Source organism: Macaca fascicularis, chromosome 17, assembly GCF_037993035.2.
Source record: "Macaca fascicularis isolate 582-1 chromosome 17, T2T-MFA8v1.1".
NCBI classification, from domain to species: Eukaryota; Metazoa; Chordata; class Mammalia; order Primates; family Cercopithecidae; genus Macaca; species Macaca fascicularis.
This window is the reverse complement of record NC_088391.1, coordinates 38,855,532-38,927,620: the sequence shown is the minus strand read 5'-3', so window position 1 is coordinate 38,927,620 and position 72,089 is coordinate 38,855,532. Positions and strand designations below refer to the sequence as shown.

General features: G+C 40.6%; 1 long non-coding RNA gene and 1 other non-coding gene across 2 annotated transcripts; both read right to left on the bottom strand.

Moving 5' to 3' along the window:
- Positions 1–28,865: 28,865 nt before the first annotated feature.
- On the bottom strand, positions 28,866–28,928 carry LOC123569888 (U7 small nuclear RNA). The gene has a single exon (XR_006693773.1). It is a non-coding gene; the product is annotated as a U7 small nuclear RNA (small nuclear RNA).
- Positions 28,929–51,225: 22,297 nt separating this feature from the next.
- Positions 51,226–53,792, bottom strand: LOC135968023 (uncharacterized). The gene is made up of 3 exons (XR_010582447.2): positions 53,479–53,792; positions 52,976–53,101; positions 51,226–51,997 (listed from the first exon to the last, which is right to left on the bottom strand). It is a non-coding gene; the product is annotated as an uncharacterized lncRNA (long non-coding RNA).
- Between the last annotated feature and the right edge of the window lie 18,297 nt (positions 53,793–72,089).

Here is a 72,089-nt window from a genome sequence, read left to right as displayed (position 1 = left end):
TGGTGAAACCCCGTGTCTACTAAAAATACAAATAATTAGCCGGGCGTGGTGGCGGGTGCCTGTAGTCCCAGCTACTCGGGAGGCTGAGGCAGGAGAATGGCGTGAACCCGGGAAGCGGAGCTTGCAGTGAGCCGAGATCGCGCCACTGCACTCCAGCCTGCGCGACAGAGCGAGACTCTGTCTCAAAATAAATAAAAAAATAAATAAATAAAATAAACAAAATTAGCTGGGTGTGGTGGTGGGTGCCTGTTGTCCCAGCTACTTGGGAGGCTGAGGCAGGAGAATGGTGTGAACCTGGGAGGCGGAGCTTGCAGTGAGCAGAGATCGTGCCACTGCATTCCAGCCTGGCAACCTGGGTGACAGAGCGAGACTCCGTCTAAAAAAAAAAAAAAAAAAAAAGGCTTTTCTTTTGCCTTTCATTATTGGCAGTGGTTTGTGGTCTTTGTGTTGAATGAAAGTAGTGGCTGTATCCTGCCCCAGTGAAAGATTTGGGGGAACAGTATTTTGCCATTTTATCTCATGGTTTTACTCAAATGTTTTCTCCTTTAGCCCTTTATTGTTTTTTTTCCCTCAAATCTAGGTATATCGGAGTGACCCCTTTAGATCTGAAAGAAATAAGTTTGGAATGTGAGAAACTCACTGTCCACAAATGTTAGAGGAGGCTAATAACGTAAATAGTTTGTCAACCTGGTTTAGATAAATAACAGTGACAGATCATTAAGGGAAGTTCAGGCGTGTCTTAGAGGTTGCTGTGAAAGAGCACAGAGACATCCTTTTGCAGCATAAATTTCAGTGCCTCTGACAGAGACAAGGTCTGCCACCTGTGATTCTGCAAGATGACTGTATTTTCCTGTAAACCCTCCTTAAGGTTACCAGGTTCTGGAAATTTCTCTTGTCAAACGTATGTCATATAGGTGGGTTAGAGAAGAGACACTGTTGATCAGCATCTTCATTGTCATCATTTGATCATTTTTTTCATCATTGATTACCTGGGGAACATCAGTTACAACTTGAGTTTCCACTGAGTGCAATACAGTTCTTATCCTATATGTGTCGATACTCAAAGATTTCAGACAGAAAAAGCAAAGATCTTATCCATTAACCAGCAGCATCAGTTAGAACATGTTTCCACTGAGTGAAATATAGTTCATCTTATCCTGTATGTGTCTATTCTAAAAGATTTCAAAAAATGAAAAAGCAAACAAGAAAATGCTAACAAATCATTCCCAATAGAGGTAAAAATAAGAAAGAAAGAGATCTCATGGTTAATGTACTCTTTATCCCAAATTGCTCTGCCTACTTACATGTGGGTTGTAGAAATCAGAAATTCAATCTTTAAGCCACTGAAGGCCTTAACTGATATCACGTCAACCATTTCTTCCCAAGTAAACTGAAATCTGAAGTCTGCTGGGCCCACACTTGGTTTTCTGGGCACCTTAACACTGGGATGCAAATCACCAAATCCTCTGCTGAGCATCTCAGTTATTTATTTATTGAACATTTATTGAGTTTTTACTAGAAGATTACATAATTTTTTGAGTACTCTTTTGTGTGGAACCCTCTTCTAAACCTTTTACATATAATGAACTCATGAAATACTATGCAATAAGTATTATCAACTTACCTATAATGTACTGATTATGAGGGGGAAGTAATGATGTTCTTCAGATTGGGAATAACTTATGTGACATGGTAGAAGTTTTGTTATTTTCCCCAAAATTTGTCTTTTAAAAAATAAAAGCATAGAACTCTGGAGGACGAGTTTAAGATAAGAGTATAGCAGAGGCGATGAGATAAATTAGGAGTGGAGTCCCTTACTACAGTTCCGGAAAGTAATGATGAGCGCCTTAACTGTAGCAGTGAAAGTGAAGATAGACTTGAGTAGAGCTGTTAAGACTTATTTAAGAGGACAAATCAACCATATTTGGTGAACAACTGTGTGTGAAGGGCAAAGGATAGGCAAGATTCTAGACTGATTCTTAAGCTCTGGGTTTGGGTGACTTTGGGGGAATTGAGTAATCATCAGAGACTGAAAACAATAAAATAAGGAATTTTTGTGAGGAAGTGCATGAGTTCAATTTGGGATGTGATGAGTTGGAGATCGTTCTGGAATGCCCGCATAGAAACGATTAATAGACTCTTTGCACAGAGTAGCCTGGAGCTAAGGAGATCAGGGTTGGCTCTTTGAAAGTCCTCTGTATATATGTGGTTGGTGAAAGCTGGTGTCGGTGAGATTTTATAAGTAATAAGGGTACTGTAAGAAGAGAAAGGGAGAAGAAGAGGTATCAGTGAAAGAGTCTATGAAGCAATAGAGAGAGAATAAGATAGAAGAGACTGGTGTCACAAGAGCCAGTGAAAGAAAAAGTGGACAACGGTGTTAAATGCAGTGAGTGAGACATAGAAAAGTGTCCATTGGTTTCCATCATGAGCAGGTGGTTGTTGACTTGGTGAGGGCTGTTTCAGTTGTGCCAGGTGAATAGGAGGTGACAAAGGAGACATTTTTGAGTTATAGAAGAGCCTTTTAAGTCACCTGGGAAAGGAAAAAGGTAAAGGTATAACTTTTTTCTTTTTTTAATGTGGAAAGAGTAGCTAAGAGTTGGTGCAAGAAAGAAGTTGAAGATAGAGGAAAGGAAAGGAGGATGTAATTGATGGAGCAAGTTTGCTGAGGACTTGGACAGGGTATAATTGAGAGTGCACGTGGAGGGCTTAACTTTGAGGAGCAGAAGAGTCACCACTTTTTCTGAGGTTGAAAGGAAGAAGGTCAGGTGCGGTGACTTATGCCTGTAATCCTAGCGCTTTGGGAGGCCGAGGCGGGTGGATCGCAAGATCAGGAGATCGAGACCATCCTGGCTAACATGGTAAAACCCCATCTCTACTAAAAATGCAAAAACAAAATTAGCCAGGCATGGTGGTGGGCGCCTGTAGTCCCAGCTACCCGGGAGGCTGAGGCAGGAGAATGGCGTGAATCTGGGAGGTGGAACTTGCAGTGAACTGAGATCATGCCACTGCACTCCAGCCTGGGAGACAGAGAGAGACTCTGTCTTAAAAAAAATAAAAATAAAAATAAAAAAGGAAGAAAGCAAAGGTCCAGATACCTTTTCAAGTCAAAGGGTAGGGGCAGGAGATTGAGTTATTTTTACCCTAAGATTTTGGTTCTCTTCACAAAATAGAAGGTCCAGTTGGCAGAGAGTCGTGGTGAGAATGGAATATAATGGGAGTGGAGAGGTTGAAAGAACCCACTGAGATGTCAGTATTTTTAAATGGAATCTTGAGGAAGATGACTGGGTACACTGGGCACTCTCAGATGGAGGTGAGGTAGGTCATTTATTTTAGTAATTAGACCATCCTGCTCAGTTAGGATAATTTTCTCCTGAGTTACCTGATTAGCTGACCAGGTATGTGAATAGAGATGTAGGTGGTTGAATTGATCCAGGGTTGGGGATGTCCCTGGCAGATTCATCACAGGGACAAAGATGAAAAAATGAGCCCATTAAGAGCGTACACCCTTACGGAATCTCAATAAAATTCAAAGACGAGTGTGATGAGCGACAGGGAGTCAGTCTGGTTGGCTTTTTGTCCTCTCTGTTTCTCAATTACCCCTGCTCCTTTCCATAAACCAGGTTTACTTGGCCAAGGACAGTGATTCTTCTTGCGTGCTTACTACTGGCCCCTTTCTTAGAGTTGGATGCTGCTTCTATCATCTTTCACAGCCCATGGCTGATGCCCAGAACTCCTGCCACCTGTAAGTCCTTTGTGGTGCTCAGCCAGCACCTGGGGACTGGACACATGCATACTGACTCCTTCCTGGAGTAGGTGAGCATTCACTGCATACACTGGGCCCAGCGTTTGACCTCTTGGCTCCTTCCCAGAGGTGGCCATCTCGCCTCCCTAGGTTGGTCATTTCTCTGCCTTCCACATCCCATATGGTCAAGACGTGATATCTTTGTGGGAGCTACAAAAGAGAGGGTCAGAAAGCATTACCCTTATTTTTGTCTCACTAAAATATGTCACCTGGAAATGCCAGAAAGAAGAAAAATCACTGTCAAAGCATTTAGTCTCTTGCTCTTGGAGGTTAAAAAGATGATAGCACATTTGCAGATAATACAGAGCGGCTGAAAAACGGTCACATATTTAAACATTGGTCATATATTCAAATTGTCTGGAATAATTCCAAGACAGCAGCTCACCCCTTCTCTACATTTTTGCCATGTTTTACTGGACCTGAGAGGGTCAAAGCCGGAGCTAGCCTTGTATTTTATGGATGTCAACAGGCTGCCGGCACTCGGCTCTGGAGCATCATCCTGCTCTCTGCTTTATATGCGGGTCATATCTGAGAGCCATTCTGCGAGGCTGCTGCAGGGTTTCCATCTGTCTTGAGCACAGCAGAACTTCAGGGATCACAATAGGAGGTTCACGTGCCCTGACAGGATTTTTATTCCACCTGCTGTTGATGGTTGATGAAGAAAGCAAAAGTGAAAATTCCGTATATTCAGGCTATTTCTTTTCTCTATCCAGTATTCATTCAATAAACACATATTGATTACCTACTAAGTGCCAAACTCTGATGCTCTTAGGAGCAAAGGACATTATAGAGAACCCACATGTAGTCTAGTGGAGGTAGAAAAATAGTAATTAAATAATTTTCCAGACACACGTAGAATTTCAACTATAATTAGTGCTGTGAAGAAAAAGTCCATTGTATTTAGAGAATATATGAGAGGTACTCTGACTTTTTACATGGGGGCTAGGGAGGATTTCTTAGTGGAGGTGACTTTTGTATTGAGTTATGAACAATGGTGAGGAATTAAGCCAGTATAGCAAAGAGGGAGGAATAGGCAAAGTCCCTGAGGAGAAAGGAAATGATCCAGGAGCTGAAGGATGGCTGTGGGCTTGAGTTCAGAGTGAAGAGTGGGTCAAGATGAGTCCCCAAAAGGGACCAGACCAAGCATGGTCTTTTACCAACAAGAAAATGGGAGGCCTTGAACATTTTTTTTTTTTTTTTTTGAGACGGAGCATCTTGCTCTGCCGCCCAGGCTGGAGTGCAGTGGCACAATCTAGGCTCACTGCAAGCTCTGCCTTCCGGGTTCAAGCCATTCTCCTGCCTCAGCCTCCCGAGTAACCAGGACTACAGGCGCTCGCCACCACAGCTGGCTAATTTTTTGTATTTTTTAGTAGAGACAGGATTTCACCATGTTAGCCAGATGGTCTCGATCTCCTGACCTCGTGATCCGCCTGCCTCGGCCTCCCAAAGTGCTGGAATTACAGGCGCGAGCCACCGTGCCCGGCCGAACATTCTTTAAATAAAGCAGTATGATGATTCAATTTATATTTGTGAAAAATGACTGAGTGGCTGCAGTCACAGAGGATGGATGCAAGGTAGGAAAAGTGAATATTGGGAGAGGAGTTTAGGGGCTACCTCAGTGGTCCACTAATAGTGTATAGTGGGCTGGATTAGAGCTGTGGCTGTAGAGACGGAAAAATGGAGATGAACTCATGCTGCATTTTGGAGCTAGAACTAATAGGATTTATTGATGGATTGAACATGTCCCAGGGTAGAGAGAAATAGAGGAATGATGAATGATTGCTATGCTCTGCCTTGAGGGGATGCTGTGTGGATATTGGTGACATTTAGTGCTCAATTAGAAGACTAGGGGAGGGGCAACTTTGGTTAATTAGGTCCTAAAACTAATAGAACACAATAATGCAGATTTTTTCCATTCCATATGAAATTCAGAACTCCTAAGTTATTATTAATATCTTAAAATTTAAAAACAAGTTTTTCATGAAAAGTGTATTTGCAGGTCAGTTGATATCATCAGAAATACTTTGTAGTCAAAGATAGAATAACTCCATTTGCAGCAAGAGTCGTAATATTTATATGGAAATTTGTAAAAGAAAAAATCAAGTAGAAGTGGGAATTTAAGGCTCCCAGCGATGGAGATATGTATCTGTATGTGTGTGTATGTGTGTATGTATGTGTGTGTGTGTGTGTACATATATATATATATATATCTTTGGGGGGCTGTATGAAGGGGTACATGTGGGTAGATTATAGTCAACAGATGAGCTTGTTTCCACAGCTACCACATCCATAAATTTGCTATGGTCTTCCCCCACCTTAGTGTGTTACAAGCATAGTAGACCTTATCCGCCTGTGTAATGATAAATCGAGAGAGATTTTCTCCTTATTGGTTTTATGGATATTTCTTTTCCCTACAATCTGGAATAATGTTTTTTCTTTAAGTTATTGTAAATAACCATTTCAACTTCAATGACTGAGTATTCCAGCTATTATTTTTCCCCTCTAGTTCATTGCTATTGCTGTTTTGTGTTAGATGGGGCACTGGGTCCAATTATAGCTTTGCATTTAATTATAAACTTTGCATATGTGTGCATTAATTAGAAGATTTTATTGCTTTGTATTTTATGGCTGGAGGTTGTGAACTATAGCAATTCAATATACCACTTAAGGGGATAATACAAATTTAGAATAGTAAAAAGAAATTTATAATGTTCATCTCAGGCATCCGAAGTAGTATATAGAAAAATAATATAGCATAAATACAATATGCACAAGAGTCAAGCCTATTCTTATTTAATGAAGAGCTTTAACCTGATAAGGAAGACAAAGATCTGGTACAATATATAATTGCCACTCAATTAGACTGCACATTTAAAAGCAGGACCTAAAAGTATGACCTTAAAAGCATGTTTAGTTGTGTCTGCCCTAAGAATGAACTACCTAAGCAACTCTGGAAAAAGGTATTTTGACTAAATATTGTAAAGACAAAAATAACTGTATGCTAGTAATATATTTTAGTTAGTAAATGTGTTTCTCACGGGGTCATGGGTTAGAAATCCTGAAATACTTTATGCATATACTGGAGTTGAATAAACAAGTAAATATATCTACTTATATAATAAATAGAATCAGAAAGTAGATAATAAGCCAGATTTTTCACTATTGAAGAAAGATGTTACAGATAAGGAAAAGGGTAAGGCTAAAATGAAACCTATGGTGCTGGACTAGAATCAGAGGTATCAGCATAAACTCATGGACTTTGATCTATATATAGATAGATAGGTACAAAAATATAGATATGTGGGTATGCATAGGTTAGTCTACAGATACGCATTCCCACCTCTCTCTGCTGAAAGGGCCTACGACCAATGACACTACGACAGCAATGAATACACCTGATGCCCAGATCTTGGTTTCTCAACACTGTTTTTCAATAAAGGAAACCAGAGCTTCATAAAGAAGTGATAAATTCCTGGGTAGGCTGGGAAAATACAAAATTAATCTGGATCATCTCATGGAGTAAGGAAGTGTGTAAAAAGAAAGATCTCTTTCTGGAAAGACACAAGTGTCAACCTAGAGTAACTTTTTTTGTCGTTGTTGTTGAGCCTAGAGTAACTTTTTTTGTCGTTGTTGTTGAGACTGAGTCTCCCTCTGTCACCAGGTTGGAGTGCAGTGGCGCCATCTCAGCTCGCTGCAAGCTCCGCCTCCCTGGTTCAAGCAATTCTCCTGCCTCAGCCTCCTGAGTAGCTGGGATTACAGGCATGCACCACCATGCCCAGATAATTTTTGTATTTTTAGTAGATATGGGGTTTCACCATGTTGGCCAGAAGGGTCTCAATCTCCTGACCTTGTGATCCACCCGCCTCGGTCTCCCAAAGTGCTGGGATTACAGGTGTGAGCCGCCGAGCCCCAACCCGGAGTAACTTTTAAGAGTGCCAAAGTTGGAACAATTTGAGCAAGAAAATAAATGATAGAAATATTAGATGATAACGAGGGTTTCCTCAGGGAGTGCCTAAAGAGGGTTAGCTTCTTTGAGAGGAGCTGGCCCCAGAGGCTATAAGGAATTCCAAGAAGGAGTTTGGAGGTCTAGGGATGGAAACTGGCAGGAGTCATTCAGGCTGTTCTTTGGTTGCTTGTTGGAGCAGAATCAGTCCCCCAGGGGAACAAAGCCTGTAGGGGATGGTGAGGGCAATGACTAAGTGAAGTGAGGCTTCTGAAGGAAGCAAGCCTTACTTAGGCAAAGTGGATTCCAAGGGGAAGAGGACCCTGGAGCCTGGGTTAGTTTGGGTCATATTAGGTTGGTGCAAAAGTAATTGTTGTTTTTGCCATTGAAAGTAATGCCCAAAACTGCAATTACTTTTGCAGCAACCTAGTATGTGTGTAACAAGACCCTCCCATGCTAATCATTCAGGATAAACAGACCAAATGTTCCCCTTGTTTTCTTCTCGAAGGTAAAGAAAGGTCTTTGGAAGGAGAATGGAAAGAGATTTCTAGGACTGACATCAACGGGGCAGCCGATCTATGTCTCTCTGCAGTGAACATACTGGTTCTTCTCTGAGGGAGGGGTCTAGGAGGAGATCTTAAAAGACATGGTGATCCCCTACCTTCAGGCTCTCAAAAACCTTGAGAGCAGAATATGCTGGGAAATATTATGGGTTATGCCATAAATGTCTGATGTTCATTATGAAGCTTGCTGCCTTTCCCAACCAGCTGGGGTGCTTTGAATAGCCTGATATCAGTCTAATGGCTTTCCTCAGCCCCTTTTACTGCTTCCATTAATTTCTTTAGTTGGTTATTACCGGGAGAAACCCCCTCCTTCCTTCCTTCCTTCCTTCCTTCCTTCCTTCCTTCCTTCCTTCCTTCCTTCCTTCCTTCCTTCCTTCCTTTCTCTCTCTCTCTCTCTCTCTCTCTCTCTCTCTCTTTCTTTCTTTCTCTCTTTCTTTCTCTCTTTGTCCCAGCTACTGAGAGGCTGAGGTAATCCTCCTGTCTAAGCCTCTGAGTAGCTGGGACTACAAGTATATGCCTCCGCACCCAGCTAATTTTTTAAATTTTTCTTAGAGATGGGGGTCTGTCTATGTTTCCCAGGCTGGTCTTGAACTCCTGGCCTCAAGTGATCTTCTAGCCTCAGCCTCCCAAAGTGTTGGGATTACAGGCATGAGCCACTCTGCCTGGCTGAGAAACCCCCTTCTTGTTAGCATGTAAACTTCAGGTAAATTGTTTCCTCAGAATTCTAAGAGTAAATTATATAAAGTATTACAAACTGTTGGAATAGCAAAGATTAAATAAAACTACTGGACTTGATTAGTAATCATTCCTTCTACCGTAAATGATAATAGCATAAATGAATCTCTGAAAAGAAGTTTCTACCTATCTAGTTTGGACCAGGAGTCCTTGGAAGAAAAGATGACCTGAGACCTGTAAGCCCCTCTAAGATTTGACATGCCCATCTGTCAATGTTGGTGATGGTCATGGTGGGAAATGAAGTAAAGTGTGAGGATGTAGGTTGCCTATCTAGCATTTGCTCACCACACCTTCTCATAACATTAACTCAATATTGTTCTGTAATTCATCCTCCCCACCACAGCCATATGACTTAGGAGAGGTAGATCTCTTACTTTTTGCACCAAGGGCTTGATGAGTTCGAGGGTTGTAACTCTTTCAATTATGTAACAATATCAAGAGACCCTTATTATGTGACAGATACTGTTTTAAGTGAATAAAACAACCCTGGATCCCTAACACAATGAAACTGACATTCTCGTGTGTGTGGAAGAAAAAGTACAAATAACAAAGCAAATCGTGTGATGATAAAAACTAAGGAGAAAAACCCGGCCTCAGCAGGGGCAGAAGGGAATGCTGGGAGATGTTGTCAGGAGCACTTGCTGTTTTAAAAGGGTGATCAAGGGATCAAGGAAGGCCTTGATGAAGTGACATGTTCTCATTCCCTTGCCTTGTTTTAAAATTAGGTCAATTCTGCCAATGAAACCAGAGGGAAGTCTACCAGGGGAACTTGTGGGAAAACGTTTCCTCACAACAAAGATAGAGGCACAGGAAGAGACAATCGCCCTTCTTCCTCTGGATGTTGTTTTAATTGGATGTGATGCCAGAAAGAGCCACAGACACCTTGCTCCCAACTTGAGACACAAGAATGTCAGCGTGGAGAGAGAGAATGAAACTGAGACCTTGATTATTTTTCTGAGCCACAGAGTTAACTAACCCTGAAGTCTGATCCGTGTCTGTGCTTCTTGTAATGTGAAATAGTAATTTTTCATATTGTGTATGCCAGTTTAAATCAATTTCTTTTTCTTGCAGCTGAAGGCATCCTAACTGATATAGAATGGGTCTTGGTAGCTTTAATAGGCTACAGTAAACCAGTTTGCAAAATTCCATGTAGATAGGAGTGGAAACTTATGATACTCGTTATAACACCGGCGCTTCCCCTGTACACACTATTAGATGTTAGCAACTTCTTAGAGCTTGAAGTGGCGGGGATAGAAAAATGACTACCTGTTAGAGTTCATTTTCCCAAGACAATGACATACAGGATTCTAGACACTATTCTTGAAAACCTCATATTCAGGTGCTCATAGTCCACATGTCCTAATTTACAACTATGTATGGAGAAGAGCTGTACAGATGCAGGGACAGATGGGTGAAGACTACTTCACAGTAAATAAGAGCAACAATTTTAGACTATTGGGGCTGCTGTATAGTGGTTGTGGAGGGGATTGGGCCATATCGAGGTTGTAGTTAGCTTTTTAAAAATCCCCATTGTAATGGAGAGTGGGTGAGAACTAGAATCTCTGATTTCTTCCTGTTTTTTTTTCTTTTTTCTTTTTTTTTTTTGAGACAGGGTCTCGCTCTGTTGCCCAGGCTGGAATACAGTGGCATGATCACGACTCACTGTAGCCTCGACCTCTTGGGCTCAAGAGATCTTCCTGCCTCAGCTACCTGAGCAGCTGGGACTACAGGTGCATGCCACCACACCTGGCTATTTTCAAAAAATCTTTTGAAAGCAAGGGGTCTGTGTTACCCAGGCTGGTCTCAAATTCCTCAACTCAAGTGATCCTCTTGCCTCAGCCTCCCAAAATGCTGGGATTACAGAAGTGAGCCATCACTGCCAGGCTGTCTCTGATTTCATTGCCATAAGTTGCCAACTATTGTAGTCAGAATAATGTATCCCTTCTTTTTTGAAAATATCCACATCCTCATCCCCAGATCCTATGAATGTGCTATGTTATGTGTCAAAAGGGGCTTTTTACAGATGTGATCAAGGTTATGGATCTGGATATGGGGAGATCATCCTGGATTATCAGGGTGGGCCCAGTCTAATCACATAAACCCTTAAAAGCGAGAAATTTCCTCACTGGAGTCAGAGAAATGTGATAAATGAAGAGGCAGAAGAGATTTGAAACATGAGAGGGACTTGACCTACCTTGCTGGCTTTGAAGATCAAGGAAAGGAACTAACAGCTGAAACATGTGGGTGGCCCCTGGAGGCTGGGAACACCCCTTAGCTCACAGCCAGCAAGAAAACAGAGCTCTCCATCCTACAGCAGCAAGAAAATAAATTCTACCAACAATCTGAATAGCAAGGAAACTGATTCAGAGCCTCCAGGAAGGAACGCAGTTCTGCCGACACCTTGATTTTAACCTGGTGAGATCCATGTCAAGCTTCTGACCTACAGACCTTGGAGATAATAAATGTGCATGCTGTTTTAAGTTGCAAAGTTTATGATAATTTGTTATCATAGCAAGAGAAAATGAATACGCTCACCCAGCAGAGAGTGGTGTCTTGAGTGGATGAGGCACCAGACTGAACTACTGGCTAGTTGGAGAGGGTAGGTGAGAGTTGAATAAAGGAGTGAGGCTTTGAAGCAGCCCAAGTAAGCAAGAGACAAAGAAGATAGTCTGAGTATTAGGGTAGAGAAGACATGGGAAGTGGGTAGGTGGTGTACCAGTTGCCTCATGTATGTAACAAACTACCTCAAAACTTAGTGGCTTAAAACAATAGCAGTGTTCTGTGGATCCGCAGTTGGGACTGGTCTCAGCTGTGTGGCTCTTCTGCTGATCTCTATTGGAGTCTCTCATGCATGTGCGGTGACTGGCAGTCAGCTAGGCAGCTGCATCTGGGGTTTGACTTGATGAGCTGACTGGCCATGTTATCACCCCATCCAGCAGATTAGCCCAGACTTAGTTGCTGGCAGGGCTCTCAAGAGCAGCAAGAGATACTTTCCAAGTCTTTGCTTATATTATGTTTGCTACTGCCCCTTGGCCAAAGAAAGTCACATGATTGGCCCAGTGTCAGTATATTAGTTTTCCTGGGCTGCCATAACAAAATACCCCAGGTTAGGTGGCTTAAACAACAGAAATGTGTTTACTCACGGTTCTAGCATCTGAAACTCCACGATCAAGGTGTATGGGGTTGGTTTCCTCTGAAGCCTATCTCCTTGGCTTGCATATGGCTGCCCTCTTGCTGCCTCTTCACATGGTCTTTTCTCTATGTTTGCATCTCTGATGTCTCTTCCTCTTCTTATAAGGACACTGGTTATGTTGGATTAGGGGTCATGGCCTTATTTTTAACTTAATCATCCCTCTGAAGACCTTATCTGCACATATGGTTACATTCTGAAGTACTAAGCGTTAGGCCTTCAGCATATGAATTTTGGGAGGATGCAATTCAGCCCATAACAGTCAGTATGGGAGGAGACTCCCCCGGGACCCGGAGAGTGGGAGATATGAACAAATGAGGGAGCTCTGGCTCTAATAATCTACCACAGAGTTATCAAAGTGTAGAAAAGTAAATAAAACCCACAGTATTTCCCAGAGCTGACTTTGTTTAAGATACAGTGTCTTAGAGAAAAGATCCCTAAATTATGGCTATGGGCTAAATGTGACACCCAACCTATATTTGTAGATAACGTTTCTTGGGGCTCAGACATGCCTATTTATTTGTGTATTGTCTGTGGCTGCTGTCATGCTATAACCTCAGCGTTAAGTAGTTGTGACGGAAACTGTATGGTCTGCAAACTTTTAATCTATTTACTATCTGTCCTTTTACAGAAAAATTTTTCTGACCCCAGCGTTAGAGGATTATAAGAAAGCTATGAATCAGGTGGTGAAAGGGTAAAATAAAATAACCAGACAACTACCAGCAGGAAACATATGGTCTAAGGGAGGGAAGGAAGGCGGCAGGCATGTTCCCCTTGCTCATTTTATGAAAACAAATGACCAGATAAGCAACAGTCCAGGAATTGTTACACAGACGGGTCCTAATGGTGCCACTTGTGAAGCCTGCTGAAACTCTTTCTTAGAGAGTTGTTTTACACAGCCTTGGCCTCCCACCCATCTGCTGCCACACCTCTCAGTCCTTTCAAGTATTATCTAGAGAGATCCAATTGTCAGACACTGAGAACAAAGCCTGAGTCTCAGCTTTAATAGGGGTTTCCCCTCCTGTAATATTTCATACAAAGCCTCATTCACACCCAATATGAAGGCAGTGCTGTTTTAAAAACCCATTTCACATTTTTAAACCAATTCTGTTAAGCATGACTTCAGCTGTCACTTCTTGTTATTTTTGGAGAAGCTTGATGCTCGTAGGTTTGAAACGTCCCATCCATTTGTTCAGTGGGCTTCTGATAACTATCCCTGCCCATTGGGTATGAAGTTGACACCAATTAAGCAGCTGACTGCCTTCATGATAGAGTATTTTAGAACAGGCCACAATGCCACGTAGTTATAATTGTTCTTACCTTGTCTAGATACTTGGCGCTTACTATTTTAGAAAACCCAGGACTTCCAAACTGGTGAGATTTTATTATTGCTGCAAATGATGAGTGCAGAGAGAATTTGGGAATGAATGAATGTTGATAGTGGGCTCAAGGCTGTCCGCACTGCAGACATAGTCTGTAACCCCCCTGGAATCAAGAGAAGCAGGCTTTTCAAACTCTTGCTACATAAGCCTTGTTATCGCTGAAATAGACCACTTGAGATGGAAGTACAGACAGATTTGCTGCTGATGACAGCTCACCAGGACCCAGCTCTCCATTCAGGTACATTGATATGCATATTCACTCTACTGGAAAAAAAATCATCTCCTCTTCTACCCTGGGACACGGCTTCTGTAGGCTCCGGAATTTGCTATTTTATACCCACCTGCTGGTACAATATAAGCAGCTGCAATAGGCATCAAGCTATGAAAAGCTCTGAGGAGCACTATTGCAGTGCGAATTGCTTCCTTGCTCTGCACTGTTTGGTGATTGTAAGATGGATTGCCAGATTAGCACAGGCACACAGTATTTGTGTAGGGAACAGGGAGGGTGATTTTTCCCTGCTTCTCCTACCAGCTATTTCTTACCAGTCCCTTTGCCACCTATAAAAAATTGGTTATTTGCTAATGTTTCTTAGTGGAAATTCAAAGGCCGGAATCACTAACTCAAGCCCACAGTAATACCACTCTGTTTCTTTCCACCCTCGAACTGCCACATAAGAGCCTCTGATGCTACTGGCCAAAGAGGCCACTTGCCTATGCAATTGCTCACTCACAGAAGCTTCCAGCACAGCAATTCTCTGTTCTTAATGTTTTATATCACTAACTAACTAAACATAGCCACCTTTCACAAATGCAGAAAGTTGTTTCCAAAACACGAAAACAACTTGACGAAAAAAAAAAAAAGTAGAAGTACAGATAACTTGGAGGTGTGGAGGCTGTCTCATTGCTTTGGGAGACTGGTGCAGCCGTGTGGGTAATCTATGTTAACATCTTGTCTTCAAGATGCTGACCTCACTTTGATTCAGACATTCTAGAAAAGGATTCATTTCTTCTCCATTTCAAAGCTGTTTATCTGGCTTGGAAAATAGCTGTTTTAAACAGAAGCCTTTACACTTGTCTGAGTAAATTCCATTCCAATTTTTGTTTTGGCCATAAGTCAAAGATAACAGCTGTGCGCTTGTGGGTTCACTGAACTCTACGTGCTTGTTGGCTGCATCACCGACCAGAGGGAATAACCAATAATTAGAACATTTCGGGTCATCTTGGGAAGAACAGAGTTTTCTCTTGTTTGGAAAGGTGGTGTGACCTCCCTCTGATTTTCCCAAATGCGGATCTTTCAGTGACTGAGTGTATAGCTGAATATGTAAGCCTGGACTCATCGCCACTGCGTCCTCCCTTTCCCAAAATATTGCCTGATAAATGGAAGCTTAAAGCCATATTTACTGTTTTTCAGCTTAATTCTTGCTCTGCAACAGGCCTGGGCCATGATAATAAGCAAAAATACTTGTGCATTCATTCCTAGCACATCAGCATTTCTGATCACAATGATTTGCGACTCAGGCCTTGAAAGCTGTGGGGTTTCTTCCTAGCTGAATCAATACAAGTTTACATAAATATATGTTTCTGTTTTTCTTTCGTTCTTGATTCAGCATTCATATTTACTTGTTGGTAACTACAGACAATGGGAGCATGGGGGCAGGGGAGAAGTCGAGCAGATAGAGAGATGATTCAGAAGAAATTATTTGGGTGGGTTCTAATGTCTTAACTGATCATGACTTTTTTTTTTTTCTTGTGAAGAGTAATGTGTTGGAATTTTCATTTGAAAAGATAAAATGTATTCTATATGTCTAAAGAATATAACTGCTCATTTATTGCACTGAGTGTATACTACTATATCCATGCCTACAGTAGGAAGTGTTCTTGTATCAGGGCATTTGGTGTGCTAGAGCCTTTCATATCAGAGATATGTATCCTAAAGCATTATTAATCCAATAGTGACATAGGGGCTGGTTTGCTACTGATGCAAGAGCATTTGTTCTATATTTAAAATCCCCCTGAGTCAAGGAGACAAAGTTGGCAAGAGATATGGTGATTATTTTTTGCTCAGTTTTATGTCATGACAGGGAAACCTTTCACTTTCACTTGAATAAGCACAAGGATGAAGCAGAGGCCACCTTTTCAAAGATCCTCCTGCAAGACAGTCTCTGTTATTAAGCAAGGACTCATTACTGATTCGCTCTCTCACTCTGTTGTGGAATGCAGCTCGGGCTGCTTTCGGTGACTGTACTGTTTGTGAAATGTAAAAATGCACCTGGCTGAGGTAGAACAAGGGGTCTGAAATTTAGTTCCCCCTACTTCTGTTCAACAAACTCTTGGCCCACAGGGCTGCTCAGGGTTGGAGTGGGAAGACAACAAGTTTTTCCTGGATTGCCTACATTTTCCATATTGACTAATGGCATCTCTGAGCATGTTTAGGCTTCTTGGTGTCAGTTTGAACCCAAGACATTTTACTTTAATCATCCCTGGTTTCCTTACTCGTAAGTCCTGTTTCAATAAGGAAATAAATGATTTATTAATAAATAAAAGTAAATCAATAATTATTGGTTAATATGGGTACATTTTCTATGACTGGTTTCATTTAGGTAAAGCCTGCCTAGATATAGATATTTTTGTGGAATATCCACATATTTTTCATTTATTTCCTTAGGAAGATTTAAATGACATTTTATATTCAAAGGGAAAAATTAGAACTAATTTGAAGTTGATGTGATTATATTCTATTGGGCTATTGGTCAGTGTAGGATCATTTAAATGGATTCTTGAAGTGTGACCTGGGTTAGGACTGATATTACTGATTGGTAACAAAAAATCCTGCCCGGGAAGTCATGATAAGAAAATATCATAGCTGGCCGGGTGCAGTGGCTCATGCCTGTAATCCCAGCACTTTGAGAGGCCAAGGCGGGTGGATCACCTGAAGTTGGGAGTTCAAGACCAGCCTGATCAACATGAAGAAACCCTGTCTCTACTAAAAATATATAATTAGCCGGGCATGGTAGCGGGTGCCTGTAATCCCAGCTACTCGGGAGGTTGAGGTGGAGAATCGCATGACACCCAGGAGGCAGAGGTTGTGGTGAGCTGAGATCGTGCCATTGCAATCCAACCTGGGAACAAGAGCCAAACTCCATCTCAAAAAAAAAAAAAAAAAGAAAAAGAAAATCAGTAGCATACTCCCATCCCTGAAGGTATGTATTCAAAGTGCTGTGCCCACCACGGCCATTGTGTCCCTGCAGGCAGCTTCCTAAACTGGTCCTAAGAACAAAGGACTCTGAATAAGCCAGAACTGTTTAAAACTTTCTCCAAAGATGGAATGTGTGAGTTCATCTAGAGGAGACTGAGAAACACTCATCTTCCTAAAACAAGACACAAATGTGTTGCCACACTTCTGGGTCACATTTCCTGTCTGCTTGGAGCATCCCTCTAGGATTAAAAGAACAAAGAGGGGTGGTAGGGAAAACCCACTGAATCCCAGAGATGCCTGTGCTTGCAAATTATTTTCAGTGTGAAGATTTAGAATCTGGGGAAAGACAGGAAAGTGTGCAGCAGGGATTTTTTTTTTCCACCTCAGCATTTCTTGCAATGGACTGATTGGTGTGAGAAATTAGCTGTCCTGCTGAGAGTTAGGTGTAGCATCATAAAGAGTACTTCAAGGAAGCCTTTGTTTCTAGCATAGTGGTCTTTAAACGGTGGGCCCTCTCCACGAGTTTCCCTGATTACCTTTATCACGTTGTCACACAGGGGGTGTAGAAAACAGATTGCAGGTCTCTATCTACTAATGCCCTTAATCTGATTAATTTTTATGCTAGTGCCTTTTCTCTTTTATTCCTCAAAGTGCCTTTATCTCCTTCATCTGTGACAATACCACATAGGTGCTCATTTAACAATGGAAAAGAGCCTCCAGAATGTCTCCTTCTGTTGTGTGAACTGAAATAAATCTAATGATTTTAGCAGAACAGATCCCCTCTTAACACACAGGAATAAATTATCATTCAGTTTTCTAGGGACCAAAAAAGAAAACCATAGACTTTTCTATGAAAGAAACAGAAGCCAATTTTCCTACACTTCTGAAGCTAGATATTATTAGTGATTATTACTATTATTATACTCATTTAATTCCTATATTGAAGTCATTCTTTCTGACCTATCTACATTAAGAAAAACACGCATTTGGGGAAAGAATAAATCAGTAGATATGGTATAGGCAGCAGTGGCTTAATGACAGAACTAATTCCCCACTTCCCACTAGGCTTTTTACCTTAAGCCATTAGTCCCTTAAGAGTGTTTAGTAAGGGCTGTCTGTAGCTTAAGGAAAGAAGGAAAGAAAGGAATATAATCGGCCCTCTGTACCCATGGGTTCCACACCATGGATTCAAGAAACTGCAGATCAAAAATATTTGAAAAGAAATGTATCAGTAGTGACCATGTACAGATTTTTTGTCATTATTCGCTATACAACTATTTATATAGCATTTACATTGTATTAGGTATTATAAGTAATCTAGAGATGATGTGAACTATATAGGAGGATGTGCATAGGATGACACCTACAAATCTTACACCCTTTATATCAAGGACTCTAGCATTGCTGATTTTGGGATCTGAGGGAGGTTCTGGAACCAATCCATACAGATATCGAGAGACAATTGTATTTTTAAACTATCTACTGTATGTCAGGCACTGTGCTAGCTCCTTTTTATTTGTTCTATCATTTAATAAAAAGGAGCTCATCATGATACTGTGAGGTGGGTGGTGGTTTTATTTTTCAGATGAGGGAACTGAGTGAAATGGAAGTGGGGGCCAGAAGAAAGGGGCTCTAGGGTTTCAGCTGTTAAATCATTTGGCTTCTGAGTTAAATAGACTTTCTGTTCTTGGAATTATGAAAGGGGCACAGCAGAACTCTTGCGGTATGGCCATAAGCTGTTCCTGCTGGGAGGCTACAGGGGCGCAGTTGGATTCTTCTGGAATGAGTCCTTTCTGAGTTTCAATAGGATGATTTGCTGGAGCAAGCACAAGATGTGAGAGCAGGTCATGGGACATATTTCTGCTTTGGGCAGATAATGATATGGCCCCACCCAATTCAAAAGAGGTCAAATACCATATGTGTAATAAGGACTGACACCTACTAAACACTCTGAACCAGGCACTATCCTAATGACTTAATGGGTATCAATTCATTTAACCCTCAGAACCAGATAAGGGAGATGTTAATATTATTCTTACTTTATAGAAGGGAAAACTGAGGTAGCGGTTGAGTAGCACAGAGATTCAGTAACTTGTCAAGGGTCACAAAACTAGTAAATAGCGAAACTGGGGTCTGATCCAAGGGAGGCTGGCTTCAGAGTCATTGCTGTTTAAAACTTTTACTTACTGCCTTTAACCCATTCCCTTCAGAATTGTCCTTTGTTAAGCTGACTTTCTGGGATAAGGCTTCTGTCCCTGTTCACCTCCTCCTTCTCAGTTGCTTTCTTCTGACTTACTTTCATTCTGGGGAAATCTTTCTCTCTTAGAGGAACTTCAGCTCTCTTGAAATTGTATTTTTCTTTGTTCTTGCAGAGTGGATGGCCCATTACACTTAGAACCCTTGGCATCCAAATTGTCAGCAACTCATCGGCTAGTGTTTCTTTCTTGAAGGGTGAAGTCTCAATCCTCAGATGTTCTAGGAGGTGAGTAGAAATGTTAGCATTCCATCCTTTTAATGTAGCAAAACAAAAAACAACACAACAGCTGAAAAGGGTAGTTCACAAAACTACTGTAGCATCTTAGGCTCTGATGTCAGCCTGGGTTTATGTCTCCACTATTCCATTCTACATAACTAGCTGGCTGAATATATAACCAGTGCAAATACTTGGTACGTCCCCTGTAAATCAGCTTTACTTTCTAGTTCACTGACTGGCTATCAGAATCAATGGAAATGGTGTGCAGAAAGTGCTCATCACTATACCTGGTAGCTACAAGCTTTTAACAACAGATATTTTCATTAGTTGTGATGACGATAATTATTACAGCCCTGGATGACTAATGAACTGGCTAAGGTTATTGCATTTTAACTCTGCAAATGCATGGAAGACACTCCCTGTGACTGGGACTCTTAAATCAATGTGGGACTTGCCATATTCTGATGGCTCCTTATAACATGTTAAGGTGGCCTCACCTAATTTCAGATTTCACTCAAGATCTGTTATAAGAGGCTGGGAGGAGACTTTTATAAAGCTGTTTTCAAAAGCAATTATATTATTTTCAGTGTATTTTTAAAAGATTCAGAAAGAATGAATTATTTTCCAGAAGTAAGGTTTTTAAAAATTCCTTGATAATATGTAAGGCTGGGCATGGTGGCTCATGCCTGTAATCCCAGCACTGTGGGAGGCCAAGGCAGGTGGATCACAAGGTCAGGAGTTAGAGACCAGCCTGGCCAACATAGTGAAACCCCGTCTCTACTAAAAATACAAAGAATTAGCCAGGCATGGTGGCGGGCACCTGTAATCCCAGCTACTCGGGAAGCTGAGGCAGGAGAATCGCTTGAACCCAGGAGGCAGAGGTTGCAGTGAGCTGAGATAATGCCATTGCACTCCAGCCTGGGCGACAGAGCGAGATTCCATCTAAAAAAAATGAATAATAATAAAAATAAAAAGATAATATATAAGAAGTCAAATATATAAAGAGTGAAATATGTAGAAAGGGGAATGAGGAGAAGAGAGGTTGATAAATTGAATTAACAACTCAGCCATTTAGATCGAAAATAGCAAAATTTGAAAGTAAGGTCATGGTTTGGTGCCAGACAAAAGACCACCCCAATTTCTAGTTGTGCATCTTTTCAAGTAAGATAGTAACAGGAAGAAAGGGTAAAGAGAGGTAACTGAGTTGACTGTTCTGAAAAGGAGAGGAGGTAATGCTCTGTACATTATTTTCTTTTTGAAACAAAGACACAAAACAAGCAAACACACAAACATGTTAGCGGCACGGGCCTTAAAATAATACAGACACAAATTCCATATCTGACCAACTATATTGGGAAGAGTGGCAAATTCTCATTTCACAGATAAAATATCTTCCCAGACATGGGCAATAACCAAGCACATAGGGTAGGAAGTCTTGACCCTATGAGTCAGAGGAAACCTACAAGCTAAGAACAGATCAAGTGGCAACTAATAAAAAGCAAGGATTATAAACAAAGAGCCAGCTTCTGAGATGTTCAGTAATTCTGTTTTCAGTCTTTCAGTAAACAAATCTTTCTCAGGCATCTATCCTATGTCAAGCACTGGACAAATCATGATAATAAAGATTTCAGAATAATCCCTAACCGCAGAGAGCAGGCAAGTTAGTTTCTGCCAATCTTGCTTTAAACGGAATTTTCCATAAGCCTCATATGTAGACACAAGTCTAATTTTCAGTTAAAGATTCATTGTTATATAAAAGTAATGGCCATAATTTTAATAGGGAAATTTGTAGTACTTAAATTATGTGTGATAATTTTTGAAATCTTAGAGAAATACACTTTGCTAAAGTTTCTGAGGGATAGGCCCATGCCTAATGATAGACACTCTAATTTTAGGCACAAAGTGGTTATGAGGATTTAACCATTTTCTAGAAAGTATATATGAAAATTGACTTATGGGCTCTAATACTGTATCCTGCCTGGTATCCACATCGCTTGCTGTGGGACTTTGTGCCCTGTCCCCCTAGTGGGGAGTGCTACTTGATTACTTGATCTTGGTCTCAGCCAGGTAGTTTGTATTGGATTTTGGCACAATTGCTTGAACTGTGCTCAGATGTTGGCCTTGACTGCTTGCACATCTGCTGTTTGACAAAAGAAGAGCCAGTTCTAAGGCATAAAAGACAGAAGGATTAACCCTATACCAGCCTTCATGGAGGTAAGTCTAGCTTAGTACCACCCAGATCAACTGATTCCAAGCTGGCCAACTGACGCATGTATACTGCGTCATGAATACTGGCTTAGAGTGGCATATTGCATGGCAATAGTTGACTGATACAACGTACCTTGTGATATAGTTTGGATGTGTGTCCTCCAGGTCTTATGTTAAAATATGATCCCCAGTGTTGGAGGTGGGCCTAGTGGGAGGTATCTGAGTCATGGGGGTAGATCCCTCATGAATGACTTGGTACCCTCCTCTTGGTAATAAGTCAGTTCTTGCTCTATTAGATTAGGGGAGAGCTGGTTGTTTAAATAGCTTGTCACCTCCTCCCTTCCCTCTTGCTCCCTCTCTCACTGTGTGACACATCTGCTCCCCCTTTGCCTTCTGCGAGGATTGTAAGCTTCCTGAGGTTGCACCAGAAGCAGATACCAGCACTATGCTTCTCGTACAGCCTGTAGAACCATGCACCAAATAAATCTCTCTTCTTTATAAATTACCCAGCCTCAATTATTCCTTTATAGCAATGCAAAATGGAGTAACACACCTTGCAAATTCAATTCTGTTTCAGTGAGCAAACACTGGAGATATCATTGTGAGTTTTTCTTGGAGCCATTTATAATTCAAAATCATGGAAGTCCCAAGTTCTTTGCCCAAAAAGTACCTTCCACAGAGAAGGCAGTCAATAAATGCTTAGTGAATTTGGCCTCAAATATGTCTCAATCTGTCTTACGGTACAACATGAATCCAAGTGAAAATGAGAAAACAACCATTTGGAACAACACCTATGATGTTTGGAAACATCTCTTATGTGTAGGCAAGTTCTTAGTGGCCTTTGGAGGTGTAGGCTGGAAGGGCCTTGTTCAGCTAATGAATTCCCTTGCACTCTGTATTTAAATAAATTCCCAAAGCTGCTTCTGCTCATATCCAGAATAGTAGCACTTTGAAGAAAAATTTAACACTCCTTCAGGGGAAGGCATTTTTTCTGTTTCTAGCCTGTGAATTCTTACAGTGGTATGGGAATTTTGTTATTATTATTACAATTACGAAGACCACTATTATTATTTGAGTGCTCGTTGTTCTGAATGATACTGTTTTAAACCCATCTGCACTAAGTTTCTAATGTAAACGTTTTCCATCTTGCTTTGACTCACTACCAGAATCAAATAGAAGTTTCCATACATGAAGGCCAACTGGGTAAGGACATATCCCTAAGTAAGAAATTGGATACTAAAACCCAAGATGATTAGAAGTTTCCATGAAAATATAATAACATAATGGCAGCAGCCAATATTTATTGAACACTTTACAGCATGGGATGCAGTGAAATACTTTCCATATACTTTGTAATATTCACAAACACCTTATGAGGCACATACATCTCTAGACTCATCTCATTCTGTGGTTCAACCCTTTTACCAAGTTCTGCAGCTGGGAAGGAACAGAGGTGGGATGTGAACCCAGGCTTCAGAGCTTACCCACTACATTTTGCTTGTGGCCAGAAACAGAAGCAGGAAGACTCAGTGACAAGATTCCAGGTTTTGGATGGAGACCGTTAAGATTCAAATTCCGGAATGCTAAGTGAACTTAATCCTCTGTATCTCTGATTCTAGTTTCTTCCACTAGAAAATGGCAAGAGGATGACCAATACTACATAGCTTTTTTTAAGAAACAAATTGGTCAGTGCAGTGGCCTACACCTGTAATCCCAGCATTTTGGGAGGTCAAGGAGGGTGGATCATGAGGTCAGGAGATCGAGACCATCCTGGCTGACACAGGTGAAACCCCGTCTCTACTAAAAATATAAAAAAGTAGCCAGGCATGGTGGCAGGCACCTGTAGTCCCAGCTACTCGGGAGGCTGAGGCAGGAGAATGGCGTGAACCTGGGAGGCGGAGCTTGCAGTGAGCCGAGATCTCGCCACTGCACTCCAGCCTGGGCAACAGAGCAAGACTCCATCTCAAAAAAACAAAACAACAAAAAAAAATTAAGTAACGGCCAGGGGCTGGCATTGATGCTAACTGGATCTGATGTTATTTTTCCCACAGCATAAAACACTTGAGGTCGGAATGGGTTGAGCGTTGGTTGTCTTCCCACTTCAGGGAAGTTGAGCAATGGGTTTACTCAGTATAATGAAGCTGCTTTAGGAGAAAGTGCTCACCCTGCAAAATAGCAGGGAAGGCAGTCTATTTCCACAAAACCCACTTTTCACCTGTCGGAATGTGACTAAGAGAACACTCTAAATATAGAAGATGTAACCATCAATGACCAACTATTCCTTTCTAGAAGTAAACCTGATTCTTTGATAAGAAACTGTAAATTATCTACTTCCGGTTCTGCAGTTACAATAATGTGATCAGGAAACAAAGAATAGTCTAAGTCCTGAAGGCATGAGTTGTGTGTTAAAATAAATCAGTTTATGGCAAGTGAAAACCTGAATAACTTTGTAAAATATTGCCCAGAGAGCCCAAGTTTTCCACTATTCAGGCTTTTGATGCCATTATATGCATCATTTTGACAACAGGCATAAAAGGATGATTTGAGTCTATGACAATTTTGCTTCCTTGTAAGGAATTTTGCTAGTTTGATTTTAAATATGTAGGGAAGGCTTATTCTTATAATATTTGAAATAAAAATTTAAAATGTGAATAAGGTGGTAAATGAAAAAAATCAACAATTCTCTAAATGTCACTTCATTCAGCAATATACATTGTGTTTCTCCTCAGCAAGTGGGGGAATGAAAAATGTCATGTACACACAAGGTTGATAAGTTGATTTTTCTTTGTGGGTATACATCTTTGCATTAAGAATCAGAAAAAAAAATATTTGTACTTTGCAGGTTTAAATGCTGAATTTATACCATTTGGCCCATTAAAAAATTGCTAAGACGAGCATAGAGGTAAAACATCAATATTTCTGTGATGTTTTGATTCTTACTGGTGATGGTTTCTTAAATACCACCTGCTCCACTGAAGCTGAATTCAGAAGGTAAATCATAATTTTCAGACATTATTGTTTATTTTCAGCATTTCTAGATAGAAAACATAAAATGTTAAAAATACTTCAAAAGTGACTTGATACGTAATTCTTGTTCTTTCAAAAATGGCTTGGCATGTCATTTTTGTTCTTTCTTCACTCAGAATTCCTAGATGCACATACGGCTTTTGCTCTCAACTTTGCTCCTCTGAGAACCCACAGACCTCAGAATAAATATAAAATATATAATTTTTCCCCTGAGACCATCTGTAAGATTATTTCCTAAAAGAACGAAAAATTGCTTTTAAACGAGGGATAAACCTGGAGTTCTGGTAACTCTGATTAAACTTCTTTGAAAGTTTTAAGCCAAGGCAGAGGGGGACAAGTGAAACTGCAATGAAATTCATCTTGCCAGCAGCATCATACAACATTTGCTCTCCTGAACGCTAACTTCAGCTGTGATTTATTAGGGGACCAAGTTCATGTCATTGTGTCTGATCTTCAGAGACCTGGCTTCAAATCCTGATTTTACTCACAATTGAAAATGAGGCTGGTGGTCAGATCCTAGCCCCATTTGACATGATTGTCAGCCTGCGCTTGGAGAACCGCCCTCTGGAAAAACAGGGAGTGTTAACTTGCAGGTCAGGGACTTAAGTGCCTATCAGTGGAGTTGTTATCTGCAATGAGGCTGGGAGGGACTGCAGCTCCTGACCCTCTCAGTGGGACACTTACTAAGCTGCCTGACAAAGTAGGGTAATACTAACCTAATGTCCTCCTAAGGAGATTTTGTCCTCTATCTCTTCTTGTTGTTGTTAAAGCTTAAGAAAATGACTAATTATTAAAAGTTTGGAAAATAAATTGCTCTGGGACTTGGAATGTCTGTGTAAAATCTTAAAGGCAGCCAATTTTGCTTCCTGGCATTTACTTGCCTTGTGCAGCTTACAAATAGTTTCCATGTGGTTGCTGCTCCAGTACAGACCTCTGATAAGAGGATGGGGAAATTAGTTTTGTAGAAGTCTGTCAGTCTAGGCATAATGTGTATGCCTAAGTGGAATTTTTTTTTAATGTTCTAGAGAAGGAGGGTTGTTTGCTAACTTTTGTGGACAATAGGGAAAGCTGAAGATTTCTGAAAATTAATCTTATAATCCGAGATAAGACAAAAAATCCAATCAGTGTAATTAAATTTGATGCTGAATTTACGAAAAGAGACATATGAAAAGATATATGTCAGTTATAATGCTAATTTGTTATCACATCCTGGGATCTCTGCTCCTTTAATATGAGAGAGCCTCTTGTGTTTTTTGAACATCTATTGTTAATTCAGGAGAAGAGATGATGGGTACCACCATGCCAAGAGTCTTTGGGAAAACGTATTCCATTCATATCTGGAGGGAAGGGGACCCTAGAGCTATTTTTTATTTGAATATGGTCAGTGTATTAGGGTTCTATAGAGGGACAGAACTAATAGGAGATATATAGAGAGGAGTTTATTAAGTTGTATTAATTCACACAATCACAAGGTCCCACAATAAGCCATCTGCAAGCTTAGGAGCAAGGAAACCAGTCCAAGTCCCAGAGCTGAAGAATTTGGAGTCTGATGTTCGAGGTCAGGAAACATCCAGCATGGGGGAAAGATGTAGGCTGGGAGGCTAGACCGGTCTCTTCACATTTTTCTGCCTGCTTCCTAACTGCGCTGACAGCTGATTAGATTGTGCCCACCCAGATTAAGGGTGGGTCTGCCTTTCCCACCTTTCCCGCCTGTCTGTGTGGCAACACTCTCACAGACACACCCAGGATCAATACTTCGCATCTTTCGATCCAATCAGGTTGACACTCAGTATTAACTAACAGTCACGGTAGGTCTTTTTGGTTGAGATGGAGGCTACATCAGACATTTTTTTCCCCCATAGGAAGGTCATCTCATCCTTAGAAAAAGTAGGTATTACCTAGAATAAATGCTTCAGCCACCTTGTCTTGAGAGACTTTGAATTAGGGGCCTGGTGACACTGACATTTACTTAACCCGTTCAAAGCACTAAGGGTCAAGCACTATTCTAAATACTATAGAAATATAAACTTATTTCTTTCTCATAACAACCCTATGAGGTAGATATGATTATTATCCCCTTTTTTCCGATAAGGAAATCGGAATGTGATATAGAGAGGTTGAGCTGAAAGTCAAATTTCTAGTAAATGGGAGAACCAGGCTTCAAACCCAGTCAGTCCAGCTCTGGAGTCCTTGCTTGTTCCAAGCTGCTTGAAGGTGATGCATTCCTGACTAGCAAGACTTCCCCAATAAACCAACTATAGATTGCCTACAATGTACTTGGTACATGAGGATTTTCTAAGGGGGCCAATGAGTTCATCTTCATGTCAGATTTCCAACTCCTTTGAATTTGGTAATGTGGTTCCATAATAACTTGTTTTGTGTGTGTCCATCATTGTTCTACTTAAATTCCTTAGTCAAACTATAAACTCTTAGAGGTGGTTAACCCTGACTAAGCATATCCAGGTCTACCAAAACCTGCATCAGAATTAACTTCTAAGAATGAACTCTTGGAGGGACATTTTCCCCTAATTGGTCAGGAATCCATTCCTGACCCTCAGTAGGTAGCTGCCCCTGGTATATTAATAAATCTGTATTATGATTATTCTTTCTTTAATTGTCTCCCTCGTAAATACATCAGCTCTGTGAGATAGAGTTTATGCCTTATTTGTCCTCTTGTAGCCTCTGCCTAGCAAAGTGCATGATAGGTAGCAGCTATGCAAAGGTGCTCAGAGAGGTTTGTTGATTGAGTGAGGCCAGTTGACCTTTGCTGCCTACTTTCTGTAGATCTCCAGGCTGTGCTGATGGACAAAGACTGTCTCCTCTCTACCTTGGAAGAGAGTTTTGTGACTGATTTTATGAAGCGATAAAATAGCTTTACTTGAACTTGTCAAACAAAATTTAATGATTATTGGAAATTCTGAAATAGAAATGGGGAAAAAATGGGATTTTTATTGGGAGAAACTCCCCAAATAGCTGTTAAACACCAATTTCATAAAAGAAACTAGAGGGACTTTAATTGCTTCTGGATCCATTTTGCCAACTCTAAGGTGCCTTAAAAAATTAAAATTGTACCTAATGAGAGGTTATCATGAAAGCAGAAGCAGCCATGTTAAGAGTAGGAAAGCTTCCTTCATATTTGTCCTGTTTGTGATTTGCAGTATCTAAATTATAGGACGTAGTATAGTAACGGATCTTCCTTGATCTAATATCCCACATTTCCCAAGTAATCTGAATAGTCTAACCTCTTAGCCTTCACACGACACTCCTACTCACTCTAATCATCGCTGTTCCCTGGAGTTTTCTGTCTTGTCTATTTTATTGTCATCTGGGGTAATTTTCAATTTTTGTGTGATTGTCTCTGTCTCCCTCCCACATAGCTACACACGCGCACACACACACTCTCTCTCTCTCACACACACACACACATGCACACGCACTCACACAGCGTGGAGAGATTTTAATCTCGTTTTCCTCTCTTCTCCCTAGTTTTGTAATAAAGATCAGAAGATAGCAGGGCTGTTTTTATGGATGTGGAGGGAGGAGATAATTGAGGATGAAAATCTGCTACTCTTCACCTTCTAGATGTGCTGCATTTTCTTATCAGCTTGTAGGAGAGGGTTAAGGTTTACTCAGTTAGGAAGGAGTTATTTTCAGGAGTCCAGAGGATTTTCCAACAGGAGTGGGTTGGACTGTTTGCTGAAGCAGTGAGATTACAGGCAACCTGGTGAGGGTATTTGTAGCACTGACCTCTAAGCAGGGATGCGTGTGTTAGATCCAGCCTCCCTTTGAGGTTTCTCAGGCTTGACTATTTCTACATCTGGTGGGTACATCACCGTTTAAAAAATAAACTCAAAATTTGAGAATAACCATATCCTTGACAAGATGTATTCTTTTCTAAGGAGGATTGCTGCAGCTGCCTAACAATGAATTACAACATTCCACAGCTGTCTGGGCAGGAAATGAAGAAAATTATCCTGGCTATCTCAAAATGGGTGTTTGGGGAATGGGGAAGGGTGTATGAGTTGCTAGAGAGTATTTTGGAATTAGGGCGGTGGGATTACAGGGTCCTTGGCCATCAGATTCAGAGAGTATTAAAAAATCTGAATAATCTAAAATAGTATGGTTACATAGATTCCAGATAGTGAACTAAAGTGAAAAATATGTTATTTTTGGCCACAACCTGATTTTACTGCCTTATCCTCCCATCTGATGAATAAATTGCACTTAAAAATTAATATCCTAATTACCTTACAGTCAAATATGATGGAGCTATGAGTACAGGAGTATCATTTATTAATCATCATTCCAATAGATGATTGTTCATATTATTTTCTATTTTCACTTTCTATGGTTTTTCTAGTACAAACCAGAAAACCTGCTAGACCAATTCTAAAAGAGCTGTAACACTTAACATTCATATTTTCAAAAGATTTTGTTGGTTGAATAACTGCTCATTCGTTTGGTAATTCTGTGTGCCCTCTACTCTGCTTCCTAAAGTTGCATTTCCCAAGCACATCTAAGAACAGATTACTCCTCTCTCCCAGGGACCTCCAATGGCTCCCCATTGTCTGCAGGAATGTTTCTCAAACCTTCATGTGCATATGAGTCACCTGGGGATCTTGTAAAAATGCAGATTCTGATGCATTTGGTCCAGGGTGGCACCTGGGTTTTTTGTATGTTGAAGTTTCTAAGTGTTTCCAAGGATGCTCTGGCTTTGACCTCACTTTGAGTGGCATGGGTCTACAGGATGGGCCTGTCACTCTACTCTCTGGCCTTCCCAGGACATTATTGTTTTTCCAGATACCTGCACAACCTCTGCTTCTATGCTTTTGGGATGCTAGTATTCATTCACATCTTACTTGCCTTTATCCACAGAGCCCACACTCTCCACAAGCTCTTCTCACATTTGTCTCTACCCTGACCAACAATTAGAATCACTGTCTCCCTCTCTTGTTCTCCTCTTGCACTTTGTTGGAAATCCATTTTCCAACTTAGTACTGTCTGCCGGACTATACATATTGGGTGTATATCTGTCTCTACCAATGAACTGTGAACCTCCGGTGGAGAACATCTCATTCTGTACATCTTACCCTCTTCTGCTGTGTTCTGCACAATTCCTACATAGAGCAACTGTAAATACAAGTTGAATTGAATAAAATTCACAAATTGTATAAAATTGCTTTTCTAGATGGATTTCTTTTGACTAGGTGAAACTTGCTGACATTCAGATAAACCTCTTCAATGTTCTTTCCTGAAAGGATGTCTTACTCCTTGGTAGTTAGGGATCGCTCCTGGGTGTTTTTTAAAATGATTTTGACTTAGAGGATCTATGAATGTGACTATGTGGGCTAAGCTTCTTAAAGGGGCAACCCAGCTGAGAATCACAAAAGAAAGCGGAGGCTGCTACTTTTGCGGACCGTACAAGCTGGGTTTTTATTGTTGCTAATGAGAGCCACTCGTGTTGACTGTCTAACGGGAAGTACCTTAATCCTTTCTCATTAGACTTCTAAAATTAGCCTTGCTTTGCCCGGCTGGAAGAATCATGAGATGTGCTACCTTTTCAGATTTAGGTGGGATGATAGAATTGAAGGTGCATTCCGGGAATCTGGACAGATATTCCTATAGAGCTGGGCATCATTAATGAATAAGCTTTTTGAATCAGAGTGACCTGGGCTCTAATTTTCATTCTGCAATGTGGTAACTTTGTCATCTTGAACAAATTAGTTAGCCAGTTTGATCCTTGGTTTTCTCATCTTTTAATGGGGTAATCATACCACTTTGAAGGATTATTAAGATTAAATGGAAGAATGTGTATCAACAAATAATGGTGAATGTTATTGCAATCAGAGCTCTGGCATGTCACCAGCCAATCTTTCAAGGCTGTAAGGGAAAACTATTTCCTTTTTTCCACCAACTAAAGGAAAAATGTTTTTTCCTCTATTCTCTACTACCCTCAATACTTTACTTCTGACACCAGATGTGTGGGTTTTCCACACCAGGCAATTCTCCAATTCTCTGTGGACACCAACTGTGTATCCTACAAGTCAATTCTGACACGATCGACTTGGAGATAGCATCAAATCCCACAGGTTAAGGGATCAGTCCCATATGACTGGCTGGGCGTGGTAGCTCACACCTGTAATCCCAGTACTTTGGGAGGCTAAGGTGGGCAGATCACGAGGTCAGGTGATTGAGACCATCCTGACTAACACGGTGAAACCCCATCTCTACTAAAAATACAGAATATTAGCTGGGCACGGCGGTGTGCGCCTGTAGTCCCAGCTACTTGGGAGGCTGAGGCAGGAGAATGGCGTGAACCTGGGAGGCGGAGCTTGCAGTGAGTGAAGATCATCCCACTGCACTCCAGCCTGGGCATCACAGCGAGACTCTGTCTCAAAAAAAAAAAAAAAAAAAAGACGGCTTCTACTTCAGGTCACTGACAGGTCCAGGTTGCCACCTTTCACCTGTGTTTCTGACTGGCTGGCTATAAATCAGAGGTTCCTGTGACGTCCTCCTTGGGTTTGACAATTTGCTAGAATGGCTCACAAAACTCAGGAAAACATTTATTTACATTTACCGGTTAACTCAAGAACAGCTAAATGGAAGCGATGCAAAGGACAAGGCATGAAGGAAGGGACACAGAGCTTCCATGCCCGCTCTGGGCATGTCATCCTCCTTAATCACCAACCCAGAAGCTCTCTAAACCCTGTCCTTTTGAGTTTTCATGGACATTTCATTCTGGAGGCATGACTGATTAAATCACTGACCAATGATGATCAATTCAGGCTTCAGCTCCTTGCCCCGTGGAGGTTGGGGGTCAAGTTCCAACTTCTAATCACATGATTAATTCCTCCAGCATCTAGCCCCATCCAGTGATTTTCTAGGGGCTTTTGAAAAATCACCTCATTAATATAAACTTGGGTGTGGTTGAAACGGGTTTGGTATGAATAACAAGAGATACTCTGGAGCTAGTTTAGGAACCCGGGACAAAAGACCAAATATTATAACCAAAGATACTACCAAAGCTCTTATCACTTAGGAAATTACTAGGATTTTAGGAGCAGTGTGTCAGAAATGAGATTACAGACCAAATATGTATTTCTCATTATAAATCACAATATCACGGGACTTAAAGTCTATCACCAGTGTTTATTGATCGCATCTCAACTATTAAAAGCTGGAGTGAGAGAAGGGCTCTTGACTTCAGCACACAGGTTCTGTTCTTTTTTACAGAACTCTGGCTGCTATGTTGTACCCACTCACTGCCCCGACTAGTGGCAGACGCAGTAACTTCATCAGTGACTTGAGTCTATTCCAAATCCATCAAAATTGAGACTTTTTAGTCTTTTCTGGATCATGGACTTCTTTCAAAATCTAATGAAAACTATTAGCCTTCTCCCAAGAGAAAAAAAATGCAGGTTTTTACATAATTTTGCTTTTATTTTCTGGAGGTTGATGAGCCCCAGGGTAAAAAACACTGCTTCCTCTATGGGCTTACAAACTTCTGGTTCCTCATGAGGCAAGAAGCCAAGAATAACACAACGAAGTTGACTGGGCACAATTAAAGATTAGGAAAGTTAGTGCAAGGATGGAGAGAATCACTCACTTCTCCCCCAATTCATTTTTCCTGCTCGGGAAAACCTAGAGCCAAGATTAAGACTTGAAGGGTAGGGGGATAGTGGTTTGATAATCTTTCCTGTTATATTTTGCATTGGGAATTATGGTCATTTAAGTATATCTGTGTTTTTAGATGGTTTCTGATATAATACATTAATCTCCACAAGGGTTGTGATAAAAATGAGTAATATCCCAATTTAGGAAACCGTTTTAGACATGGAGTGAAAGCTGCCCAAGCAGCAAAGTATACTGCTCACCATTTTTCTTGGTCCAGGTGGTAGATCTCTGTGCAGGGCTGACTTGCATTAACAAACATGAACACAGTAGATGTGGAAACATGTCCAGGCCTTGCTCATCAGTTCCCATTTTCATACTTTCCGAGTAGGCTGGGAAACATGGAAGGACAGCATGAATTCAATTTAACAGTCCAGTAAGTGCCAAAGAAATGATCACATCTCTGAAAATAAGTGTTTTAGACAAAATTTTTCAGATGGTAAAAAAAGACAAATCCTTTGTTTAGTAAACAGCAAACACTTTATACATTAATCATCCAGCTGACATTAAGTGTAATCAAAGGTTCCGTTTTAGTTCAAATACAACTTATGTTCCCAATTAATTACTTGCAGGACTACATAGTTTGCATTTTAAAATAAATGTTCAGCTTCCCAGATGTCTTCTTATAGGCATGCTGTGACCCTTCTTAGAGAGGCTGATTCTCTTATCACAGTGATTTCAAGGCCTGCTGGGGTGTGAAAAAACTGATATGGTTTAAGTACCACCTGCCATTTTGGACCTAATAAGGAATTTGTGGAGCTGGAATGCAGTTCCTGCACTTAAGTGGGTTATATTCTTGGCAAAGAAGCTGTGAATTGAGATGATGTCATTCAAATTTGATTTTTTCCAGAGAAACATTATTATAATGGAGTTATCTTCCTGACCAAGGGTCAAGTTTTAGTGGATTCACAGAAACGAGGCTATCATACTGGTAAGGAACCTCAAGGGAAATGTGGGTCAGTCCTCTTTCCTGAGTCAAAAAAGTGTTATCCTCACTTTTCAGATGAGACAAGTGAGATTTCTTTAGAGGCTGTGTTCTGCTAATATTCTAATTATGAGTAGGGATTTTGGAGGGTAAGGATAGGATCTAGAACAGAGCTATCCAATAGAACTTTCTGCAATGATAAAAATATTCTGTATCTGTGCTGTCCAATATAGTAATCTAGTCACATGTGGCTGTTGAGTGCTTCAAATGTGGCTAATGTGACTAGGATACTAAAATTTAGATTTTATATAATTCTAAATAATTTAAATTTAAATATATATAGTTACATGTGGAGAGAAGAGGTAAATTGAATATAATTCCTGGCATTTGAAAGGCAAGGCCTACGTAACAAAGTGAAAAGTATAACCAAGAAAATAAAATCAGACAAGATAACTACCTTGCTGGCTGCATTGGTTATTTTAAAATGAAGTTTGTTTGTTTGTTTGTTTGTTTTAGACAGGGTCTCACTCTGTTGTCTAGGCTGGAGAGCAGTGGTATGACCTTGGCTCAGTGACTTTCCCCTCCTGGGTTCAAGTGATCCTCCTGCCTCAGCCTCCTGAGTACCTGGGATTATAGGCATAAACCACCATGCTGGGCTAACTTTTGTATTTTTAGTAGAGATGGGATTTTGCCATGTTGCCCAGGCTGGTCTTGAACTTCTGGCCTCAAGTGCATAATGAAGTTTAAAGATCATCAATCTGCTGGACAATACCAAGGAAAGTCTCAGAGTCATTTTAAAAAAATATTTATGGTATAAGGAAGGAAAAGCACACACACACAAATCCCAGGGGTATGGACAAGTACCAAATAAAATATTTAAACTTGGCTGGGTGGGGTGGGTCACGCCTGTAATCCCAGCACTTTGGGAGGCTGAGGTGGGTGGATCACGAGGTCAGGAGATTGAGACCATCCTGGTCAACACAGTGAAACTCTGTCTCTACTAAAAATACAAAAAAGTAGCCGGGGGTGGTGGTGGGTGCCTGTAGTCCCAGCTACTCGGGAGGCTGAGACAGTAGAATGGCGTGAACCTGGGAGCCGGAGCTTGCAGTGAGCCGAGATTGCGCCACTGCACTCCAGCCTGGGTGACAGAGCGAGACAGTCTCAAAAAACAAACAAACAAAAATTAAACAAATGCCGTATTTAATGACAGAGTTAGGACACATTTAAAGAAAAACTTCCTAAGGGTAATGGAGGAAGTTGCCATGGAAAATTATGGAATATACTTTGAAAAACAAAACCAAAAACAGTTTTTTTGTGGCTGGCCATAGGTCTAGAAGCAAAATTTATACTACTGTAATTCTTTCCACTTATTTGGTTTTTACTTTCAATTTTAACATATGTACTTTCTCTTAATTTTGATACAAAATACATAACACGAGATCTGTCTTGGCAAATATTTAAGCATACATGACAATATTGTTAATTATAAGCACAATGTTGTTCAGCAGACCTCTAGAACTTTTTTCATCTTGCATGATTGAAATTTTATGCCCATTGAAAAGCAGCTCCCCATTTCTTGTCACCCCAACTCCTGACAGCCACCATTCTATTTTCTGCTTTGATGAATTAGACTCCTCATATAAGTGGAATGATACAGTATTTGTCTTTTTGTGACTGGCTTATTTTGCTTAGCATAATGTCCTGAAGGTTCATCCATGTTGTAGTATATGACAAGATTTCCTTCCTTAAGGCCAAATAAAATTCAGTTACATGTATATGTCACTTTTTTGTCCATTTATTCATTGATGAACATTTAGGTTGTACGACTTGGCTATTGTGAACAACGCTGCAAGGAATATGGGACTGCAAGTATCTCTTTGAGATCCTGATTTCAGTTCTTTTGGATTAAAACTCAGAAAGCTGGATCATATAGTAATTCTATTTTTAGATTTTCATCATAGTGGCTTCCACCATTTTACATTCCTGACAGTGCATAAGGGTTCCAATTAATTTTTCCACATCCTTGTTTACCCATATATATACACACACATATATACACACATGTGTATATATATATATATATATATACACGTACACACAATTTTATATATATATATATATATATTTTTTTTTTTTTTTTGAGACAGAGCCTTGCTCTGTCACCCAGGCTGGAGTGCAGTGGCACAATCTTGGCTCACTGCAACCTCCGCTTCCTGAGTTCAAGTGATTCTCCTGCCTCAGCCTCCTGCATAGCTGAGATTACAGGCACACACTGCCACGCCCAGCTAATTTTTGTGTTTTTGGTAGAGATGGGGTTTTACCACATTGGCTAGGCTGGTATCGAACGCCTCACCTCAGGTGATCTGCCTACCTCGGCCTATATTCTTTTTTAAATTTTATTTTTTTTATAGGTGCAAGATGATATATCATTGTAGTTTTGCATTTCTTTGATGACTAGTGATGCTGAGCACCTTTTCATATTCCTGTTGGCTATTTGTATATCGTCTTTGGAGAAACGTCTATTTAACTATTTTGCTTATTTTGTAATAGTGAGAGGTGACAATGTGCTAGTAGCCCTCACTCTCAGCACCTCCTTGGCAGTCCACTCTGGCGGCGCTTGAGGAGCCCTTCAACCTGCCACGGCATCGTGGGAGCCCCTCTCTGGGATGGTTGAGACTGGAGCCTCCTCCCTCTGCTTGCCGGGAGGTGTGGAGGGAGAAGCGCGGGCGGGAACCGGGCTGCATTCACTGGCTGGTGTGAGTTCCGGCAGGCGCAAGCTCCGTGGGCCAGTACACAAAGCGGCTGGCCGGCGCCCACCAGCCCAGAGCAGTGAGGGGCTTAGCACCCGGGCTAGCAGCTGGGGAGGTTGCACCGGGTCCCCAGCAGTGCTGCCTGCTGGGGCTGCACTCAAATTCTCCTGGGGCCTTAGCTGCTTCCCCGCAGGGCAGGGCTAGGGAGCGGCAGCCCACCATATCTGAGCTCTTCCCCATGCGGTGGGCTCCCGGGCAGGCCTGAGCCTCCCCGAGGGGTCCCGCCCCCTGCTCTGTGGGGCCTGGTCCCTTGGACAGCCCAAGGGCTAAGGAGTGCAGGCGGGGCTGGGGACTGAAAGGCAGCTCTGCCTGCAACCCTAGTACAAGATCCCTGGGTGAAGCCAGCTGGGCTTCTGAACTGGATGGTGACTTGGAGAACTTTTATATCTAGCCAGAGGATCCTATGTGCACCAATCAGTACTCCATATCTAGCTAACTTAGTGGCCACTTGGAGAACTTTTCCGTCTAGCACTCTGTGTCTGCCTCAAGGATTGTAAACGCACCAATCAGCACTCTGTGTCTAGCTCAGGGTTTGTAAATACACCAATCAGTACTCTGTCTAGCTCAAGGTTTGTGAATACACCAATTGGTACTCTGTATCTACCTAATTCTGTATCTAGGTAACTAGTACTCTGTGACTCTGTGTCTAGCTCAAGGATTGTAAATGCACCAATCAACACTCTGTGAAAACGGATCAGTCAGCTCTCTGTAAAGTGGACCAATCAGCAACATGTGGGTTGGGCCAGATAAGGGAATAAAAGCTGGCTGCCCGAGCAAGCAGTGGCAACTGGCTCAGGTCATCTTACACACTGTGGAAGCTTTGTTCTTTGGCTCTTTGCAGTAAATCTTGCTGCTGCACACTCTTTGGGTCCACACTGCCTTTATGAGCTGTAAAACTCACCATGAAGGTTTGCAGTTTCACTCCTGAAGCCACTGAGACCACCAACTCTCTGTGAGGAACAAACAACTCCAGACTCGCTGTTTTTAAGATCTATAACACTCACCAGGAAGGTCTGCGGCCTCGCTCCTGACAGTGAGATCACGAACCCACCAGAAGGCAGAAGCTCCAGACACATCTGAACCTCTGAAGGAACAAACTCCGGACGCACCATCCTTAAGAACTGTAGCACTCACCACAAGGGTCCACTGCTTCATTCTTGAAGTCAGGGAGACCAAGAACCCACCAATTAAGGACACGATAGTACTGGTTTTTGCTATTGAGTTGTTGGCGTTCCTTATATATTTTGGATATTAACCCTTTGTTAGATATGTGGTTTGCAAATATTTTCTCCTATTCCATAAGCTTCCATTTCACGCTATTGATTGTTTCCTTTGCTTCGTAGTTTACAGAAGCTTTGTAAATTTGATGTGGTCTCACTTGTCAATTTTTGCTTTCGTTGCCTGTGTTATTGGTGTCACATGCGAGAAACCATTGAGACTAATGTCATAAATCTTCCTCTCTGTTTTCTTTCAGGAGTTTATAGTTGCAGGTCTTACATTAAGTCTTTAAACCATTTTAAGTTGGTTTTGTGTATGGTGTAAGATACAGGTACAGTTTATTTTTGCATGTGGATATTCAGTTTTCCCGACATCATTTGCAGAGGAAATAATCGTTTCCCCATTGTAAATTCTTTGTGTTCTTACTGAAGATCAGTTGACCATGTGAGTGTGGTCCTATTTCTGTGCTCTGTTCTGTTCCATTGGTCTATATGTCTGTCTTTGTGCTAGTACTATACCATTTAAATTTCTGTAACTTGCAAAATGCTTTGAAATTAAGGAAGTGTGGGGCCTTTAGCTATTTTTTTTTTCCTCAAGATTGTTTTGGCTCTTCAGAATTGTTTGTGGTTTCATATAAATTTTAGGAATATTGTTTCTCTTTCTGTAAAAAGTACCAGTGGGATTTTGATACACGTTGCACTGAATCTGCAGATAGCTTTGGGTAGTATGGACATTTTAACAATATTGTCTTTTAACCCATGAACACGGGATGTCTTCCAATTTATTTGTATCTTTTTAAGTTCTTTCAGCAATGTTTTGTAGTTTTCAGTATATAGGTTTTTTTCTCTCCTTCGTTAAGCTTATTTCTAAATATTTTATTCTCTGATGCTTTTATAAGCAGTATTGTTTTCTTAATTTCCTTTTCGAGTTGGACATTGTTAGTATATAGTAACATAGCCGTTGATTTCGAATCTTGCTTTTTTTTTTTTTTTTTTTTTTTTTTTGGAGACAGCGTCTCTCTTAGTCACCCAGGCTGGAGTGCAGTAGCGGGATCCCGACTCACTCCTAGCTCCGGCTCACTCCTAGCTCCGCCTCCCGAGTTCACGCCATTCTCCTGTCCCAGCCTCCCGAGTAGCTGGGACTACAGGCACCTGCCACTACGCCCAGCTAATTTTTTTGTATTTTTAGTAGAGACAAGGTTTCACCGTGTGTTAGCCAGAATGGTCTCCATCTCCTGACTTCCTGATCTGCCTGTCTCGGCCTCCCGAAGTGCTGGGATTACAGGCATGAGCCACCGCGCCCAGCCGCAATCTTAATGAATTAATTTATTTAATAGATTTTGTGGGATCCTTAGCATTTTCTATATATAAGGTCATGTCATCTGTAAACAGAGATAATTTTACTTCTTCCTTTTGGATTTGGTTGCCTTTTCTCTCTTTTGCTTAATTGCTCTGGCCAGGACTTCCAGTACTAGCCAAATTCTGTTAAAAAGAAGTGGCAAGAGTAGGAATCCTGGCTGTGTTCTTCTTATCCTGGCTGTGTTCTTAATCGTAGAGGGAAAAATTTCAGTTTTTCACCATTGAGTATGATGTTAACTGACGGTTTGTCATATATGGTCTTCATTATGTTGAAATATATTCCTTCTATGGCTAATTTGTTGAGAGCTTTTTTCATGAAGGAATATGGAATTTTATCAGTGCTTTTTCTGAGTCTATTGAGATGATTATATGGTTTTTGTCCTTCATTCTGTTGCTATGATGTATCACATTTATTGATTTGTGTAAGTTGAATCATCCTCGCATTCTTGGAATAAATCCCAGTTGGTCATGGCATATGATGCCGTTAATGTGCTGTTGAATTCTGTTTGCTGGTGTTTTGTGGAGGATTTTTGCATAAACATTTATCAGAGTATTGGCCTGTAGTTTTATTTTCTTGTAATGTCTTTATCTGAGTAATGCTGGCCTCATGAATTGAGTTTGAAAGTGTTCCTTCTCTTTAATGTTTTTGAAGGCTGTGAGTAGAATCGGTATTAGTTCTTTACCTGTTTGGGAGAATTCAACAGTAAAGCCACCGGGGCTTTTCTTTGACGAGCAACTTTTTATTAAGGCTTTAATCTCATTATTCATTATTGGTTTATTGAGGCTTTCTGTTTCTTCATGATTCAATCTTGGTAAGTTGTATGTGTCCAGGAATTTATCCATTTGTTAGACTATAGTTGTTTGTAATAGTCTGTAATGATGTCCGTGGTATCAGTTGTTATGTCCCCTTTTTTGCTTCTGATTTTATTTGGGTCACTCTTTAAGTTTGTCTTGCTTTTGTTGGTCTTTTCAAAAAACAACTCTTAGTTTCATTGATTTTTTTCTATTATGTTTCTATTGTTATTTTATTTATTTCTGCACTGATCTTTATTGTTTTCTTCCATCTGGTAACTTTGTGCTTAGCTTGTTTTTCTTTTTTTATTTCTTTGAGATATAGAATTATGTTGTTCATTTGAATTATTTCTTCATTTCTAGTGTAGGCATTTATTATAAACTTCCCTCTTAGTCTTGCTTTAGCTGCATCTCATAAGTGTTGGGAATGCTATGTTTCCATTTTCATTTGTTTGATATTTTCTAATTTCCCCTTTGACTTTATTCTTCGACCTGTGGGTTGTTCAATAGTGCCTTGTTTAACTTCCACATATTTGTGAATTTTCCAGGTTTACTTTGGCTTTTGATTTCTAGTTTCATTACATTGTGACGGGAAAATAAACTTGATATGATTTCAATGTTCTTACATTTGTTAAGACTTCTTTCTTGACCTAATGTGTGATTCTGTCTTGGAGAATGTTCTGTGCGTGCTTGAGAAGGATGTGTATTCTTCTGCTGTTGGGCAAAATGTTCTGTATATGTATGTTTGGTCAATTTGTTCCTTAGTGGTATTCAAGTCCTGTGTTTCTTTATTGATTTTTCTGTTTTGATGTTCTATTTGTTATCTAAATTGGGGTATTGACATCTCCTATTATTGTGGTGTTGTATATTTCTCCCTTCAATTATGTTAATGTTTGCTTCATATTTTAGGTGCTGTAATGTTGGCTGCATTACATATTTATACTTTTTTTAAATTTTCCTGGTAAATTGACAGTTTGCCATTATATAATGTCTTTGTCTCTTGTGACAGTTGTCAACTTACAGTATATTTTGCCTAGATAAATATGGGCAGCTGTGCTCTCTTTTGGTTACAATTCGCATGAAATGTCCTTTTAAAAAATGTTTTAAAAATCCTTTTACTTTCAGCCTATTTGTGTCTTTAAATCTAAAGTGAGAATTTTATAGACAGCATATAGTTGGATCTTGTTTCATTTTTATTCATTAAGCCACCTTATGTTTTCTGATTGGGGAATTTGATGCATTTACATGTGAAGTAATTAATTATAAAGAAAGACATATTACCGCATTTTATTACTTTGTGTGTGTCTGATAGCTCTTTTGTCCTTCTTTTCCTCTCTTACAATATTTTGTGTTTTGTTGATATTTTTGAAATAACGTTTTTCATTTTATTTTCTGTGTTTTGCTAGGTATTTTCTGTGTGGTTACCATAGGGCTTACATAAAACATGTTACAATGATCTAGTTAAAGCTGATACAAATTAAGTTTAATCACATACAAAAACTCTGCACTTCACTCTTTCCCCCCAAACTTGTGATATTGATATAACAAATTTTTTTATATTGTGTCCCCAGTAGCATATTTTAATAGTTATAGTTATTTTTTATACTTTTGTCTTATAACTTCCACCAGAATCAGAAGTCATTTATGCACCACTATTACAGTATTACAACATTCAATATTTGTTTATATATTGGCCTTTACCAGCATGCTTTATATTTTCATATACATTTGTGTTGTTGTTTAGCATCTTTTTGTTTAAATTTGAAGGATTCCCTTTAGTGTTTCTTATTAGGCAAGTCTTGTGGTGATGAACTTCCACAACTTTTGCTTATCTGGGAAAGTCTTCATCTCTCCATTTTTGAAGGACAGTTTTGCAGTATATAGTGTATTTTATTGTCAGTTTGTTTTCTTTCCGCACTTTGAATATACAACCCTACTTCCTTCTGGCCTATGATGTTTTTGCTGAAAAATCTGCTGATAGTCTCATGGAGTGTATTTTTGTGTGATGAGTTGTTTTTCTCTTTCTGCTTTTGAAATTCTCTGTGTTTCTGAATTTGGACGATTTGATTATAAGGTATCTCAGTGTTAACTTCTTTGAATTCATCTTATTTGAAATTCATTGGAATGTTTAAACCTGGATGTCCATTTCCTTCCCCAGATTCAGGAAGTTCCCAACCATTGTTTCTTTACATAAGTTTTCTGCTCCTTTATCTCTCTCTGTTCTCCTTATGGAACTCCTATAATGTATTTGTTGGTCTGCTTGGTGGTATCCCATAAGTTCCTTAGGCTTTTTAATCTTTGTCATTCTTTTTTCTTTTTGAATCTCTGAATAATTTCAAATCACCTGTCTTTTAGTTTACTGATTTTTTTTGTACCTGATCAAGACTGCTGTTGAACTCTTCTAGTACATTTTTCTCTTCAGTAACTGCATTCTTCTGCTGCAAGTTTTCTATTTGCTTCTCTCTTTAAAAAATGTATATTTTTGTTGAAATTCTCATTTTGTTTATGTGTTTTTTTAATCTTATTGAACATTTTATTGACAGTTATTTTGAATTCCTGTCAGGTAATTTATATATCTCCACTTCTTTAGGGTTGGTGTCTGGAGATTTATTTTGTTCCTTTAATTGGGACTTTTCACCTTATTTCTTCATTGGTTTCATAACTTTGTGTGGTTATCCCACATTTGAAAAATAGCAACTCTTCCATTCTTTATGGACTGGCTTCATAAAGGGAACAACCTTCACCAATCAGCCTGGCTAGAGATTTTGGGACCCTCTCAAATCTTTTTTTGCATTTTTGTCTTCTCTGAACTTGTACATGTAGATTCCCAATTAGAGAGATCAGCTGGTTGTTTCTTCTTTTTCTACTCCTTTGTCTTCTTCTTTCTTCCTTCTTCTTTTTGGAAGCTCATGTTTTCTGGCTTCCTCTGATAACTGTCTGCTGTAGCATGTGTTCTTTGAAACTGAAACACGCCTCCTCACTCTTTCTTGTCCTCAGTGGCATCAAGACTATGTTGGGTCTCCTAAGTACCCTGAGGCAGGCTAGACAGAAACCAGTCCCTTGGGTAGCCCCCTGAAAAGCTGGAACATGAGACTTATGTTTCACTCTTCTCTTTCTCCCTAAAGGAGACGTCACAGAGCTGTATCAACCTCTGTCTGCTATACTGTGGGTTTTCTGGAGCAGCAGCTCACCACACAGCTCTTTTGTTATCAGTGTTTCCCAGGCATCTAGAACATGCTGGGTTTCATCAGTGCTTCCAGACAAGCAAAACCAAAACCGGGCTCTTCTGAAGTCCCCTGACAAAAGTCACAACATTGGAGGTATGGTTCGGCCTTTTGTTTCTCTCCCCAGGAAGAAGCCAGGAGATAGGAGTTTCACCATGCAAAGGGGAGGAACTGTAGTGAGATAATGCCACCATTTTTAGTTCTTCCTTCAATATGGGCTGGTTTAACACTCACCTGGGTTGCAAGAGCCTCTTAGCTCATTTCTGGATTTTACATAGAGAAAATTTGTCAGATATTGTGGAATAAGTGTTTTTATGGGAAAAAGGAGGCTCTGGGTCTTCCTATTCCACCATCTTAATGAGGTTGCTTCAATATACCTCCTTTTGATTGTGTTTAGTGCTCTGATATAGGCCTAATGATTGCAAAACACCATATTCACCATATTCAAAATCTATAAATGATTTTACTTCACTTCATACTTATATCAGTCAGGGTTCTCTGGAGAAACAGAACAAATAGTATGTATATATATCTACATTTAAAGGAATTGCTGCTGGTAAGTCTAACATCTGTAGGGTTGGCATACTGGAATCTCAGTTAAGAGCTGAGGCAAAATTGCTTTTTCTCTGTGAAACCTCAGTTTTTGCTCTTAAGTCCTTTGACTGACTGAGGCCCACCCATATTAACAAGGATATTCTCCTTTACTTAAGGTCAACTGAATATAAATGTGAATCACATCTAACAAATATCTTTCTCACAGCCGGGTGCGGTGGCTCATGCTTGTAATCCCAGCACTTTGGGAGGCCAAGGTGGGTGGATCACGAGGTCAGGAGATCGAGACCATCCTGGCTAACACGGTGAAACCCCATCTTGTTGGGGTCCATGCCGGGGGTGGTGGAAAATGAAAGAACACACAAAAGACAAAGACACACAGAGAACATGGCGGCCGCGCTCAGAGCCTCCGCCTCACTTTATTTATACTCCATAAACCCCACGTCAGCATAAAGAATGCAATGCAAAACAAACTTTCTTTTCCCAGATGTAACCTTCTACTCAGTTCTTTGTTTCTATGCTCTTCCTTATCTGCCCGCCTTCTTGGCGCCTACGGGAGTTCATTAAAAGTTCAATTGGAGATACTGTCCTTGAGCCCTATCTATTCTCAGCATACTGTTTTCAAAGGCCCCTGCACCATCTCTACTAAAAAAATACAAAAAATTAGCCAGGTGTGGTGGCAGACACTTGTAGTCCCAGCTACTCTGGAGGCTGAGGCAGGAGAATGGCTTCAACCCGAGAGGTGGAGGTTGCAGTGAGCCGAGATTGCGCCACTGCACTCCAGCCTGGGTGACACAGCAAGACTCTGTCTCAAAAAAAAAAAAAAAAAAAGAAATACCTTGATCACGTCATCTAGACTACTATTTGACTAAATAACTGGGCACCATAGTTTAGCTTAGCCAAATTGACACGTAACGTGTATCATCACATTACTCTATACAACTAACCTAAGCTCACAGAGAATCAAAGATTATCAGGGCTAGAAAGGACATGGGAGATGATCCAGCTAACGTCTTTATTTTACAAATGAGAAGGCTGAGATGCAGTTAGGCAGGATGACTTAGCAGAGGCAGCGTTAATTAGTGAAAAGGACTTTGTGGTTTGAAAGATATAAATATGATGGCTAGGTTCATCTTTTATCACCTATCAATTTTCAAATAAGATACTTAACCTCTCTGTGCCTCTGTTTCATCATCTGTAGGATGGAAATTTTATATACCAACCTTATGGCAAAATTTTGTAATAACAATCTCTCATGGAGAGTAATTACTCAATAAATGGAAATTAGTTATTATATTATCATCATTGACAACATTATGGGCACTTAAAATGTAGCTCGTAACTCACTCAAGAACTCACTGGCAAAATGGGAGAGTTCCCTTACCCCCCTTGCAGAGGATGTGAGACAGGGGTGTGGCTCCTCTGTTCAGCTGCTGTTGGCGCTCAAACCCCCTACAGGACGGGGAGCATGTGGACAGGCACGTGTAGGAACTGGAGTGAGCACCCCTGGGTTCCGGCCCCACAGGAGCATCTAGGGGTGGGAGCCTGCGACTCCTGAAGCCCAAGTGGGCATGTGTTACAGTGCTATTTTAGCCATGCCATCCATGGACAGCTTAAGTGTTAACCAGCTCAGTGCCCTCTTGGTACCTGGGTCCTTGTCCAGGTGTCCAGGAAGAATCAGGTCACACATGGACTTGAAGGATGAATGTGAGGATTTTATTGAGTGCTGGAGGTGGCTCTCAGTGGGATAGATGGGAAGCTGAAAGGCAGGTGGAGTGGGAAGTTGATCTTCCCTGGAGTTTGGCCATCCAGCCGTAAGTTTTTTCTTTGACATCCCCAGCCAAACTCCTCTTGACATTCAGATGCTCCTTCTCTTCTCTCCTTCTCTACTGCTCTCCTGCTTCTCTGCTTGTCTGCTCATCTGCTTGTGCAGACTGGAGTTTGGGGTTTGTATGGGTTTAGAATGGGGGGGCATGGTAAACCAAAAGGCAACATTTGGGCATGAAAACAGGAATGCCTGTTCCCATCTAGGGTCATGTGTTTCTAGGACTGAAGGTAGGGTCTTTAACGGAGAACTTCCCTCTTCTACCCAGTATTTCCTTGTCTCCTATCTGTATCACTGGGAAGTTATTAAGACTGTCACCATTCTTATTATTTATTCTCTGTTACAGTGGTGCTATCGCTAATAATCTAAAATTATGTTACTTGTACTATTCAATCAACTGCATATACTTTTTAATCTACATATTTCTCACTTATTTATACTGAAATAAAATCAGAGGATATTCTGTCAGTTGCTGATTCTTATCATGGTTAGTGGATTCAGTAGGATATTCCCAGCAAGATTTTGAAAAGTATTTTGAGGACTGTTGTGGGTAGACTTAGGTCTATGTTGGATAAACTTTTGAGGTGTTGATCCAGGGCTGTTTGTTTTGTGGCTCTCCCTTCCTTATGAATGCCCCTTCACAGGCATAGGCCTTAGAGATCATCCTGCTGTCCTCTCTGTGCTTGGAATCAGAATGTCTGTTTTTGCTGCCTTGAGCCGCCAGCTCACCAACTTAGTAGTTTCTCTGTGCTGTGCTTGCTGATGTTATGCAGAGAATACCTGTGTTGGCAGAGGCCAAGCTAACCTCGACATGCAGAGAATTCTCCATCCTTTGATCTGTGACTATGTTGTTGCTTCATAATGTCAAGAGCCTAAAAGCTTTGGTTTGAATGGTGGCCAAATGCAAAGGCATTCAGAACCGAGTTTGATCCTTAATCCACAAAATCAAAAGTTCTTCTCTCTCAGCCACAGGTCCTGATTGTTGCCTTATAAAATTGGATTACTACTGTCACTAGAGCACTGCATTTTCCTTTTATCCATCATTTTAAAAGCTTGACTATGGGTGTGCTGATAAAATAATGAGCTATCCCCACCTCCCACAAACATAGCAAAGAAACTGCCAACTAAATGTGTCTTTGGAAATCATTTTTCTTCAAACATTTCTGTAACTCACATTTTAGAACTATTTTAAAAATGCCTTCTTGTGACAATTTTACTGAAAGAAAAAATTAGTTTTTCTATATTATACTCATAAGGCATTCTTCCGGGCTGTACTACATTTTTTTCTCTTCATATTTTCCCTTCATTTTTTCCTCTTTCTTTCTTTTTTTCTTGAGGGTGAGAAGTGGGGTAAGGAAAGGTAGCGTTAAGGCTAGAAGTCAGGGAGAAGCCCGGGGACCTGGATGGGGAACATTCTAGAATAATTACATAGGGTAATACTTTTCAAGTTTTAATGTGTAGAAATTTGGGGGGATAATATCCAAATGCAGATTCAGATTCAGTGGGTCTGGGGTGGGGCCTGGGAATCCACATTTCCAACATGTTTCCAGGTCATGATGCCACTGCTGATCCATCCACCACAATTTGAGTAAGAGGACTTAGGAGGAGGAGGAAGTCAAGGTATCAGGAGCACTCTGAATGAGGCATTTTACAAGTTTGCTCAGTCACATCTCAAAACAGCCCTGTAAGATTATTCTTCCTGTGTTACAAATAAGTTTACAGATTTAGAGAGGTTAAGGAAATGGAACCAAGCTGGAGTATAAATGCGGTTTGGGGTGACATCAGGGGCCACAGGTGGCTTCCTCTCTGCATTCCTTCTTGATATGAGTGCTTCCCTCCTTCCTGCTGTTGCTCAGTGTCCTGGCAAGGTGCATACATTCTGCTCCAGGGATGTTTCTCACGGTAACTGCCCCTTTCCACTTGCACTTGTTCAGGGTCTTTGGTTTGACTTATTGTGGGATCTGGCCAGCAGCGCACAATGCAATGGGGCTCTTTCTTTGTTCCCAAGTGGATCGGCAGGTCGAGAAATAATAGACACACACAAGATAGTGAAAGCTAGGCCCAGGGGGTTCACTGCCTTCTGGTCCCGCGATGCCGCCAATGCACTGGATACACCAGCATTTATTATTAAGTTTAGTAATGGCGGGGGTAGGTTAGTGAGGGATTTATGGTCATTTGACTATGAGGGGAGATGGTCACATGGGGATGAAGTAATTCTTTTAATATAACATCTGTATGCAGAAGTACAGTATACAGAGTGAAGAATTTACAATATAGTGTGTGCATCAGTAATTTCTAACAGAGCCTTAAAACAGAAACACAGTCTTTCCATAACCTATGATTAGCAAGATATTAATCAGCAGTAAGAGTCGCAGCAAAAGCTGGTTACAAACAATCCACAGAAATAGGACATGAAGCTAGACAACCGGTTAGACCAGAAATTCTCATAAGTGAGTATGCGTTAACCCTAAAGAGGCCTAGAAGAGCCGTGGCAAGATGAGGGCATTTATAGCCCTATCTTATCCATATGAACAGGCGCCCCTCGTGTCCATTTACAGGCTCGCCACAAGGGTCACGTTCCATTCCCAGAGCTATGAACATCTGCTTTTCTGGGGTAGGAATCTTGGTGATGTGAAATCTCCCTGGCTGCACATCCATTCATAGGCTCTCTGCAGGGGAAAGCACATCATGCACTATTGGCACATTCTGGCAGTCCAACCTGGCATTGTCTTTACACAATCCTGCATGCAACTTCGTACTTACAATAATCAGGAGTATTTCATCTTTTATTCCATAGCGATAGTTTCAGGGTGTCTCCCTACATCTCCCCCTTTTCTCTAATTTAAATGAACCATAGCAATCATAACTTGGCACTGATCACAATTGGATTGAAGAATATTTTTTCCAATTTTACACATGAACAATAAACCAATAGCACAAATTATACACAGAACAAAATTAATAATAGTGGATCCTCCCAAAGATTTTACCCATTTTGTTGGACTCCATATAGATAGTATACATATTTTAGGATGGTACTCTTTTTTGTGAATGTGGAGTGGGGAGGAATAGGTTGTATGAGAGGTGGTTGGGGGACATTAGCAACAGGGGGAAGGGCATAAGTCCATATAATCTTTACTGTCCCATCTTTGAATTGACTTTTTGGTGATTGCCATAGTGATATTTTTGGCTGCATGGAAATAGTAGTGTAAATCAATCTATTGTCTTGGTTTTCAAGGTGACAAGGTGGATTTACTTTCTCCAGCCCAAACTCTCATACCAGTCACAGCTATGGTTAATCTCCATAATTCTGAATATTCAAGCCCTAAGTGGGGAACCCTTTCCACTTAAAAGGAAAAAATGGTTTGACTATTGTTCTCTTCCCTGTCCACAGACTCTTTTTCTCTTCCAAACACCCTACATGGTGCTGCTAGAGTGAGTTTAAAGTGCAGCTCTAACTAAACACTCTTTAGTTCCCAAACCTTCTGAACATATGACATGCTTCCCGGCTTCACATTCAAGGCTCTCCATAATATCATCTCCCCTTTGCAGGTTTCTCCTGCATATTTCTTTGGCCACAACCAACCAAAACCAACCAAATGGGGCTTAACTGTTTGTTTGAATAGACCCTGAACTTCCCGACCTCCCTACCTTTGCTTATGTGAGCTTTTTCCTGCAGTGCTCAACTTTCCATCATAACACAATGAGATTCTTTCCTATACCTTGCCTGTCCCTTCAGCCAGACACCAGTGCTTCCTTCTTTGGAAACTCTGCAGGCTCTTTCCTAACAGCATATTTTTTATTCCATCTCACATGATATGAACACATTTATTTGTACTCACCTTATTATTAATAGCCTATGAAAAATGTGAGACAGTCTTCCCAGGCTATTATCATTTAGTGATACGTAGTCTTCCCTCACCCTACATATCAATAGCCAAAATAGCAAAACAAACACTAAATAATATTTCATGAATTAAGTTGCGCGATACTATAAGGTTAAGAATAATAAATGAGATTCAATGGTAAGTGAATTATAACTTAGGTACTCTTAGAGTATTAGTTTTTAGGGTTTTTGTTTATTTTTTTTTGAGACTCTAATGAGCAAAATGGACCCCAGAATAAAACCTACGCATAAAACAGTAAGTAATGTGTCCAACAGTAATTCTCATCATCATCTGGAAAATGCAACAAATAAACTTTGCCTGCTAGAAATGCAGTGGAAACTTTCTGAATCAGTAGCAATAGAATAACTAGAACAGTGACCGGCATGAGGAGAGGCTCACTAAATGTTGAATTCCATCATTTTGCTCCCTAACTTAATTTTATAGGACTGCTGAAGGGATTTCTTTGATCTAGAAAGCTTGCACAGCAGTAAGAAGAAAGCATTTGGTTTTCAGCATTTCATTTAACTGCCAGGTGTAGAAACATCTTGTGAAGGAGAAGTGGAAAGCCACATCTCCTTGGAAACCTTTTTGGTATTCTTAGACAAATCAGAAGAGCAATGAATAGCCACTGATAGTACAATAACCCACTAGGCACCATGCTCCTTTGTTTTGGATGAATAGTTTAGAATGATTGCCAGTCTTGGTAGTTCTCCTATAAAGCAATCCTCTTGTTATGATTCAGTTTAAGGAAAGGCTATAACTTCTTCATCTATGATGGAGGTTAAAGAGAGAAGACAAAGTATAATACAGATGTCAACTTAGAGATTATTCCAATTACTGCTCCTCTTTTTGGCATTACTGGAACTGATGCACACATCACTAGCACTGATGTTGACATAGAAAAGACTGTTCCTTACATTTATTGACTACAGTGATTCAAATGAAAATGTGCCTAAGCATCACCTGGGAAGCTTGTTAAAAATGTAAATCTCTGAGAAATTCTGATTCAGTAATTACAGGGTAGGACTGAAGAATGTGATGCAAGTGACTCTTGGATCACTTTACACTTTTCATATACTGTTGAGGGAATTGAGGGTCAGAAATGCAAAGTGATTTTCCAAAGGTCACTCAAGTAGAAATAGAACAGAACCAGCCTAGGTCTTTTGATGCCAATCCAAGGCTAGTTCCTCTGTCTCACAGCTGTTTCCAATTATCTGGAGATGTGCATCTCAAAAATTAATGTACATGTGAATTAGCCATAAGACTTGTCATAATATGGATTCTGCGACACTAAGTCTAAGGACGGGCCAGAGATTCTGCATTTTGAACAGTCTCCTAGGTAATGCTGCTGCTGGTCTGTGGACTGCATTTTGAATAACCAGAATCTAGGACATCACTGGGCATGGATTAAAGCATTTAAGGAAACAAGAGCTGGCCATGGAACTCAAATACATTGGCCTTTTGTGATGTTGTAGCCTCTACTGTGGATAACACAGGACTGAGCACATGAAAGACTATTAGAAAAACAGGAATAAAACTTAGCTATTGAAAGTCCCGTGGGAGTAAGTGAGCCCCAAATCAGGTGGTGATCTCAAATTACTCTTGCCTTGACTGTTTTTCCTCTTTGGTATAGTTTTCATGGTGATCTGTTTCCTTGGAGTACTGAGATAGTCTAATGAAGGCAAATGCTGGTTCCTAGAGTTATAGACAAGGTAGCAGGAAATGGGGAAGACGTACGGGAAAAAATAGAATCGAAAGCATGGCTAGGGTTCATGTGGATTTTTTAGTTTATGGATGACCTGAAACCAAAAATAAAATGATAAACATTTAAGTGTGTTCATTAGTACAGTTAACAGGGTTTTTAAAAATAGCATAAAATTGCTGGGCGTGGTGGCTTATGCCTGTAATCCCAGCGCTTTGAGAGGCTGAGGCACGTGGATCACTTGAGGTCAGGAGTTCGAGATCAGCCTGGCCAACATGGTGAAACCCCGTTTCTACGACAAATACAAAAATTAGCTGGGCATGATGGCTGGCACCTGTAGTTCCAGCTACTCGAGAAGCAGAGGCACAAGAATCACGTGTGTCTGGGAGGCGGAGGTTGCAGTGAGCCCAGATCACACCACTGCACTCCAGCCTAGGTGACAGAGCAAAACCCTGTCTCAAAAAAAAAATAATAATAATAAAAAAATAAAGTTAGATTATCAATTGAGTTATTTAACCAGGAAAAGAAAAATGGACACATACAATTACCTGATATTTTTTGGAAATTTTCAAAACCAGTTGTATACATCCTCAGAAAAGAGAAAAGTAAGAATTTGCATTGAAGTAGCAGTATTTTATCTGGTATAAAGAAGAGTTTGGATTCTCTAAAGTCAGAGAATAGTATATGGGGGAAGGATACAGACATAACATCTCTAGAAATTTTTATAAAACGAAGCACCTTCTTTGGAGGACTTTAATCAGTCAAGGTTTGAGTTCCTATTATGTTCCAGGCACTGGGCTAGGTACTGGGGCTGCTGCAGTGACAAGATACAGTAGCTACACATAAGACAGGAAACAGATGTACAAATAGATAACATAATACAATGGAATGAGGACAAGAGTGGAATTGTGATCTCAATGTGGGAAGTCAGAGGAATTCACTTTGTCCTGGGCAGTTAGGGGAGTCTTCAGAGAAGACTTAATATAAGCATTGAAGGATAAGTAAGAGATGGCCTGAAGAAGTTTGCTAACACTCACTTTAGCAAGTGTTATATTGTTACATGATAAGGGTAATAAAAGGACATGCCCTATGGAATCTAACACTCCTGAGTTCAGTTCCTTGCTCCACCACTTTCTTCTTCTCCCCCCCCCCCCCTTGAGACAGGGTTGCCCAGGCTGGAGTGCAGTGGCATTATCTTGGCTCACTGAAACCACCACCTCCAGCATTCAAGCGATTCTCATGCCTCAACCTGCAGAGTAGCTGGGATTACAGGCATGCACCACCATGTCTGGCTAATTTTTGTATTTTTTTGGTAGAGACGTGGTTTTACCATGTTGATCAGGCTGGTCTCGAACTCCTGAGCTCATGTGATCCACCTGCCTCAGCTTCCCCGGGTGCTGGGATTACAGGAGTGAGACACCGCACTCGGCCGACTTTCTGATGGCATAGTTTGGGCATATTATTTAATCTCTCTCTCAGCCTATATTTTCTCTTTTGAATAACAACATGGTATGCTGTATGAGAAAATAAATGAGATAAATGAGAAAACAGTAAACGCATGCCTTTGAGTCTTATAGATATTTCTGTACCTAATGTCAACAAATTTAGGGTCTAACTGATATCATAACTACACTCCTGAACACATAGTTATTTGGAACAAAGCCGCTCCTTTTATAACTGCCCACATTCTTTGCTTGAACCCTCTGTTCTAAGATTTTTGTTCATTTTCTGTTCTAGATTTTCCCTTATAACACTTGTATTGGATTGAATTCTGTCCCCCACAAAATTCATGTCCATATAGAACCTCAGAATATGACTGACTTCAGAAATAGTGTCTTTGCAGATATAATTAATTAACTTATGATGAGGTCATACAGAATTAGTGTGGGCTCTAAATCTAGTATGACTTGTGCGCTTATAAGAGAGGGGAAGACACACAGGGTCACAGGGGAGAAGGCCATATAAAGAGAGTGGCAGAGAGTGGACCAGGCTGCCACAAGTCACAGAATGCCAAGGATTGCTGGCAACCACCAGAAACTTGAAGAGGCAAGGAAGGACTCTTCCTTAGGCTCTGAAGGGCCTTTGGAGGAAGCATGCCCTTGCTGATGCTTTGATTTTGGATTTCTAGCCTCTAATGCTATAAGAGAATACATTTCTTTTGTTTTAGGCTACCCAGTTTTTGTTACTTTGCTATAGCAGCCCTTGGAAACTATTATAACATCTATATGCCATCTACCTTCCATTTAAAGTCATGAGTTAATTCTGAAGGCATGTGGTGGCTTCGTAACATGTTGAACTGACAGGGCTGTGTTGCATTTCCTAGAACCCCCTTATCTGTCTGTTTCTAATTAAGCTGTGCCACAGGATACATTTTTGTGCAAGGTTTGGGGGCACAAACGTTAGCAGCAGTCATATTGTTTTTATGCTTAGACTATTGGGGCAGGGCCACCAAGTGCTTTTGTGGCTCATATACCTTATATCTGCTTGCTCACCTCATTGGTGTTTAAGGCAGCAGCCACACCTGCAATTGCTGTGCCTTCCCCTGCATCCTTTTTCAGCTTCTCTGACTCCTGGCCCAGGTGTGTATTTTACCTCTGTGAAGAAGAGTCCATCTTCTCCTGCAGGAGACAGTGAGAAACTGACATGGTTTGAGCTTATCCTTGTTCTCCCTACTTGATTTACATCCACCCATTCCTTCCAGACTGCCTGCCCAGCAGACATCAAGCTCCAGCATCAAATGCAAAGACAACGGCCTTGCAGACACTGTTTTACCAGCTCCATCAATTTTCTAACGTCAAATCTCTATAATAAATTGCTTCTCTAATTAGACCCTCAAAGATGTAGGCACTCAGGGTCCCATAGCTTCGTCCCAAGTTTTCAGACAAGATCATTTCTTCCTGTCTACAGATGAGACAGTTATAATTTAAAAATCCTTGCACCCAAAGTTCTCAAACATACCAGGTGAAATGCCAAGTGGTGTTTTATGTGAACTTACTTTTGTGGTTTTCAGCCTCCAGTGAATTTAGTGGCTCAGCATAAAGATCTCTCATTTCCTCTCCCTCATGTTTGTGACACTTCTTTCCCTTGTTCTGCTGCCACAGAGAAAGAAAATTACAGGCAGCTCCTACTGTTCCCTTCTTCGACTCCCACCAGGAGCTGTAGGCTCCAGGGTTCACATTCTGTTTTATAAAGGCTTTTTCAGCCATGGTTTGGGAAGACCTTGGCTCGACTGTCAGCAGGAAGCGTGGCTATCTGCAGCTGGAGCCTCAGAGGAGAGGCCCTGACTCCACAGTGGCAACTCTTCCCTTCAACCTTGCCCTAGTTCTCTTTCCCGAGAGCCAGACAATGTAATCTGAGACATCCTGGTGCTGATGGGAAGAAGATGAATCACAATGTAATGGGCGTTGGATACTTTTTTTTTAAAGCTCTCATTTCCTTTGTGCATAAAAGCTGGACATGACATTTGCAGCTGGCTCTACCAGGCAGTTCTCCTTGTGCCAGCACCGCGTATTCTCTTACAATATGGCCCACAGTGAAAGCTTCATGCAATTGTAATGAAGATCCTGTAGCCAGAATGAATGACTCCATTCACTGCAAACATAGAACTTGCTATGGATGTTCAATTACATTTGATGTCTCCTGGATAGTGTAGAAGGGGAGGTGAACAGTGTTGTCAGCTTGGGCGAACACGGGTTAGAATAAGCAAAAAGGGGGCTTGCTGTTCTCATTTCTAGTCAGCATGCCAGTAGAATGGTGTCTGTAACCTGGCGCTCTGTTCTTAATAGGTTATTGATAACAGTCTTTATTTGTTTTTAGAGGACTCTTTCATAGCTCCAGTTGCCCCACAACCCAGCCCCAACTCAGTGTCTCTAAGTTGTCATATTTCTGTGACTTGATTTGCCCTATTCTTTCTGCAAGGATATTTCTTGCCTTTTCTGTACTCGAAGAACTCCTGCTCATGTTTTGAGAACTAGCTGAAACATTACTATCATTGACATCTTCAGAGAAACAAAATTTTTTCTACTGTGTTCCCAGAGCATCTTTTAAGAAACTTTATTATAATCCACAGTACAAATAATATAATTATTTACTTACCTGTCTAGTATCTAAATTTCTTGTGGACTTGACTGATTCATCAGAACCTAGAACAGTTCCTGGAACTAATGTGGAACTAATAGCTTTTCTTTTTTCAAGAGAATTGGATAATATTGAGAAGACAGTGATTGGCTTGACTGAAGAACATTAAATTAGCATTTTGAGTACCTGGATTGTAATCCCAGTTCTGTTACTATCCATATGACCTTAAAGGTTTTAAATGGCTGGTCAGGGTTGAATGACACTGACCGGTGAAGCAAGTCTCAATTTATTTTGCCTTGATGTCTTCATTTGCTAATTGGCGGATATGATAATCACCCTTGCTAACTCATGGGTTGGTCTTAAGAATCAAATGAAATACAAAATATAAGAATGTCCCTGTTCCCCCCATCAGTAGAGCACAGAGCAATGCCAGTTACTTTTGTTAATGCTTTTATAATATCTTCAGAGGTTCAGGGATGGACATGCTCTTTGTAACCTAGGACTCTTCTCTCTGCTGCTGGGCTGTTAGAACAGGCTGACCTGGACTAAGGACTTGTTTCTCTGACCTGTGATTGGTGGGAGGAGTCCCAATGAAGGCCATTGGCTTCTGAGATTTAGGAGAATGAACTTTGTTATGTGGCTTGTTTGTTGTGGGCTTTCTGCCTGCCTCCCCAGGCTCCTAACAGGTGATATATATGGTAAAAATACTAGTGATCACTTGGAAGACACGAGTTTGAAATCGCAAGTTAGTGAATGGGCTGACTTCCCTAGGAACAGTCATTCAATCAATAAATATTTCTTAGGCAGCTATGGAAAGAGCTGTTGAGGGACATAACAGATATTTCAGAGATCTTTACAAGGAAAGAGATTCTCATTGGTCTGGGATGGACCAGGGCTTCTCTTATTTGAGGTTCTTTCTACTTCCTTCTCAGGTATGAGCTGACCTAACTCTTTTCTTTGGCAGTTAGGTTCGCGATAACCTGGGCAAAACCAAAAGTCAAGTAAAAATAGCATCTGGTGTCTTCACATCTCCCTTATGTACTCATTCCAACTTCCTAACCAGCTCTTTTCCTTACCTCTAAGAGTGCAGGGGCCTCATTTTGTCCCTTAGCTGTCCAAAAATCACTGCTTCCTTTTTGCCTTTCCCCAAACAGTAGAAAAAGATTCAGTAGCTTATTCTAATTATTAAAAAGAGCTCTTCCTTTATGGATTGATATATCTTTTTTCCCTGTGTCTTCAGACTTTTGTTGGGGGTAATATAGTACAATTTCAAAACAGAATATAGTGATACAAACTACTGAGGGACATTTTTCTCTGATAAACTCAGCACCTTTGCTAATTAGTAGTTGTGGACATCTGCACATTTGATTATGTTGTGCATTGTCAGAGTTTTAGTGATTTTCCCCATGTCTATAAATGAAAGATGAGTTTCAAAAGCTTTCAAAATGGGGATTTTTAAAATCAGCAAACTGTTCACACTGTTTAGGGAAGTCACAATAAGATTAGATTTTGGAGGGGCAAGACAGTGGAAGTAAGAATAAAAGGAGCAGATTTTGTTTTGCTTTTGTATTAATAACACAGATGGTCACACTAAAGACAATCACATCTTAATAAATTATAGTTACACCAGCAGCAGCAAAGACACCAGCAATGAATACAAAGTGAAGATACCACATGTCCTAATGAAGTTTAGTGATAAGAATTGTCATTAATGTGATGTGTGTTTACTGGTCAGGTAAAAATAAAATTTGTTAATGAGATGCGATAGCCTTGAATAAGGCACAGAAAAAGGATTTACATATTAGGTATAGAAAAAAAAGAATTTCCTAGTTGTAAACATAAGATATTTGTATCTCATTAGCAAAAAATAAATTGAATAGGTGATAGCCTTGTTGTATCAGGGACATTGAGAGTGCCTTAACAGTTGTAATTCTGAAGAACTGCCTTCTATGCATGTTAGCAACGTATACTAAAAATATCCCCTGTGAAAATGAATGATTTATTGCTGTTCCTGAGACAGGAATGGTTTCATTTAGAGCAGTAATAAATACCTGGCATTTGCTCATCTCTGTCTTCTCTTTTTGTCCAGCTTTTCTCTCCATTTCATAGAAGAAATAGGAAAAGTCACCTTGTTCATCCACTCATCTGATGCTTGGATCTTTTCCAAAGAAGAACAAACAGAAGGGCTTGAACTGCTCTAGTGAGTGACCTCCTGAGGTCACCCGTTCTGCCTTTGGATGCCCCTAACTGCTCAGAAGCCTCTCCTCTGTGCGTTTCCTTCGCACTGGCCCTGACTCTGCTCTCTGGAACTACACAGAATAGTGCCAACTGCTCCCAAAAATGACACAGTCATAGGTCACTCGAGGGCTTTCCTTTTTTCTTAGGTTAAACTTCCACATCCTATCATTCCTCACATGGCAAGGTTCAAAATCCCCTTCACTCTTCTGGTCACTTTCTTCTGAGCATATTTCTCGTTGTCCACATGCATCTTAAATATGGCTTCAAAACGGAATGCAACACTCCAGGTGTGTTCTAACCAAACAGGACAGGACTATAATTGTCCTTGCTCTGTGCTAAAGTCAACATATATAAATACTGCTCGAACTGAAATTAACCCTTTCAAGTCATATAAGACTTTAATTGGAGTCAGCGATTGTTATTTAATCATACAGTTGCTAAGTCTTATCTTCACCTCATCCTGTTCTTGTTCAGTTTATATGAATCCACATGTTGGACTTTTAATTTATTTCTTTGTTTTAGGTTTGATTCATTATTCCCACCTATCATAGTTTTTCAAATAACTTTCAGAATATGAGAGAAACTAGAGATCATCTAGTTCAATCTGAGTCAAAGGCAAAGACTTGTTGACCCCAGTGAGAAACTGAGTTAGATCTCCTGAGGTTTTATTGCATCTCCTTTATAGTATCTCTTGGTCCTTCTTCCCTTGCAGTAAACTCTGTGCTTTCAGCAATATTGTCTTTCCCCTTTGGGTTGTTGCATTTAAGAGCCCATTTACTTTTGGCCGGGCATGGTGGCTCACGCCTGTAATCCCAGCACTTTAGGAGGATGAGGCAGGCAGATCACTCAAGCTTAGGAATTCTAGACTAGCCCAGGCAACATGATGAAACCCCATCCTATAAAAAATACAAAAATTAGCTGGTCATGGTGGTGCATGCCTGTAGTCCAGCTACTTGGGAGGTTGGGGTGTGAGGATTGTTTGAGCTCGGGAGACTGAGGCTACAGTGAGCCATGATCACGCCACTGCACTCCAGCCTGGGCAACAGAGCCCAACCTTGTCTCAGAAGAAAAGGGAAAAAAAGCCCATTAACTTTAGGTTAGATAACTGCTATAAAGCATTATTGTGGAATATACTTTCTCTTTTCCTTTATGGAAGAAACCTTGAAGTGCTAGCCATCCGCTGTCTGAGATCTGGTCTGCCCTTGCCTCTTTTTGGGAGACAAAGTTAATCATCATGTTGATTGGTCAGCACTTACCTCAAACTGCAGCAGCCTTCATAATAAGAAGAATGAAAAAAGATGAAGCTGCTTGCAACGTTGAGATTTGAGAAATATTAGTTCTAATTCTAGCGGCATCTTCTTGGGCAAGTGAGTTAATCTCTCTGGGCCTCAGTTGCTGAAATGAAAAGAGTGGGATTGTGCTTTGTGGGCTATTTATAGAAACGCCATAGTTCCCTCATTAGGAAAACAAGCTTAAAATTTCATCATTAGAAATTGAGGCTGGGCACGGTGGCTCACACCTGTAATCCCAGCATTTTAAGAGGCCGAGGCGGTTGGATCACTTGAGGTCAGGAGTTTGAGACCATCCTGGCCAACATGATGAAACCCCATCTCTACCAAAATACAAAAATTAGCCAGGCATGGTGGCATGCACCTGTAGTCCCAGCTACTTGGGAGGCTGAAGCATGATAATCACTGGAGCGCAGGAAGCAGGGGTTGCAGTGAGCTAAGATCGTGCCACTGCACTACAGCCTGGGTGACAGAGTGAGACTCCATCTTGAAAGAAAGAAAAAACGAAATTGAGTCCCCTGTGCTAAGGAAAGACTTTCCCATTCAAATCCAAAAACTCCACAGGAGGGTTAATGCATTTAGATTAGCTGCTAGTACTTTAGGGCATTTCTTTCTGGAAGGTTGCCGCAGGGATGGCTCGCTGAAGCAGGCTCTGAATCTGATGAGATTCACAGTAGAAAACTGTAGGTAGGAGAGAGCTGAGAAGTCCCACACTGGGGAACTGCCTGAAATCAGAAGTTCTAAAAATATACTTTATGGAGGTACCTCGCTGCTGGACATGGACTTAGAAGCGAAGAGCCCAAGTGTGGAAGGATGATGACAAATTATTGTAGGAACTGGAAGGGAATTAGGAAAGAGTCCAATTCAGTCCCCTCATTTTAGGGATGAGGAGATTGAGGCTTAAGTGCCTTGCCCCAGGTCACATAGCTGGTTAGTGGTGGGGTCAGAGCCCCATTTCCTGTACAGTACTTTTCCTCTACATCATGAAGACAAACGACACAATTTTGCCTAAAATGGCACTGCTCTCAGGTTCTGCCACCACGCAAAGTGAACAAGATTGATGAAGTGCTTGAAGCAGTCTATTTGGGAGTAGATAATGCCTGTCCCTAAGGCTGCCCAGCCATCCCCTTGGTAATGTTTGAGTAAATGGATCAGTGTGGTCTGTCTCTGCAGAGATTGGCAGAGACCACAAAATAGAGTCCTTGCATACCGTTATTCCGTGGAGGCGGAATGAACTGATGAATAGGACTCAAAGTTCTGGTTGAGGACATTCACAGAATAATTTGATGCTGAACATGTAGTCACAGATGAAGATAAATATCACAAATCAAACAGATCCTAAATGGATGGAGAATGTTCCTGGAATGATGTGTGAAAGATGTGATTGTGGAGGTACCCAGCCACATCATCTCTGCTCTCTCTCAGGGCACATGCTGGGTACTTTGAGTATTAACATTTTAGGATTTGTTCCTGAAGGGTTGACTGTTTGGGATTTCTTTTAAAGCATCCAGTTTGCTCATTATGGCTGAGTAACTGGTGGTCATCTTTTGGATACCAACTTTGCTCTCATTTTCAAGGACAGCTTCCAAGGGCAGTCCCCACACGGACTTAGCTTACTTAGTGTAAGTTGGTACCAAGAGCAGCCTTCTATCTTGAGCAGGCTTGTATTTGAATACAAAGGTGCATATGAATCACTTGAGTATCTTATCATGATGCAAATTCTAATTTAGAGGTCTGGGGTAGGGCCCAAGATTCTGCCTTCCAAACAAACTCCCAGAGGAAACCCATGCTGCTGGTCCACAGACCACACTTCTAGTAGCAAGGCAAAGTTCCAGATTAGCCTTCAGCCTGGCATGGGGGAGGCTCGTGAGTTTGGCTCAGGCAGGGCTTTCTCCACTCCAATCCTAGAAAAGTGTTTAACCAGGACCTTCCTGGGCCCAGAGGGAAGATTATTGAGCCTATTAGGCACTAGCAATGAACATGGATCTTTTCACCTAAGCCTTCTTAATCAAATCTGCAATATTTGTGGGTGGGACTGTTTGCTTGCACAAACACCCTACACTTGCCCACAGTAATTAGGTAATTGAATTGCAAACAGTAATTAGCTGCCTAACTGCCTGCTTGTTCATGCAGGTATCCAATTTGCTTTTGAAATGTGGGTTCATACTGGTGAAAATGGAAGCTGCTGTTAAAAACTGCAGACACAATTAAGAAGGCCCATTGAAAACCTGGCCCTGAGTGAGCGGCTGGTATATATATATATACTTCTCCCTGATATATTTTCTTTCCTCCTATTTCAGCTACTCTGATTACATTTTCTCTGTGACTAGGAGAATCTCAGTTCTATTACGCTACTTGAGAGAAATGAGAGGTGGTATTGGTCTTCTGCTTTCCTGTCTTTGGAATAAAATTAAAAACTAAGTGTTGTGCAATAGAGTGATAGCTGGTCTGCCGCTTCCTTAGTGAGCTGACAAGCTTGTTTGCTTCCCAAGAGCTTGTCTGTCTGCGCAGCCCATCATGAAAACAGGTGAGGGCTTCTGATGCCGTGTCTCCCATTACACTGGCATGCATGCTCCAAATTGTGGCCCAACACATGCAGTTCTCTTTTAACCTGTGATCATTTTCATAACGAAGAGAAAAACAGAAATCGTAAACATCTGCTTTTCTGGTGAAGGAAATTTGTGTTCCAGCTTCCCAAGAAACTTCAGTGAGAATATTAGATTATTTCCCTCACTCTTTAGGAACTGTTAATTCTTTCAAACATGTCTCACAGTTTCACAGTTTCCTCTTCCTACCTATCTCAAATAGGTAACATCTTGACTCTCCTGTATCCCTGGCTTTGGGTCCCAGAGCACCAGGGCACCAAGCTGTGCTGAGGTCGGTACACATATCTAATTCACATTACACCTTGGGGCTCTTCTGAAGCCACTTCTGTAGGATTACCTTGAACCTGCTGACCTACAAAACAGTGCTCCACTGAGCTATCTCATCCTTTCTAACAGGTAAAAATCTGTGGAACACACAATTATCTTGAGCACGGATCAATGGAGAGTTTTTGTTAGCACAGTGCAATCTTTGTAAATTATGATGATGGTGTTCATTTGTTAATCCTGCATGCTGCATGGATCCTTTAAGTTCTTGCACATGACGATAGTTTTGACTGGATTTTAACATTAGAGCTACATTTTTAGGGAAAAAGTATCTTGCAAAATCTCCCTCCTCCTTTTTTTTTTTTTTTTTTTTTTTTTTTCCCGTAACTAGCACAAAGACCATTGTGCAGTCTACAACTTTAAAGGATGTCTATGCAAGAGGACTGGGAAACATATAAACTCAATCACTGAAATCCACTTAGTTTTAATTTCATTATGAAATGTACTAAAGGGCTGGGGGTCAAGTCTGTTACTGGAGCTTTCAGAGGCAGAAATCTGAGGCATCATTAGGAAAATAAAGTAAAAAAATTGGGGCATTATTATGTTCAGCATATAGGAATACATTAGGATGCAGATAACTATGGCTTTTTAAAATAATAGGGAAGCAACCTTTATGTAAAGATGAGAAATTAAAATATTAAAGACTATTGTACTATAAGATAAAGAAGTCAGGGGTATAATTTTAAGACCTTTTTAAGAGAGTAATCTTCAACAGGCACATTCCAAGTCTCCTTAATATTGTTCCTCATATAGAAGGGGCTGCAAAAATCCAGAACGGGATTTCTCAGGGAGTTTTCTCTTGCATTGTTTCCTCGAAGTGAAGGGAGTCAGTTTTCCCATTGTATAAATCTAACCACAAAATTGAACTGGGTCCTTGCTCTCCACCCCTCTAGGAGTCTGGAGTCTGGCCTTCATCGCCTCTCTGCCAGACCTTGGCAATCTCACCAAATTAGTCTCCCTCTCATCCACTTTTTTTTTTTTTCTTCTTGTGCATACTGTTCATACTGTCACCAGAATTATTTCTTTAAAACAAAATCCATCACGTTATTCTCAAGGCTTCCTGATGTTCAGAAGGTAAAATTCATACCATAGCATGCAAGGCCATTCACACTCTGCCTCCTATCTCTTTAGGCAGATCTCTCAGCAGCCGCTGCCTGACCATGCAGCCAACACTCTTGTCACATTAAACTTTTCGATATTCCCTGAATGCCATGTCTTCTCACTACACTGTCACTTGGTCCCATGGATGGGGAATCAGAATGGGGTAGAAACAGGGATCAGTGGGAGGATATAGTGAAAACTCAGAAAGGGAAGAACAGATAATTGGGAGTGATTGTACTTTAATCCTTTCAAAGGTTTATTGAGTAGAAAGAACACTTGTCTAAATAAGCTCAGTGCATAGCAGTCATCCATATCACATTGCTTTATAACCAACATTCAAGGAATTATATTAGCCTCTGGGCTACAGAGCATATGGAAGTCCAGATGGGTGTAGATTTTTTTCTCTTTTCATTTTGTTCCACTTGTGCTGACAGTATCAGATTTTCCATCTCCAGAGTCAGAGCTTGTACTTGTAAACATAGTGGGTTCAGTGGAGGAGTGAGGGGGAAAGACAAAAGTGTGTTTTATGAAGAAAGAACAGAGTTCACCTTCCTTCTTAATGTCTAGCAATAGACAGGTATCCTTGAAGATTAGTTCCTGTCTAGCAGGAAAAATTTCAGGTTTGGTGCTCTTTAGGAAAGACTCAGTTTATAACATCTTTAGCTTCATGGAGCTGAATGAATTTTTTGGTTGAGTTAAATTTTCCCTTTAGATAATCTATAATGCAAGAATGAGGACAAAATTTTTGAAAACAGCATCCAGTGTTTCATTTTGCTGCTTATTCCACTTTCTCCACCCTGGTGCTCTACAGATCAGGTCAGGGACCCTTAGTCTTCTAACAAAGAGGAATGACCTTCCTTCTTCTTGCAGGAAGCTGGGGAGGGAAGGAAGAGAAAAAACAATCTTAGAGGATGCTGATATGGAGATTCCACTTGTAGTTGGGCGCTATCTCTAATGATTGTTACATGCTTCCTTCCTGGGAATCTTGGCAAATGAGAGGATAGAGGAGTCCTTGCACTAGGAAATCGAACCATGCAAGTAGACAGACTTTACATTTGCATAGACCACAATAAAGGTACCCCTGGACACATCTCCTTTCAGTCACACAATGGAAATGAGCACTTGTTCATTCACCATCTAGGAGGACACTTTGTGTTTGGATCACTTTATTGAGAAATATAATACAATGGATAATGTCAGATATTTGATCAGAGGAAACAAAAATTACTCCGCACTATGTGAAAATATAAAAAGCACCAAGATTTCAGTACATGTGCTGTTGCTGACAGATGCCATCTTGTGAAGGCTCTTCCCTGATTGGGCTGCATGTGAATCAAACCAAAAGTAAATGGTATTAAGGGAAGGCTGTTCATATTCAGAGTTATCTCCTTCAGCTACATAAAATAGTACTGTAACTAGATTGTATACAGCGGTAGAAAAAGAGTGAAATACCCATGATTTATGATAACATCTTCTCTTAGCTAGAATGGGCAGAAAATTCTGAATCACATTACTCAGAAAACCCAAAGGCAGTAATTTTTGAAATTACAACTTATCTTACCTATGATTGTGCTAGCTCTAGCTCTAGAACTTTTTTTTTTTTTTTTTTTTTTTTTTTGAGACAGAGTCTCGCTCTGTCACCCAGATTGGAGTGCAGTGGTGCAATCTCGGCTCACCACAACCTCTGCCTCAAGTGATTCTCCTGCCTCAGCCTCCCGGGTAGCTGGGACTACAGGTGCCCACCATCACGCCCGGCTAATTTTTTTGTATTTTTAGTAGAGACGGGGTTTCACCGTATTAGCCAGGATGGTCTCAATCTCCTGACCTCGTGATCCTCCTGCCTTGGCCACCCAAAGTGCTGGGATTACATGCGTGAGTCACCATGCCCAGCCACTTTAGAGCTTGTCTAAAGGAGAAGGTAAGCTCCCTCTGCAGGTTCTGAGTGATTTCTGTGTGTCTGCTACCGTGCTGGGAGCTGGGGAAACCATGTGCATGTGGCAAGTCCCTGCCCTTATAGGAGTCACTGATGAGAGGTGCAAACAAGAAGGGGTATGATGGCAGCCAATATACCAAGACATGTACTACTCAGATAGCTCCTAATTGTTCTAGACCCTGTACTAGTCAGGGCTTTGAAATCTGCTAGTAGATCCCATGTTCTAACTTGAGATTTCTAAAGTGTTGACACTTATAATCCACACTGCATTGATGTATGTAGTCATTTCCTCTCTATTCCCAGGGTAGAAAGGCGAGACCAGAAACCTTAGGAGGGGTTAGGCTACCTTAGCAGTCCACGTTGTTTTGCTATTTTTTCCTCCATTCAGGCAAATAACAGAGTTGCAGCTTTCACAGCTGAATAAGACAAAGCCTCCATTCATCCTTTGAGCAGGAAGAATGTGAAAAACTTTAGGAATGGAAGAATCATTACCACTGAGCCCAACCAACGGTTCCCACATTGCTTGCTGGTATGGGCAGAATTGTCCTCCCCTCCCCTCCAGTTCTTGTGTCAACACCCTAATCCACAGAATGTAACTGTGTTTGGAGACAGGGACTTTAAAGAAGTCATTGGGTTAAAATGAGGGCATTAGGATAAACTCTATCCAATCTGACTGGTGTCCTTGTTATAAGAAGAGATTAGGAAACACTGGTACACATTGGAAACAGACATAACGGATGCTCATGCACAGAGCAAGACCATGTGAGGACACAGCAAGAAGGTGGCCATCTGCAAGCCAAGAGGAGAGGCCTGGAAAAGATCATTTCCTTATGGCCTTCAGAGGAAACCAACTCTGCTAGCACCTTGATATTGAACTTCCGGCCTCCAGAACTGTGAGAAATAAAATTCTGCTGTTTAAGCCACTCAGTGTGTCCTAGTTTGTTTTGGCAACACAAGCAAACCAACACATATGCCTTTGCATCTTTCAGATATTCTGTGGCTTGGTAAGTTGATGGACTAACCTCCGAAAGGAGAGGAACCTCACCTTTTCCTAGTTCACATTCAGACAAGGAAAGGTGCTTGGATTATTCCTCTACCACTTTCCATGGCCACCAAATTGGACACCTTATGAATACTTTATTTACTATTTGGTCATCTCTCAAGTCCACAGGAGCTCTGTTAACTTTGCGGATTAAGATTCTTTAAGAGCAGAAGCCAAAAAGTCTCCCAATATTTGATATTTTAATATTGACATGCTTGAAGAGAGTGCTCAGAAATAAATGACCACTTCAGATCTGTTCTGGCTCAGTGATCCACAAGCATACCTTGAAAGGACTTTGGTCTTCTCTAAGGCTTTATAGAAATTCAAATTAGTTAGTGTTTTGAAGATATTATCTGCGATTTAAATTTTTTTTCTATTGGATGCAGTTGAAAATCACATAGATAATATTTAATAATCAAGAGATTGACATGTAAATCACCATTGTTTGAAAAAGCTCACTGATGCAAAGATGTAATTTTCTTTCTCCTCCCCAAACCAGTAAGGAAGCAAATAACAACCTTCTTGTAGTCCTGTGGTTAATAGATTGAGGATTTGTGTTGGGAGATATCAGAAATGCTTTTTTCTGGAGCTTTCTGGTTGATAAAGTGCTAGATAAAGCAGGCTTTTTACCGAAATTCATTTCCTCTGCTTAATGACTAATTGCAGCAAAATAGACATGGCTTCAAAATCATGTCTTTCCTATTTGCATTTTTTTCTTCTGATTCTTAGATTTAAAATTCCAGTTGTGCTAGAAATCATGATATGTCTAACACTTTTTGAAAATTATATAGATCAAAAGAGAAAGCATGTTCATAAAAAGCTTTGATAGTCTCCTTCTAATAAACCCCCTTTTAGACATTTTTAATTTATACAGAAAAGTAATGTTCAGTTGGGAAATGCTCACATATTATGCTTTAAAGCCCTAATTTATGTGATCGACTTGATCCACATGGTGCACATTACCCCTAACTTGTTGGCAAAGGGAAAAATTTAGCTTGATAATATTTTCTACCCTTTGTGAAAAGAAAATATAGTTATTAAGAAACCAGGGAGCTGAGCCCATTCTGTGCTGCTACTAGCACAGGTACCAGCCCAGTGAATGCAGAGCTGTTCTGGGTGGGCTAAGGACACCTTGGCCTGTCTAATTTTCTGTTGCTCTGGTTCCCAAGAGATTACTAATTCCTTTCTTATTTTATAGCCAAAGCCAATGGTAATGGATGACAACATCTGTGTTCAATAGGTATATTTTTGCCAGCTTGCATTAAATAATTCATTATGGATGTTTGTAGGGCTGAAATTAGCCTTTATTAAATATAGAAGCAGGCATCACCACCATTCTCTAATGAGAGCAATCAACCCCTTTAACGATTTCTCTCTCCAAGTGAAATTGTCAGGACTTAAAAAAACATTTTTTTTTGGTGTTTCCTATTTACCAACTGTTATGGATTGAATTATGCTCCCCCCACCCCAAAGATGTTGAAGTCCTAATCTCCAGTACCTGTGAATGTGACTTTATTTGGAAATAGAGTCTTTACAATGATCATGTTAAGATGAGGTCATGGGTTGGGTGTGGTGTAATTTGGTATTAAAAAGGGGAAATTTGGACACAGACACAGACATGCACAGAGGGAAGAAAGGGAAAATACTGTAAGTCAAGGAAAGCCTGAGACCACGAGATGCTGGGAGAAGGAGATGCAACTGATTATCTCCCACAGGTCCTCAAAAGTCCCTGCTGACACTTTTACTTCAAACTTCTGGTCTCCAGAGCTGTGAGACAATAAAATAGCTGTTTGAAGGAGCCAGTTTGCGGTACTGTGTGACAGCAGCCCCAGGAAACTAATGCACCAACTGATTAAGCCTACTCTACCAGGGTTAGGTATTTCCACTCATTTGAAGACTTTGTATGGATGACATGGGCTCCCATGTTAAATGATCACCTTATTTAAAATTGCACTCCCAGACACTTTTTATCTCCCTCTATTGTATTTTTCTCCTTATTGTTAGTGTACATTCTGTATTATATCTTTTTGTCAGCTTTTCCTCTCACCAAAATATGAGCTTCACAGAGCCAGATTGTTGACCGTTTTTGCTTATGTTCCCCAGCAGTAAACAACGTCGATACTCAGATATTCATGAAACGAATGAATTGCTTCCTCTTCTTTGTCATCATATTTTATTCCACATAATCCTCAACACCTCTCTTACTTCTGAACACAGCCACTCCACAGAGACCCCTGCAAGGGGAAGAAAAAAAGGAATGAAAAGGGGTCCTGTATAAGATCCCGGGAAATTCGCCTAATCTAAGATGTATTTTATTCGAAGTTGCAAGTAGTAGGAGAGTAAGATTATTATTCTTTAGGATAGATCTTTTCATCTTTCCTTTCTATTCATCGCTATACCTTGGTGTCAGCCCATTTCAAGTCCATGGGATTTTAATAATTTTTGAATAAGTAACATTTATTTCCTAAAGGATGGCACTGCATTTTGAATGTCCATATTTTACTTGAAATCTCTGATTTTAGATTAACTACTCATAGAGAAAAGCCCTGAATTTATAATGTGCTTGGGTTCAGATTTTCATCCAGTACACTTTAGTAGGCACTATGCATGAGTGGAGGAATCATCAGCCCCATGTTTAGGTTCTGAGATGGTTTTCACGCCTGTGAAATTACTGTCCCTGGAGACAACAAGTAATACTTCATAATAGTGGCCCCTATGGGCTGGGCATCTTATTGTTTGTATGAGGTTATAATGTCCTAGGCTGGATCCCTTCCTTTGTCTCTTCTAACCTGGAATAGTATGCTCTGGGCTTCCCAAAGGTTTTTCGTTTATGTTAGGATTAGCCCAATATATAGTTACTACCTAGTTGATGGCCATGTTTTTATGTTGCTGAAATCGAAATTTACAATTTACTTGCGTGTTCTAGTTCCAATCCCAGAGCAAAGTAGAGCGATGCTTTGGGATCAAAAACAGTCTTGCTGTGCCTGTGGCCTTGGGCAGATTATTTAGACTTTTGAGGCCTATGAAAAAGAAACAACAATAGCTAACCCTACATAATTATTATTTAGAGAACAAAATGAATGTAAGGCTCTTGAGCATGATAGGTGTTCTGCAAATGGCAGAGACTGCTATTTTCCCTTGTAGGCTGGCATGTTCGATTCAGTATTTACTTAACTTAAGGACTCCAGGCTGCTCAGATTTCAGCAGAAATATTAACAGCGGAGCCTTTCCCCACAAGTGTGGGCAGTGCAGGATGCCTCTGATCCACTTTGATTCTTGCACATTGTAGACATGGATGTGATTCCCTGCAGAAAATTCAGGTTGCGGGTGTCAATGGGAAAAGGAGGGATGTGTGCGAGTGTTCAGAAAGAGCCTTGAGGACTCTCTAACAAAGTACTCCTTAAAATTCCACTTGGAAAACTTCCCAGTGACCACAACCCTCTTTCTTTGATAGTTGCTACGATTGTCCAAAACCTACTGGGAGGTCTATGAGTCCACTGCTGTATCACTCAAACAGAAACACAGTATGTCCTTCAGTAACAACCTCACCTGTTTTTCACAAATAACTCACTCCCAATTGCACTAAGGAGGTGTAGATGTTCATTAAAGCATTTCATTAGCATATAGAGAAAAAGAAAATCAACCTGAAAGATAATTTATGAGCAACCTTCTTCAGTTTGAAAATATGCCAACAAACCTAGCAGAAGCCACTCTGGTTTTTATGTTGTTGTTGTTGTTGTTATTGTTGTTTGTCATTTTGGTATGATAACCACCTGTAGTCATTAACACTTCCTATTTCTAACACAGGGTCTCAAACATCTGCTGCTGCAGCCAAAATGTCCCTCAACACACTTAAACTTTATGTCCCTGAAATGGGAATTTCATATCCCACTGTTGGAATTATGCACATGCCTTCTTTCGCCTGCAGTCTGGTGATTCTCCACTGTAGCTCTGCGTTCCTAAAGTAGTTTGCCCCATCCTGTTCATCCTCACAACTGTGCTTTTGTTTTTTAGGTATCCCCATAAGTATCTTACCTTTCCTGCTGGATTTCAGGCTCACTGAAGGCAAACATGAAATCTCCTACGATTTTATGTCTCCCTGTGCACCTAGCAGAGTGGGGGCTCAGTAAATGCTTAGTGGATATATTTTGCATGCAATTCTGTAAACATAATAACACAGAGGCAACAGAGAGAGTGGGATAAAGGATGAGGGAAAGGAAATGGAAAAACATCACTTTTTTTTTTTTTTTTACTGAAATTATTTTATAACATATAGTCAAGAATTAGGTCCTAAATTCAAGGTCCCAAATTATGCCAACACTTTAAAATAGCCAGTCTTACAAGGATTGAAAACTCCGTGTTTGTATATGTTAGAGGTTTTTTCTTCCACCCTGAACATAGGTTCTGAAAATAAAGAAGCTTAGATTGAATTTTCCTTGCAAATGGTTTATCCTGGAAATCCTTTTCTCCTAAGCACAACTCCGGGTATCAAACGGCTGCTGAAGCTCATCAGTCTCATCTTCAGTAAATTATCCCAAGAGAACACAATATCGAGTCGCGGAGGTTTTAAAGATATTAACATTCTAATATGATGCTTTTTTTTTTTTTTTTTTTTTTTTACTGGAAAGAAACTGATGTAATTTGACCTTACAATATGAAATGTGATCTTCCATTCAGACCAAACAGAGGCTCTGTATCTCGTGGACCACATTTCCTGTAAATGCCCTATGTGTGTTCTAAAGGACGTATTTTTTCATGGTCCCTAAGTGAAACTTAAATTGTGTGTGCTCAAAAATGTTGTTTTGCTTTCAAGAATTTCATGACGCTTTAAAAATAATTTTCAAGGATGAACCATAATGTGAACATAATTTACCATCCAGGTAGCAGTTATTTTCACTAAAGAATAAATGTTTTCATTTTGTTTAGATACAGGCATATTATTCTTATAAATAGAGAATATTATAGTTGTGTATTTATGATACAAAAAAAGTAAAAGTAGAAAATTCGACATTTGTATAAAGGCAAATGCAGAATTAAGCCCACGTAGAGCTGTGTGGTATCCTCTGGTAGGTGAGAGTCACTGTCTCGGCCTGGACACTGACATTGTCCGGGCTTAACTAAACATACCATTTCTAACTAGAAAATCAGATGAAACCAGGGAAAGCAAAATGTATTGTTTTTCTTAATTGAAGGCATAAGTGACAAGGACAGCATCTGCAGAGTTGAGGACAATGCTGCCGAAGGCCCCTTGTTAGGCTTTCAAGCTAGCTCCCCTGGCAGGCTTACTGAGCTCAGAAATATCCAAATGAATCTGGAAAAGAAAAAGTCTTTCTAATGTTTGGGTCATTAGAAGTGGAAGATGAAGATGTGTAACATTCCTTTCTGCATGCTGAAGTTTCTGGATAATGTCTAGTCTGTGTTCAGCGAGGCAGAAAATAAATGATATAAAGAAATCTTAGTGAACATTATGTTTCTGAGTTCATTTACCTCACGATTTGGGCAAGGGAATGCATGTATATGTGAGTATATGTAAGTGTGTATGTATGTATAGTGTATGTATGCAGTGTTATGTGGGTGGTTTATATGTAGTATGTATGCATGTGTGTGGGTGGCATTGTGTGGCATGTTTGAGTATGCATATACATATGCGCGTGTGGTATATGTATAGGGACTGTGAGGGCATGTGGTATGTGTATGTGTGGTGTGGTGTATGTGTGAGTGGTGTGTATGTGTGCGTATGTATCTGGTATATGAATGTATGTAGTGCATATTTGATGTCTATGTGTGTACGTTGTAATTCACATGTGTATATTTGGGGTATGCGTGGTATATGTGTGTTTATGTGTAGTGTATGTGTGTGAGTTTTGTGTGTGTGTGTGGATGGTTACTTGTAAATATATTTTTATTGAAAGAAAAGTGGCTCCAGCTTTCATCCCTTCCAATCCACGCTCCTCTTTGCTCCAGGCTTATCTTTCTAAAACACAAAGCCGAGCTTAGCTTATCCCTGTTAAAAAACAAAAACCCCAAAACATGGCTCTTCAAAGCCTGAGAAGACAATTGGCAGCGCTTGTCAGCCTGACCCCAAGATACCTTTGTCAGGTGTTGATTGTCTGGCCCTGCCCCACCCATCGCTCCTGAATTTCATATGCAGTCTCTGCAGGGGTGGTGCTTGCAGGGGTCAGGAGAAGTTAGGAACACAGGCTTGAGAGCCAGATCACTTGGGTTCGCTCTACCATTTACTAGCTGCTGCTCGCATTTAGGCTGGTTACTTGATCTCTCTGAGCCTCGTTTCCCTGATTTATACAGTGGGAATGATAATAGGACTTCTCCTCCTTAGAGATATAAGACTTAGCTATTATTTTCCCTGTCTCAGGGACTCATGCGGTAGCCTCCATGTATCCTTTTCTTCCTCTGGAATGCCTGTCTCCCTCTTAAACATGTTCAAATCCTGCCTGGTCCAGCTAAAATGTCATCATTGAAGTAAACTATAATACTTAAACTAGGGAAGCATTACAGGTTAGTAGTTTAGTGTTTAGGTTAGGAATCAGAGACTCCTAGTGTCAAATCCGGGCTCCGCCCTGTATCAGCATCTTTTTAAAGTGTAGCTTTCTTGTCGGTGAACTGGAGGTATTGTCAGTGTTAAATGAGCTAACATGTGGGAGGCATGTAATGAAGCAGTTCCCTCCAATTTGTGTTCCCTTGCATTTTGTTGTCTTCTGAACATGTACATCCAATTATGTGCTTTGTGTTATCCTGATGTTGGTGCCTGTCTAGATTGCATCAAGTATTTTTCTTTCCCTCCATTGCCTAGCACAGTGCTATGTTCATAACGCATCTTCAAAAAACACTATGAAATAAACAAATAATAAGAATGAAACAGGAATCAGAAAGTGAATTGTGAGCTTCTAGGGTCAGCCTAAAAGCCATTACTGTAAGAATATACAACAATATTGATAAGCATTCAAAGAGCTGCCTTTAAAAGTTTCATAGCTCAAA